Below are 72,089 nucleotides of genomic sequence, written 5' to 3'. Positions count from 1 at the left end.
GAGTCTTCAAATCACCTGCCATGTGCCATTCCACTTTATAGTCACTGAACCTGGACACATGAAGGGCCCTTCCATTTTTTTGCTCACTAATCAATGATGACATTGTAGTTTGATGAAACACCCAATGCAAAATTTCAATCTTCTTTATCCACCTGTGTCATTAGGAAGAAGCTCATGTTTAATACAGGTTTCGTGTTTAAATTATTTCAACATAATACACAGTCATATTCAATGATAAAGAAGATACCTCAAAGATCCAAGTGGCAATATGTTATTCTCTGGTTGAACACTGAAATATCTTGCATCATCTTTTGTAATTGATGTGTCTAAGGTCCTATTCATTAGAGTGATAGTAACCCTCTTCATTTTTCTGTTCTTTAAAATCTCACACTCATCTAGTTTCAAAACAAATTTTAGAACTCCTTCCCATTATTCTTGACTAATCGCAAAGAACTGAACTCTGTACCTTTGCAAAGCTTCAAGGATCAAAGAAAATATTGTTGTGCTAGTTAAAGAGCACCTCTGTCTTCAGCACGAATGTTGCTTTAATATGTACTCATGAACCAAGCTTTAATATGTACTCATGAACCAAGCTTCTCAAACAAACACCTCTGAGTTCACATGTTGGCATGCAGACTTTACTTGCATTGGTTTTGAAAGTAACAAACCTTTATGCTTCTTACTTCAACATTTCTCTGCTAGTGCCTTAAATAGTATACTATATGCTTTCTGAGAGATGTCAGTCTCCAGCATTGCTTGCACCTGAGTTGCATTGAGCTAGTTCTTGTTCATAAAAGAAGACACATGCTTCTCTTGATTTTTTGAAACTTCTTTTGATAAATACAGCATCTCTTCCATTATTCCTTTTGGTACCAACAAATGACTGTAATGCACTCCAGCTTTTGGAATGTACCTTGGACTTTGGATGAAGTAAAGATCTAAAAATAGAATAACATCAAATCTGATAACTTATGTCCAGTTTCAAACAAAAAACCTAATCTAAAAAGAGAAATATATATGAAACAAGAGTTAACATTACCTTACAGCCTGTACCAGCTTCTTCATCCCTCCACTTCTAACTTTCATTTTCTCTATGTTGCAAAGTTGCCTTCTTCTTTTACGTGGCCCTAGTGTTGTGTCCTTTCTCCTTAAAGCATCAATCTTTTTCTCCAAGTCTTGAATTGTTTCTTTGTTTGCCACCATAAGCTTCTCTGCATACAACCCATTTAGTTTTTTTATTTCAATGTTCTCTATCTGTAAAAAATCCATCTACTGTTCTGCAACCATCGCTTTTGTTTCCAAGTGTTGAGCATAACCCAGCAAACCTTGTCTACCATCACCCGTGAAATGTAGTAAGTTTGTAATGTTGTAAAATGGAGGTGGTGCATTTATAAATGGATTCTTGGGATACATTGACCCATCGGTCCACAAGTCCAAATGTCGCTCTCCATTATTCCTCCTTTGCTCTTTTTGCTCATAACATTAAAAAAATCTCTTATTTCATTTCTTCAAAAGCTGGTACTCAGATTGTATGTCCACATGAAGATGGTAAGTATCATATGTTCTTTTACATGCACCATTTCTACTACTCTTACTGAGAATTTGAGTGTCTCCATGTGTTGTTGAAGGTGGATTAATTGGAATCCCCAAATTTGGATTAATGTTCTCATTTACAAAGCTAGTATGTTCTATCATCATAAAAATATTAAAGAATTGAAACAAGAATTAACTCGATTAGTAAGGACGTTTTTTTTAGTTTTAGTAGGGAAACCCCCACGGTCGAGATGATTAAAGCTTTCCTCGAATCTATTAAATGCATAACTACCTCAAATCTGTAAAATCTTTGTTCTGACAAGTTTTACGTGCATCCAACAAAGAATGCCACCTCATGATGAAACCTCATTGAAAGAATATGTATATTTTAATATATTTAAACTAATTATTATAATAGTAAAAAAATAAATCGAATTACAAATTTGGATATGTTTTAAACCTTTTTTATTTTCTCTCTAAGCTAAGTTGGCACTTCTTACAGGGCCCAAAATTAAATCCACATTTCTCCTAATGTATAACAGATAAGTGCTTGTTTGCAGCACCACGTACGATGGCAAAATGCCTTATAATAGGTCAAGTGGGTGAAACCATGTTAACCAACAGAGTGGTTAACGTACCCTCCTTCCTAATGGTGACCACGTCCTCACATCACCCAAGTTAGTGGTGAAGCTAATGCCACAAGAAGTGGATGGTGTGGATGGTCTAGTGTTATATGTACATTATGTGTGCTATGTTATATACACATTATGTGTGCATATACTAGGAGGCTAACCCACATTAGTCTTGTGAGCATGGGAGCATGGGAACAAGGTCTAGTGGAGCATGGGTTAGGACTAACCTTAAGGGTTAAGGTTAGGGTCAGGCATCCAAGGGTCACACATAGGGAATGGAAAGTCAAGAGTCACTTGAGGGCCCTCCTATATAATAGGGGTATGGGGCACACTCAAGGGGGCTTGGAGGTTTGGGCTCCATGAGGCCAAGGCTATGTTATGCTCTCTTGTGTAGAGGTTCATATCTATTCTTCTACCATTTCACACATAGGGAATGGAAAGTCAAGAGTCACTTGAGGGCCCTTCTATATAATAGGGGTATGGGGCACACTCAAGGGGGCTTGGAGGTTTGGGCTCCATGAGGCCAAGGCTATGTTATGCTCTCTTGTGTAGAGGTTTATATCTATTCTTCTACCATTTCACACTTTAGCTACATGCTATTGGATTGGAGTTATACCTCTTGATGGTATGGGACATCAAGGTAGAGGTATGATGTATTTCATTTATTATTCATGTGTTCATCCCTTGGGCTCGGGGGTGGTTGGGTGGTTGAGTTTATGCCTGATTTATGCATGTTTATGCATAACAATTATCTAGAGAGATCTTAGGGTTTTAACAGTGGTATCAGAGCAATCTCTATTTAATTGATGTTGATTTTTTTAGTAAATTTTAATATTTACTAATAAAATGTTATTTTTATTGATTTGTGTTGATGAATTGCACGTGGATCATCCATATGGTGATTGGAACGTGTGTAACTACAATTCAATGGACGAATCGACGTTGTGGGAAAATTTCGTGAGTTAATGCTATTTTTTCCTATTTTTTATGGTTAAAATCGAGCATGAATGAAATTTTTTACAAAAATACCATAGAGTTTATGGTGGATATTTTTGTAGAATGGATTCCCTGAATTTCTAGAATTTTTTAGGAATTTTTTTCTAATTTTTTAGAGATTTTTTGAGCATTTTTTTGGTAAAAATGTATTTTTAAATGCATTTTGCGGGTTTTCCACGGGCATGTTTTCAATTTTCTACCAATTTTTCTTGCTAAAAAGAAATGTGGGGTAGTCAATTGATTCGTGAGTTCTCTACCGTGTGCGTAAAGATCTTCTCTTCCTCAAAATCTGAATTTTTTTACCTCCATTTCTCTCATATGTGGGAATTTATTTTAATAAGATAATTTATTTAAATATTAATCATAATTAAACACTAATTATGATTAATAAGTAATTAATCATCTCTCTAATCTCTAAACAGAGAAGAGTAGAGAAGAGATGGAGTGGGTATGAAAAGGATAGAGAGAAGAGAAGAGAGAGGAGAGGATTGCTCCCTCCTCTCTGGCATTTCCACACACAAGCGCAGGGCGGGGGACTGCGCAGCAGAGCCGGCGGGCAAAAATCGTCCCCCCCCTTTTAAAAATCAAATTTCCTATAGGCCAATAAACCTTATTTTTTTTCATTTTTTTCCATTTTTTTAAAAAATGAGTTTTTTATTTCAAAAAAAGCTTTTGAATTTATTTCAAAAAAAGCTTGGAAAAAGCCTAGAAATTTTTGAAAATTACGAGATTTGAGTAAAAAATTCTCTGAAAATTTTTGGCTTTTCATCTTCCGGAAAACCTTTGGCTTTCCGTTTTCCCGAAACCTTTTGGCTTTCCGAATTCCGAAAAACTTTTGACCTTCCGTATTCCCGAAACCTTTGACCTTTCACATTCCGATTTTTTTTGTCTTTTCATTTTCCCAAAACTTTTGGCTTTCCGTATTTCGGGAAAACTGTTGGAATTCCGAAATTTTTTGGCCGTTCGTATTCTAAATGCGTTCGGGGTAATTTAAAAATTTCAAAAAATTCCTGAAAATTAGTGAAAAATTAGACAAAGGTTATTTTAAATTTTGAGAAAATGTGGGGTTGGTGTTTGGCATGTGGTGTGTCCATTCGGGTGCCCGTGACCATTCAAATTCCTTTAAAATATATATTTTTTGACCCAAAAAATTAGAAAAATTCATTAAAATTATAAATTTTCATTGGGTTTGAGAATTGTCGGGCGGAATTGGAAATTTCGTGAACGATGGGATTCTCGAGAAAAATTAGGAATATTTTAGATATTATTTTTAGAAATCCTAAAAATTGGTATTTTTAAAATATCAATGGTATTTTGGTAAATTAAATTGCTAAAAAAATTTTGGAAAAAATATAGGTTTGGAATGCCATAAGATAGGTTTGGTGGAATTCAAAATTATTATATTTTGAGGCCCTATAAAATTAGGAAAAATTAGAAAAAAAATCATGATAATTCTTTTTCTCGAGAATTTAATATTTTCGAGGGTTATTTAATGTTGAAGTACGTTTTCTCGTGCTGACATTAGATAGATGCGGCTTGTTCGCATATTATTAATACGATTATACCTCATATTAATGGATATTTATGTTTGGATTAATTCTAAACGATGTATTCATGATTTTTTTACCATTGTTTAGCCATTCTTTTTGGACATGTTCCTTAATTTCTTTTGATGGCTATAATTTACGTTCAAAGTGTGTTTCACCTTTGACACTTTTTCGTGATAATTTATTTTGCACTTATTTAAGTGTGGATTGTGCTGAATTTCTTAAGCCTAAGACAAATTCTTTCATGGGTTAGTTGATCGGTTTATTTTGGTGGATTTTTATTGGATATTTTCCAAGTTTTATATGGACTCATCAGGTTCTGCCTAGATCACTTATGTCTAGGGTTTTCTTATTGAGTGCTACACACATGTGTTTCACTTTCTTACTTTGGAGTTTTATTTGAACAACACAATGTTCATATACTCTGGATTGATGAGTTGGCCCACAAATTTTAATGCTTCTTTTAGCATGATTACTATATGCATTGATTTTTATGATCAACTATGGTGTTTATGGATTCGAGGAGCTTCTATGCTTTTATCCATGGTTTTATAAGGATCTTTTGATCTTTTGAATAATTACATGTGCTTTGAAGGTAGCATTTGCCTTCATTTTTTACACATAATTTTGGAGTATATTTCTTATACTCTTGTATATATTCCAACTCAGATACCTAGTTGCTTATATATCTAGGTGAGTTATTTTTCTACCCTAACTTTATTGTGTTTTGGGTAGTTATTATTAGAAAGGCGCCAATAATACAATTTCTTTTCTAATGATGTACTCAGAAGGAGTTATTCCTTGACGTAGTCTCAAGTATATAGAGACAGGTTTAGTATGTGAAAGTCTGGATAAGGCCATCTTATTCCTTTTACACAGGATTTTATTCATATTTTCCTAGACGGCATACTAGGGAGTTACAAATTGTTAAGGTATGTATGGGTGGTATCATGGTGGTATGGGACGCTAGTGATCCCTCACATATATTATCTTATGGGATAATTTGGGCTCAAGATTGTTGCTTTGCTCATCACTTAGCATGTTGATCTCAACATTCAAAGACAATCTTATTTTCTAAATTCACTAGAAGTTATATTGTGGGCATTCTCTAGATAAATTTCTTTTATCTATAGCCTACATGTTTTGATGAGGGTAATCTCATCAGCATTTTCACTTGTTGAAATCTCTTTCTTTAGAGTTCAAACAAGTTTATCTTGTTGTGTTCGGATAAGGAAATTTGGATTCTTCCTTTGTTGGCATTTCTTTCTCTAGTTCCGTACTTTAGGTGATTTACACAATCAACCTGATAGGTTTACGGATGGACATATGTGACTCATCGAGACGTTGATGACTCTATGTTGATATGGGTAACTCGAGACGTCGATTATTCCATATGCAGATGTGGGTATGTCGGGGCGCCGAATCCCTGGTTTCTGCTGTTATAATGCCATGCTTTCCTACTTTATTCCAAAAGGTTTACAACGAAAAAGTTACTTTGAATGTGAATTGTTCTGATCATCCGCACTAGTCTAATGGGCAAACAGAGTGTATGAATCAGATTGTAGAGGATATGCTTCATGCATGTCTCTAGAAAATCATCATATTGGGAAATATCTTCCAATGATGGAATTTGCCTATAACAGTTCTAAATTTACGGCTATTATTTTAGTCCATGCATACTTATGTATGGGTATCAACTCAGGGGGCACCTATTGATGTCAGTCTTAAGGACATCGAGCTTGATGCATCAAGGGATTTCTTGCGAGATATGTAGGAAATTCTGACCGAAGCTCGAGATTCTATCAGGAGTGCTCATGATAGGGCATGGTTTTATGCTGATAGGGGACGCTCATCTCGGTCTTTTGAACCAGGAGCATTGGTTTATTTTAATGTTCCTAAAGATTTTCAGACTTTGTCAATGGGAAAATGCTCGAATTTATCTCCTAGATATTGTGGTCCATTTCGAGTTATATATCGGATTGGCACGGTTGTGTATGAACTAAAACTATCTCCAATTGTTAGAGTTCATCCAGTCTTTCATATCGATAGATTGAAAGGGAAACTGGGAGGTGAGGATGACACAGTCACTCCTCAAGAACTCATTGAGGTCGATGAATTATCCTATGTTCCACATGAACCTGATATGGTACATGAATTCAGGGAAAGGAAACTTTGTAGTTGACTTATCCTTGAGGTTAAAATTAGCTGGAAAGATAGGGAAATTGAGGATTCGACTTGGGAGTTGGTTGAGATTGTTCAGCGCAGTTCTCCTTCTTTTCATTGCAAGAGTGCAATGTTTTGAGAGAGGGGAAGTATGTTATATGTACATTATGTGTGCTATGTTATATACATATTATGTGTGCATATACTAGGAGGCTAACCCACATTAGACTTGTGAGCATGGGAGCATGGGAACAAGCTCTAGTGGAGCATGGGTTAGGACTAACCTTAAGGGTTAAGGTTAGGGTCAGGCATCCAAGGGTCACACATGGGAAATGGAGAGTCAAGAGTCACTTGAGGGCCCTCCTATATAATAGGGGTATGGGGCACACTCAAGGGGGCTTGGAGGTTTGGGCTCCATGAGGCCAAGGCCATGTTATGCTCTCTTGTGTAGAGGTTCATATCTACTCTTCTACCATTTCACACTTTAGCTACATGCTATTGGATTGGAGTTATACCTGTTGATGGTATGGGACATCAAGGTAGAGGTATGATGTATTTCATTTATTATTCATGTGTGTATCCCTTGGGCAACGGGGTGGTTGGGTGGTTGAGTTTATGCCTGATTTATGCATGTTTATGCATAACAATTATCTAGAGAGATCTTAGGGTTTTAACATCTAGGATACCCCATATGGAGTTGGCAACTGAGGAGTAGACCCCAAACAATGTATATGTAGGAGTCCACATGGAGCCTGTGTCAATAGCCCTTGTGAGGCCATTGAGACCTCCAAATCAGATTATCGCTACCATGCTTAAACTTCCTTTTGGACTCATGTAAGAAAAAGGGTCACAAAATATTTCTTTGCAATGATAAACTCTCATCATGATTCACACCTTAGATATCAAGAGGGTACTCTAACCTCAAACTCTAACTAGGTTCATGCGATCGATTGTATTGGCCAGACTTTGACAGGGCTTGTGTCCCCACTTCCCCATGGATGAGCTATAGAAAGCCAATCATGCTTTACCCCATAACAAGAAATGCATAAGCGAGGATGGACTTCCCATCTCTTTCTTCCTATATCATTCTTCAGACCTCTTGAAGACTGGCAACCTTCAACGAGGTCATGCAAAGAGGTTATCTTCTAAAGAGGCTCACCGAGAGTCTTGTCCATCTCATCCCCAAAGAGAGAAGGTACCAACTAAATATTTGATAATGGTGTCCCATCACCCTCCTTGGCACAGCCTACAAAATCCTTGCTAAGGTGATCAACCCCACTTCCCTGATCTTAATTATGTATCCTTACTTCATATCTTGAATGTATGACCCTTTGGTGTATTTATCGTGACTCCTTGATGTAAGATAATGGCAGTAGATCTTGTTAACCCTAGAAGTGGGTTAACAAAGTTCAAGAAGGCCTATGTGATAGGGTGGATCGGACTTTCCTAGAGAGTACTGTGCTACACATGGGTTTTTCGGCCCTGTAAATCCAAGGGGGTTTTCACTCTATACTCTTCAGTCCATAGCCAAGTTCTCATTCAAGGTGGGGGTGATGTGATTGCTTCCCAATCCCTCAATTTTGTGTGGCAAGGCTGTCCCCTTGGCTCCCTTCCTCTTCCTCTTTGTCTGCGAGGCAAGAAGCAGCTTCCTCTCGCATGTTAATAGCTTACGACGCATCAACCTCTCCATCCACACTTGAACATGGGTGCTTACTAAAGCGTATTTATGATCGATTAATTGTGACTAATGCCTAATTAGAGACTTAAACCCATGTAACAAATTGCTTCTTCTTCATGCTCAATGTATAGTAAAGAGAAAGGACCTAATCTACCATGTATTACTAACATAAAATATATACAATGGTGAATAGAGATACTCAATGTTAATATCACTAAGTCCTAGACTCCTATTTATAGCATCTAATGTTGGTTAGTTAGCTACCAACCCTACATTCCAAATAATAGTGGCCAACTAAGTGTGTTCACACAATAACCCAATAACCCTACCCACAATGGGCTGCTCATTAGATGCCTACACAATATTACAATAAGCTAACACAAAAGCCCCTACAAACATGAATCTAGCCACATATTCGACCTTTGAAATGGCCAATGGATAGAAGCATATCCATGCCACACTTGAGAGAGCTTACAAAGGACATCCCCTCTTGCTTAACTTGGAGCACGAGTGAAAATGATACTCCACTGCTCCAATCCGATATATGGCAAACTTTCTCTCTACCCCACACACTTGTCCGAACTCCAATAGCATGGCTATTGGACAAATTCTCTCCAACTATGTCTCTATCTACCTCCTTGCAAAACAAGAACTGGGAACACTAGAACTAGCCCCTCTACCTTTGGATGCTCAGCTAGCATGGTAGAAACCATTGCAGAATCGCTCATCTCATCCTCCTCCTCAATGAATTTGGAGAAAAGTCTGAAACACACTCAATGACTCCTCCCTGTCCCTTGGAAACTAGAATGGACTATAGGATGCGTTGTCCTTCCTCTATTTAGATCTCCTCCAAGCCTGCTAGCATCTGCTCCCTGGGCTCATCCTCTAGAATCTTCTCCTTACATGGGAACTCTGTCAGCTTTCTAGATCCTCTGACATTCCCTCATGTTGAGTCTTTCCGTAGGCTTACCTCCCAACTTCTTGGGTCCTTTGCCAACCACTGCTACCTCCATTGAAACCTCTGTTGGCACACATGAACCTAGTGTTAGGGTTTGTGGGCCAATGAAAGCTCACACACATGCAAGAAGCAAATCTAGAGAGAGAGAGAGAGAGAGAGAGAGAGAAGTACTTGCACGTATATTCACTCAATAATGAAAAGTGACAAGTATAAGTGATAATATAAAACCCTAACTGGGTGTCCTTTCACACCAAATGTCCAAGCAAAAAAACCCAGAGGATTTGAAAGTTCCCTTGGAGTTAGTGCCTATTCACATGTAGTACTATATAGAAGCATATGCCTTCAAATCCCCCTTGTAGTGGTAAAAATCCCCCCTATAGTGGTAATGTAAACCTGTATAAGGATACATATCAATCTCTATGGGAGAGTAAATCTTTGAGGAAAGCTTCAAACTTCACTTGATTCAATGCCTTTGTAAATTATTCTACATTGTTATCATGTGTAGAGTAGTAGGTTAAAGTTATCTCCCCTTCATGAAGCCTCTCCCTAACATAGAAAACCAGGTGTCATGCCACATCCATAGCACTCTAGCTGTATCTCTATGTGCTTTGTACGTGCATAGAAAACTAGGTTTCGTGCCACATCCATAATAGCACTCTAGCTGTCAGTTGAGTATGGTAGTGGGTTTCTACTGACACACAAAGATCTACAAGTAGCCTCCGTAGCCATACATAATCTACCGTAGCAATGAAGGATGCCCTATATACTCAGCCTTACAGGTAGATGTGGCAACAATGGGTTGTTTCTTACTCAACCAAGATATACATGAGGTGCCAAGAAAAAAACAATTCCCACTTATTGATTGTTGGGTGTCATAGTCTCAAGCTAAGTCTGAATCACTATAAGCATATAACTACAAGAGAATACAACTTGCGGTATATACAAAAGAACACTCACAAGAAGTAGGATCTTTCATAGCACAAAACTTTAAAACTCAAATTACACAATAACAAAGATAGAAAAGAATATTGTATTACTAAATTGATACAATAGATGGCAAATCCCCACACCATTGTGCTCCTATGAAGGTAGCTTCGATGGCTAATCTAGAACTGCCTAAGACGGAGGATGTATGCGAACAGAAGCTAGGGAGTAAACTCACTGTGATGAACCGATGAACTATGTGGTGTCAAAGAGTAAAGTCTACCTACTCCATGTATGAATCGTTATGAGACAACGGTCTAGTGTAGTATGTAACGTATTTGGCAGTGTAGTATGTAATCTATTTGGCAATGTGCCAAATCCAAGTCATCTCTAAACCATCTGGCCCCATAGGCCACCTTCCCATTCAAATTCGAGGATGTTGCCCAAGCTGCTTAACCATGGCTACTCCTCATAATGGGGGCCATACAAAGATGAGCTAGTCCGTGCCTAAACAATACAATATAAGGGTGGAGCATTGATATCCAACACCCCTCCCGAAGGTGAACTACCTCTATGGTCCAATGTCGAGTTGATGAAGATGCCGCTTCGTCTGATCCTTACTAAGAGCCTTTGTGAAGATGTCTGCACACTTCTCAGTTGTCGATAGTAGGCCATCTCAACCTGCCTCAAGATGATGAGCTCGCTCACAAAGGGATAATAAATGTGTTTTGTGCGAACATGGAACACAAGATTTCGAGAAATGGCCATGTACTATCTGATTGTCACATTGGAGCGTTGTATGTTGCTATTATACCACTCCCATATCGTGTAGAATTCTCCTCAACCACAATGTCTCACATGATGCGAAGCATGCGATAATAAATGTGTTTTGTGCGAGCATGATGAGCTCGCTCACAAAGGGATAATAAATGTGTTGTGCGAGCATGGAACACAAGATTCCGAGAAATGGCCATGTACTATCTGATTGTCACACATTGGAGCGTTGTATGTTGCTATCATACCACTCCCATATCATGTAGAATTCTCCTCGACCACAATGTCTCACATGATGCGAAGCATGCAATTTTGTACTCAGCCTCTGTCAACGAGAGTGCAATTGTGGGATGTTTCTGAAATTCATCCTAAACTAAGAGAAAAAAAAATTACCCAATTACTTAACACCTGGTACCGAAATCACCCACCCAATCTGAGTCACAAAAGCCATTGACTGTCTTGCCTATAACATAGACGATGTTGTATGCATAAGCACCTTGGATGTACTGCAACACCCATATACTTGCTTTCCAATGATTCTCCAAGGACTTGTTGGAGAACGTGCTCAAAACACCCACAGTAAACGTAATGTGTATTACACAAGAAGATAAGACTACCAACCACTTTCTTATATAAGGCCTCATCCACTAGGTCTAAGGTGTCTTTAGATAGATGGCTTTATATCAAATTCTATTGGGGTACCAACTGCCTTGGACTTAGTCATGCCAAATGCCTTGAGTATCTCACCTACCTATTTCTAATGAGAGATGAAAATGTTATCTTGCTTTTGCCAAACCTCAATCCCAAAAAAATAATGCATGAGCCCAAGATCTATCATCTCAAACTCTACACTAATCATCTGTTATATTTGTGGGATATTTTTTTGGTGATTCCTTGCTAAGATGAGATCATCTACATAGAAAAAAATGACCATATACTTCCCCTGCTCACAAAAGATGTAATTTTGCATCTGAAGGGCAACATAAAATACCAATACTCACAAAGTAAGCATAAATCCTCTACTTCCATAACTTACAAACTTTACTTTCAAAACAAGGAACTATGAACCCAAGTGATTGTCTCATGTATACATCCTCATCGACGTTCTCGTTGAGGAAAGAAAATATTTGGAGAATACAAGAATGGTGATCTGGCTGTAGAAGCAAAAGTTTTCTGATAGTCAAAACCTTCAACTTCTGCAAAACCTTTAGCGACTAACCCTGCCTTGTACGTTTCCAAAGTACCATCAGATCTCTATTTTATTTTATAAACCCACTTAGTGCCAATCACCTTACACACTGGAGGATGATCTATAAGGTTCCAAGTGTGACTTTCCATGATAGAAATTCTACTTGCATGGCTACCATCGACTTCAAATTCTCTTGTGCTTCAACAAACGTGGTAGGCTCCTAAATCTTAAGTACCTCATAAGAGAAAAATTTACAAGATTCTCTTGAACCTTGTTTTGCTCCTCTAATCTTCTGAATACGTCGAGGTGTGCTTCCTCGATTGCCAAAGGTTCTGATCCATCCAAAAGTTGCATGTACCACTAAGGGAATGGCTTACCTTTTTGTGGCACATCATGCTTTTGCCTTCATCTTCAAAATCCACATCCATAGGAAATGGGGTGGGCTGCCCTCCATCAGAATGTAAGTAAGCATCTGCTACATGTGGAGGTTCTGTTGCTTTGGTGATTTCCTTGTTACATGATGAAGAAGAAGGAAAATTCTCCTCCATCTGACATGATTGTTCTTGTAATACCACATTATGGCTCAATATGACCTTCTTTACCTGAGGGTCATACAGTCAATATCCCTTCGACTCCATGATGTAAACCAAGAAGATGCATTTCTAGCTTTCGGCATCCAGTTTGGTGCTCTGAGCATATGGAACATGTACATAACATTCACCACTAAAAACTTTTAAGTGTGCAACTAAAGGTTTCTTACCCGAGTAGGCATATAATGGAGTCATCCCTTTGACGGCCTTTGTTACACTCCTATTAAACACAGTCATGTTAGCTTCCTCAACCCAAAAGAACTTAGGTAGATAGAATACTCCTTACCTTCTCAACAATAGCACGGTTCTCTGTAATACCATTTAGCGGAGTGTGAGCAATAGTGAGCTGCCGCTTTATGCCTCTTTCTTTGCAAAAACCCAAGAATTCATCATATATGAATTACCATGCTGGGTTTGTTCTAGATTGCTTTAATTTTGTTCCTAACCAATGCAAGCCATTCCTTAAACTTTCCCAAATCTTGAGACTTTTCCTTTAAAAAATACACCCAAATCTTCCTATTGTAATCATGTATCAATGCGCAAAAATAGGAAGAACCTCCAAGTGTAATTATACTCGTCTTTCCACAAAGATCAACATGTATGAGCTAAAGAGGAGACTTGGTCCTAAAACTAGCCTCTTGTGGAAAGGCTTTTCGGTGTTGCTTACCCATCATGCAAGCTTCACATACATTCGAACTATCAAAAATCGGTAGTAAACGCTTAACTATAGCTTATCTATTTCTGCAATATGATTGGATTATTTCTTGGCCTTTAGAGTGCCATTCTTGACAACTGCTTAATTTTTCTTGAATTCTTTTGGTTGTGTGTCTTTTCTTATTATAGTAAAAGAAATTAACCTTTTTCTTTTAATTTTAATTGTTAAAATCCTTAACCTTTAGTGAAGAAAGCCTAGTCTCACTATTACAACTCTGCATCCTCATCTCCTCATCCCAAAACAATGAACTAAACTCCTTGAATTTGAGATGAAATACCTAAGCATTGGTTAATTGGCATTATAGTTAAAGTAAAAAGGGAAGTAGATGGTGCACAATGGAAGCCCAAGGGACACTGTCACATGCACTCTTCACTGTAGTTCATGGTGACAAGATGGCTCATCACATTAGTGCAACATTATACAGCAGTAGAACCCTTTAGGATTTGATATTTGTCATACACCATGACCCCATTGTAATCCTCAGTCCAGGATATGTCAGGCACGAGCTATGTAGGTCATTCCTTGTCATTCCTCAACCTTTGTGAGTCAATCAGTCGAAGTCCCTTAACCCACTTGGAGAGAATAATCATTCATGCATATAGATGTCATAGAAGCCTGAGAGTTTGCATCAGGACATGTGTGCATTTTTGCATAACATTCATCCCATATGCATTTAGGCCATCTAGACCATTGCAGAAGCATCAAAACTTTATCTACTAATTTTTTCATATTTTATAGTATTTATTTAATATTTACCAACATTTAATACCATCAATAATCCATTTTATACCTATTATTCAGTCATGTAGTATTAGGGAACCAGTCGGCCAACCCTACAACCAACCGACCAGCCCTTAGCATCCATATAAATAGCATCTTGCAGTCATACATCGTCTATCTCAACAATTAACGATAGGCACATCAACGTTCAATCTACAACCCATAGATATCTCTCATCAGCGTTTTGGAGCTAGGAGCATCATCGCTTGAGCATTCTTCCCTCCATTAGCAAAACGCAGCAGCATATAACATTCAGTCTTCAAAGAACCTTGTGTTTTCTACATACAAATAATTTTCAGCATTCATCTCTTCATCATTTTGCTACAGCCATCTGGTGAAGGTAAAATGCACACATTCATTCATTTATGTAGAATTCATACATAGCCTAGAAACAGTTCCAAATACCCATATCTTAGCCTCAGATTTGCAGCCTTCCTACATTCCATTGGGAAGAGTGCATAAGCTTGAGATCGGTCATCATTGGTGCTTCTATAGCCGTGTACATCCCAACCCGACTCTTGGTCATTCAGAGATCTTGCGTTTAGCTTATCTATAGTCTAAAGTCAGTCCAAAGTCATTCTCTTCAAAGTTAATAAAGCAAATACTCTTAGTAATAGGAGGGGACCCTTCAGAGGGTAATTTGGGACCCCATACAGTGTACAAACCTCTCTCTCTCTCTCTCTCTCTCTCTCTCTCTCTCTCTCTCTCTCTCTCTCTCTCTCTCTCTCTCTCTCTCTCTCTCTCTCTCTCTCTCTCTCTCTCGCTCTCTCTCGCTTGCCTGCGCCCCCCTCCTGCTACCTGCCCGTTGCTTGCCTGCGCCCCCTCCCGTTGCTACCCGCTGCCTGCCTGCGCCCCCCCTTCTCTCTCTCTCTCTCTCGCTGTGCCCCCCCTCACGCCTACCCCCGCTGCCTGCCTGCGCCCCCCTTTGCTCTCTCTCCCGTTGCCTGCCCTATGCCCCCCCTTCGCTGCCTGTCTACATGCGCCCCCCTTCGCTCTCTCTCCCGCTGCCTGCCCTTCGCCCCCCCTCCTGCTGCCTGCCTTCGCCCCCCCTCCTGCTGTCTGCCTACGCCCCCCCCCCTCACGTTGCCTGCCCTTCTCTCTCTCTCTGCCTTCCCCCGTCTCTCTCTCCTGCGCATCTCTCCCTCCCCACCTGTGCGCCCTGCCCGCTTGCACCCCACCCTTTGTCCCCCCCCTCTCTCTCTCTCTCTCTCTCTCTCTCTCTCTCTCTCTCTCTCTCTCTCTCTCTCTCTCTCTCTCTCTCTCTCCCCCTTCCTTCATCCTCATTTTTCTGTCTCCCCCCTCCCTGCCTCTGAACCCCGGTCACCATCCCTAGGGCCCTAATGGGGACTTGAACCCCCCACCCTATTTCATCTCACCATTTCTTCTCTTTCTCTCCCACATATTTACCTGCTCCTTTTAAACATTCCCTCCCTCTACAATGGGAGGGTCTGTAGATGACAAAATCAACTAGCTTAATCATATCCTTAGGGATCTTATCAAGGACCAGAAGAAGACATTGGACAGCACCATCATCGCCATCAAGAAGGACTTATTGACGCGCATGGGAAAGCTGGAGGCCGAAGCAGAAATATGGAAGACAGAGAAGCTTACCATGCAAGAGGAGTAAGAGAAGGAAAAGCTCGTCATGCAGGAGGAAATCAACCTTTTGAAGGGCGAAGTGGCATTCTCACGCGATCGTCCATGGGAGGAAGGAGAGACTCTTGAGGTGGACAAAGAGGCAATCAAAGAAGAGATCACCAAAACCCTCACCCACACAATCGAGGGAAAAATGGAGGCGGTCCGCGAAGGATGGGAAGAAGTGATGAAGAAGAACATCAAAAAGGAGGTGTAAGAAGATGTACAAGTGATGAAGAAGAACATCAAGAAGGAGGTACAAGAAGATGTACACATGATGCAGTCTACTCTTGATGAAGAGAAGATGCGACGGATCCGGCGCCTAAACATCTAAGTCACAGGGATACCAGAGAGCACTGCCTCCACGCTCGAGATTGACGGGCGGAACCTATGTACCAAGCTGGGACTAAAGGAGGATGAGCCGCTCCCATTCACTAGAGTATGGAGGACAACCCCAAAGGACTCCACCAAAGGCAAGGCCTTAGTGCTACAGTTCTCGGACGAGGAGAGTAAGATGAGCTTTATGAGAAGACGTGCTATCTTGAGGAGCTTGCCAAGGGACCCCATCTACTTCGATGATGACCTCACATGGATGCAGCTGAAGCACAGAAGATTATGCATGCCAAAGAAGGGAAGAAGGCACATTATAGGGATGGTCACATCTACATTGATGGGAAGAGGGTCAAATAGCGCCATCTGGCCTATGAGACATGGAGGAAACAACATGAAGACAAAGAGATACACATAGCAGTCTCTGGAACTGTAATGGAGCCCCATGGACACATCCAGGGAAACTTGAGGAGGTGATAGAGGGATGGGATATCATCTTGATGACAGAGACACATGAGAGCCCGGAGAGGGGCTTACCACCACGGGTTGAGGGTTATTAGTGGGAGTCAGCTCACCGACAGGGGATGAGACAAGCCACCTCTCCCGAGGTTTAGGAGGTATTGCAGTGCTTTTCAGACAGGGGTTACATGAGCATGTTCTAGTCGTAGCACGAGACTCGGAGGCGAGATACATGTGGATTAGCTTACGCCTCTTGGAGACCAGATGGATTTATATCACCCTTTGCTACTTTCCTCCGAAGGGGTCACGGTTTGCCACCACCGAGGAGCCGAGTGGAGGAGAGGCTAGTGAGTCTCCATACTCTGTCTTATCTGAGGAGATCTTACACTATTGGACACTGGGAGAAGTCTTCTTGATGGGGGACTTCAATGCACGGACTCAGAGCAGACAGTGCAAGATCTATGACTTTGAGGATCCCTTGAGGCTAGAGCCGCTAGCTACATAGGATACAGGGACCACTCGAATCTCCGCTGTGACGACGGAGGAGCTGACAGCACTAGATATGGGCAACATTTGCTGGAGCTTGGGGCCCGACACCATCTTGTTATTAACGGGATGACTCAGTGGCCAGATTTAGGTGGGTTGACTTGCTTTCCAGTGGGGGGTGGCAACAGTACAGTGGACTATGTGACTTTACTGTACCACCATGCCCCATTGGGGGTCATACATATCTATCCCTCACTTTTAGGAGCTTACTGGAGACCCACCCACCCAACATTCAAAGATAATCTCATTTTTTGAATTCACTTGAAGTTGTAGTGTAGGCATTCTTTAGATAAACTTCTTTTATCTATAGCCTACATGCTTTGATGGGTGTAATCTCGTCGGCATTTTCACTTGTTAAAATCTCTTTCTTTAGAGTTCAATGACTTTACCTTGTTGTGTTTAGATTAAAGAATTTTGGATTCTTCCGTTGTTGGTATTTCTTTCTCTAGTTCCGTCCTTTAGGTGATTTATACAATCCACTTGATGTGGTTTACGGATGTACATATGTGACTCATCGAGAGGTTGATGACTCCCTATGTTGATATGGATAACTCGGGACACCGATAATTCCCTATGCAAATGTGGGTACGTTGGGCCACCAATGTATCCCTGGTTACTGCCGTTAATAATGCCATGTCTTCCTACTTTATTCCGAATGGTTTACAACAAGTTTTCAAGAAACTAGAAACTACTTTGAGTATGAGTTCCTCTGATCACCCACAGTCTGATGGGAAAATAGAGCATGTGAATTAGATTGTAGAGGACATGCTTCGTGCATATGTCTCTGGAAAACCATCGAGTTGGAAAAAATATCTTCCAATGATAGAATTGGCCTATAATAGTTCTAAGCATTCGGCTACTGGTTATAGTCCATTCATGCTTATGTATGGGTATCAACCGAGGGAACCTATTGATGTCAGTCTCTTAAGGACATTGAACTTGATGTATCGAGGGATTTCTTGCGAGATATGCAGGAAATGCTAACCCAAGCTCAGGATTCTATTAAGAGTGCTCAGGATAGAGCATGATTTTATGCTGATAGGGGACGCTCACCTCGGTCTTTTGAGGTAGGGGCGTTGGTTTATAAAGATTCTCAGACTTTGTCAACAACAGGAAAGTGCTTAAAATTATCTTCTAGATATTTTGGTCCATTCTGAGTTATACGTCGGATTAGCACGGTTACGTATGAATTAAAACTACCTCCACATGTCAAAGTTCATCCAGTCTTTCATGTCAGTAGATTGAAAGAGAACCTGGGAGGTGAGGATAACACAGTTACTCCTCAAGAACTCGTTGAAGTCGAAGATTTGATTTATGTTCCACATGAATCTGAAAAGGTACTTGAATTCAAGGAAAGGAAACTTTGTAGTCAATCCCGGAGGTTAAAATTAAGTGGAAAGACATGAAAATTAAGGATTCGATTTGGGAGTAGTTGAGAACGTTCAACATAGTTTTCCTTCTTTTCATTGGTGCAAGAGTGCAATGTTCTGAGAGAGGGGAAGTATGTTATGTGAACATTATATGAGCATATACTAGGAGACTAACCCACCCTAAGCATATGAGCATGGGAGCATGCAAACATATGAGCATATACTAGGAGACTAACCCACCCTAAGCATATGAGCATGGGAGCATGCGAACATGCTCTAGTGGGGCAAAGGTTAGACCTAACCTTGGATTGAGGTTAGGGTCATGAAACCAAGGGTCACACATGGAAATGGAAGGCCAAGAGTCACTCTGGAAATGGAAGGCCAAGAGTCCCTTTAAAAATGGAAGGCCAAGAGTCACTCTGAAAATGGAAGGTCAAGAGTTACTTTGGAAATGGAGAGTCAAGAGTCACTTGAGAGCTCTCCTATATATAATAGGAGCATGGGGCACTCTCAAGGGAGGTACTCTTGTGTAGAGCATTGTGTCTACTCTCTTGCCATTTCATGCTAGAGCTATGTGCTACTAAAATGAAGTCATATCTCTTGGTGGTATGGGACACCAAGGTAAGGTATGTGGTACTTCATTGTATTTATATGTGCACCCTTAGGCTTGGCGGTGGTCGGGTGGATGAGTATATGCCTGGTTTATGCATGTTTATGCATAGAGATTAACTAGAGAGATTTTATGGGATTTTAACATCGACGGTGAGGACAGACTTTTGATTGGGGCTTGGGGAGCCACAGTGTGTTGCCCTCATGGAAGCCTTGAGCTTTGAGCACATTGGTAGGCACCCAGTGTTGTTGGATGCGCTGTGCTTGGGATTGCCTAACTTTCAACTTCTCAGGGAGTTGTGGTGCAGGATGAGCACAGGCGGCATTCTTGGGTAGCTAGAGGTGAGTATTGCCTCCGTAGTAGCCTTGTGCTCATAACATGAGGACTAGCCAATGTTGAAGCTTTGGCTTAGGGTTGGTTTTTGTTGGCTTTGTTGGCTTCTTGTGCATGGGTTTCATAGATGGCCATTTGGGGATCCATAGTTCTGTGCAGCCATCATAGAAACCTTTAGCTACAAGAAGATGCTTGGGCACCCACCATTGATTATCATGATAAAGGTAAGAGTTCGGGGTCTTACAATGTGGGTGGTCGAGGATGTGGAGTTGAGGGAGATTGTGGAAGACAAGGCTTGATTGTCATTGTTGGATGGTGTCGACATTGCCCTTTCGAGAGACTGGCTTTGGTGAGACATGGGGTGTGGGAACAGGAAGACTACCAGTGATGAGGAGGGGGCTTGAGGGGGAAAGGCAGTCAAGGGTGAGGGTGTGTGGATGATTTCCTCTTGGGACACAAGAGGGCGATGGCCTGTTTATCGTTAACTATCGTGGTGGCCGATTCTTTGCACCGTCGATTGATTTGGTAGGAGTGGCATCAATCCACTCTTTTCCAATGATTATCTGGCCTTGGAGTGCCCTACATCTATTACATGAAATCTACACTCCAACTGGTTATTTACTATAGAAATTTTAGGAATTAAATACCCAACACTCACTAAATGCATTTTTTGTGAAATTTGAATGTAAGTGTTTTCTTGTGTAAGTGTGGGTTTTCTGAGAGTTTTCCATGCCTCCAAGAATATGAGATTGGTGTGGACCATAGGGTAGATGTGGGCTTGCTACCATTGTTGTAGACTATTCTCAATCGGGAGTCCAATCCATATTCTTGGTGGGTTAATTCTGGTGGAAGTTCAAGGGTAGTGGAAGACTTACCAGTTATTGTGGGGGGTGTGAGAGTACCCTTTGTGGAAGCAGGTACGGGCAGAGGATCGGATTCGATGCATTCCCCATCCCAAAGGATCAACGTTACCTTTCCCTAGGGAAGCTTGAGCGTGTAGTTGTGTGGTCAACTGAGTTGATGGTACTTGTAGCATTCTAGACCTATCTTTCTTCAAGAATGGTTGTCTCTTTTGTCTCACCTGTGGGAACCACATAAAACTTACAAGCCAATGGGTTAGAGACAATATGTACAATTTGTGTAAAAGACCCAAAAGATTATGGCTCGTTGTTGCTCTGTGAGAGACAGCAAGGCACATTTTCTTTGAAAATTTCTACCAAAGGGAAAATCTAGCCATACCCGAAGGGTGGTCGTTTTGTATTGGTGGGGAGCTACGCTTACACTCAAGGTGTTAAGAGAGGCAAGGGCCTTGTAGGGTTCATGAAGGGGCTAGCCATTGGGGAGCATGAATTGTGTGTCAAGTTTGCAATCTGGGAGGGTATCGTGTAGCAAGGATTTCAGCCAGTCGTGATCAACTTCGTCACTATTGACGGAAGCGACAGTGTATGGCACAGTGTATGGCATATGTGCATCATCAAGGGCTTGATGAGAAGCATCGCAAACAAAGAGATCGTCGCTTCGAGCAATGGTCACAGAGTCTTCGACAAAGGGACCTCTAGCCATGGGATGTGAGTGCTAGGTATATAAATTGACTTTAAGCATTTGAGAACCTTTGCGGAGGTAGACATGATGTGTGTCCTAGTCATGGATCAATTGTGTTTGTCGCATGAAGGGTCTGCGCAGGATGGTGTCATAGGTGGCATTACAAATGTCCATGACCACAAATGTGAGGTTGAAGGTCATGCCACATACTTTTACCTTGAGAGGTCATGCGCTAGGCCCACGGGTAGTGCAGATTTCTAGGCCGCAAGCTTTATCACCAATGTGGTGGGATCAAGGTGTGGTTAGCCCCAATTTTCCCGACATGTTCTTGTGAGGATGCTTACACCAACACCTCCATCCCTTTGACCACATGCCCATTATAGGAAATGGAAAGAGCTGTGTTTGTGTCATCACCTTCAAAGTAGTGACCCAACGCTTTTACTCGAATTATCAGTGCACCTTTGGGTTATGGGTTGTGGTGATGAAGTAATTCAGGATGATGGGACTTAGATTCATCCGAGGAATTTGAGTTAGCTTCCTCCTCCACAGAAGCTTGGAGTTTTCGTTCCATCCAATTCCGAAGATCATTCCATAAATTTGGATTACCTTTTAACAAGGTTCTAATGGGAATTTGTATTTGGGAGGAAAGGAAGGCTAAGAGCCTGACCAAGTCGCATTGATGAGAGGAGCGTCCGTAAGTGCAGGGCCCTGATCATAAGGTGGACCAGCAATGGTATATGGAAGTTCAATTTGGTCCTTATTTGATGTGGGTGGAGGTCGGATTTGGTGGCCGTAGGAGGGGGTAAAAAACCTCAACAAATCTGGGGTGGGCACCTCGTGAGTCTCTGCCGGACTCTGTGTCACTAGTCACATTGAGTTGTTCGATGTGAATGTGGGATTTGGGCTTGGCCGCATATGGAATAGCACTGGAGGATTAGCAGGCACATGTGGGACAAGATCTTTGTTTGTCAATGTCATGTTGGCGAATGGATCTTCCTCGGCCTTGAGTGTAAGCGGGGACTCGTGCCTTCCTTGGCGAAAGTTCAGGTTCTATGGGGGACAGTGCGCACTCAAGGACCGGGTCAAAAGTCACAAAAATGGGTGGCGGTTTAAGTTGAGCTTGGTGATGCTCTACTAGTGCTTGGGCCTCCCGAAGATGTTACTTCTCGAGGATGGCATTGGGATATGCAACCAACCAATTTTTCCATTTGGTGAGTTTTTGGGGGCTGCATGGGGGAGTGGCAGTTCGACATGATCATTGCTCTCGGAGGAGGAGGATGTGGTCTTTATTGAGCCAATGCGGTTGCTAACCCGATCTTCTCCGTAGGGTTAATGTTCTTATAGCGTTGTTTCTTTTGGGATGTGGCCTTCTTTAGCTTGGCCTGCCAACCGTGTGACAACATTCAATGGGACAAATGATATTTTCCCATGTTGAACGCTTAACACGTTGAGGGATGGCATGCCTTCGACTGTGGAGTGAGAAACTGATTGCAAAGGGCAATCCTTGAAGTAATGGTTGATTCCACATTGCAGTTGCATTGGCAGCATTTCTTTTAAGGGCATTCAACCACTCTATGGGGTCCTTGGTAGAGGAAACACGGAAGAGGTTGTTTCCTTGCAGGTGCACCTATAGTGTGCACAATTGGGTCAGGGTCCATGGGAGGCACCGGAAAAGGGAGATGATGTGGTATGGGTGCCTCAGGGATGGCAAAGCGCAGGGGTTCCCGTGAGCAATAGGGTTTGCCTAGAGAGGCAACGGTTGGAGTGGAAAGATGGGCACCAAAGAAGGTCGCAGTGGCGCTATGGGTGAGTAGTTAGTTGGGGGTGGTGCCACTAGTAATGCATGGTGCCCAGGAGGAGAGGAGGGTAAATGAGCTTTGGGTTGTCATTAGCGCGGTGGCCAATTGCGTGGAATAGCTTTCTCGCTTGTTGTCATCGAGAAAGATTGCCCATTTGTAGGCCTGATCAAAGGTGGGATGGGTCCTTGACCAACATGTGGTCGTGTAGCCTTGGATTGTGCAAGCCCAAGAGAAAACGGTCCATTAAGTGCTTGTCTCTCAAATTTTCCCTCTCTTTGCAATGCGAATTGAGGTACTTGATGTGTGCGATGTAGTCACATAAGGTTTCCTCTAATTTTTGTTCCAATTAGAACAATTGGATGATGAGGCTCCATTTAGGCCCGTAGGGTGCAAAGCCAAGAATGACAGCCTCTCTCACTGCTTTAAAAGCGCCTTTGTGCCAAGGGTCCAAGGATTGAAACCAATGCATTGCCTTGTCGAGTCAAGGAGATGGACTTTTGCTGCATCGTCGAAAACTTCAAATGCCTGATAGATTTGGTTAAAGACCTCTATGTGGAATACGAGGTCTCCAACTCCGTGGAATTTTGGCAGAAGTATGAAAATTTTTGCCCACATGGGTTGTGTATGGGAGTCACCCTTGCACCACCTCCCCTTGGCGCCACAACTCGACATTCCAAGCTTAGCACAAGCTATAGGAAGGGGAGGGTCCCAACCAAGGCCCCAAATCTGGACTCCCCGCATACTCTGTTTTGTGCACACAAAATAGAGGATTATTTTGCTAATCAATGATTAATCAGCACTAATCACTATATTTTGGTGTAATTGAGGGTTCAAATTAACCATTGGGTATCTGATACAGATCCCTATAGCTTCGGATTGCAATTTGAAGATAGTTTGATACTCCAACCATTCATTACAAATTTGTTACCCTTGGTTTTATGTAATTTTTGGTGGTGAATTTATGCTGATAAATTTGTTACCCTTGGTTTTATGTAATTTCTGGTAGTGAATTTATGCTGATAAATATGTTGTAATCACATCACCTAAACACCAGATTGAGTTGTAAAAGGGTAGACACTCCCCTTGAATCTTGAAATTGGATCAAGAGGTAAGACCCCCTTCACATCATCATGAGCACGGCACAAGGATGGGGAGCAGTTTTATACATGGTAAATAAAAACCATGTATTTGCTTATGAGGAAAAATCTGTGGGGGCTAGTTGAAGGAAGAGATGAAGAGAGCAGGAATGAGAAAGCATTAGGACAATGGGCAAAAGATGCATGGGATGAACTCAATAAATTATTTGGCACTCAAGCAAAAAATTCAAAGATAAATCTGTTAATGCAATTCTACAAATTGGATATGAAGGAAAGGAAACCTTTAATCACACACTTAAACAAATATAAAAGCATTAAGCAATAACTGGCAGCTATTGGAAAGAAGGTAGAAGATGATGAGGCACTAGCAGTGCTTCTGAAGAGTGCGGACAAAAGTGAATATGAAAACATTGTAGCAACATTAAAGAATGTACCTGAATTGAAGCTACACGAGATAGAAGGAGCTCTACTAGAGCAAGAGACCAGAGTCAAAGAGAAGAAATGGCTGGACTCAACAGCTGGAGAAGAAAAAGCATTCTTCACCCGAGGAGGATTCTCTTGAGGACGAGGACGAGGACGAGGAAGAGGAAGAGGACGAGGAAGAGGCAGAGCAGGAGGAAGGACCTTCACTTGCCACAACTGTGGAAAGCCAGGACACATGGCAAGAGACTGCTACAACAAACCCAGTGGAGAAGGAACGACATCGGCAAACTTCATGGAGGCTCCTAAGGAAGTGGAGTCAGAACATCTTTTCTGAGAGAGAGAGAGAGAGAGAGAGAGAAACCCCACAACCCAATGGAGAAGGAACGACATCGGCAAACTTCAAGGAGGCTCCTAAGGAAGTGGAGTCAAATCATCTTTTCTGAGAGAGAGAGAGAGAGAGAGAGAGAGAGAGAGAGAGAGAGAGAGAGAGAGAGAGAGAGAAACCCCACAACCCAATGGAGAAGGAACGACATTGGCAAACTTCATGGAGGCTCCTAAGGAAGTGGAGTCAGATCATCTTTTATGAGAGAGAGAGAGAGAGAGAGAGAGAGAGAGAGAGAGAGAGAGAGAGAGAGAGAAACCCCACAACCCAATGGAGAAGCCACCGATGATGTAGGCCATGTGGTAGATGTATGTGTGAGCACTTTAGTCAAGGTCACGGGCACTTGTAGTAAGCCTTGGACACATAGAGAGAGAGAGTGTGTCAAGGACTATGAGTTTAGGGACTTGAGGCACTGGTCGCGGGCTACCAAGTAAGAGGGAAACTTGGTATAGGGTCCATGAGTGCTAGGATTATTCACTTGAGGGGAGGTGTTGAAATATACAAGTGAATAGGGTGTATGCGGGAACAAGCCCTTAGCAAGAGGCTGTAAAAGAGAATCTAGAAATGAGAGAGAAGCTATGAAAAGGTGAGAAGTATCTACTGGGAGAGAATAAAGGGTAGCATGAGAAGATCTAGGAGGTGTGGAGATATTCTGGGAAGAGGTGGAGTGAATCAAGGAGAGATGCTTGAATGTAAACTCTATAAATTGAGGCATTGGCCTAATGAGAATTTGTTGGTTTTTGATTATCCATGCCTACATTAAGCTATCAGTTAATTGCTCACTAATCACATCTTAATTATCATCTAATCTCTTTTCTAATGATGTTGATTCTAGCATTTGATCCACCATAGCTCATCACATTGCTGCAAATTTAACAACCCTAACGTGTTGTGGGAAGTTACCCCCGCCGAGCTCGAGCTAGGCTCAAGATCTCTACCATACCCGCTTGTCCGCCATCCTTCTGCACTCGTTATCACGCCGAGGTGGTTACTCTAATCCAATGGGTGGTGCAACCTGTCTCCGCGGAAGATGATCGCATTAGTAGCCTATTACTCAATTAAGAGGGAGAGAAGAAGCAAGAGGGAAGCATGAGAGAACAAGTGATTAGCACTAATCACTCAATCAAAAGGAAGAGAAGAAGCAAGAGGGAAGCATGAGAGAGAAAGTGACTAGTACTAATCACTCCCAAACCCTAACCCTAAACACACCACACCACACATGCTAGATTAGAGTTGCAAGAGAGAGAGAGAGAGAGAGAGAGAGAGAGAGAGAGAGAGAGAGAGAGAGAGAGAGAGAGAGAACACTCCACTTCTATTGCACAAATGGGAGAATGAGTTACCAAAAAAAGAAATTGGCTTTTATAGTTCCAAGCCTTTTCCCACTAGGCCACCCAGGAGTAAGTGACCCAAGGCACCCGAAACATAGTTATAAGGCTTTTCTGTATGGTTTGGCTAACTAACCAAGATCCTCTTGTCTGTCCTTCGAAGCTCAATACTTGGGAGCATCTTTAGAGCGTTTTCCTCATCAAATGACGGGATTTACAATATAGCGACGGTGCCCATTACATAAGTGTGTAGACATAGTTGTCGTAGAAATGTGTTAGCCAATATGTGGTTAACAGTGCCATCAGGATCAAAAGGAAATTCCCCCTCAAGAACATGATCATCATCACTTTCCAAGCATTCATTTACAATCATCAAAAGCCTCGTTATCATCTCCATGATCATCTTCGATAACCTTAGCCAAGACCATGTTGACACGGTGATATTTTTGGCTTTGCAAGTTTTGAAATGCTCCTTGTTCCACTTTTCACCACATTTGTAGCAAAGCCCTTTATTACTCAACTCATTAATATAGTCCTCCTTCATAAACTTGTTTTTGTTGACACCACCATTAGTGTATTTCCATCCCCATTTGAAGCTTTAGAAGGATTTGACCCAAATATGAAATTCGGCTTGGCACCACCACCATAAACAGTTGGATATCTAGGAATAGTGGGAGTTGAAGAAGCATCTCTTTGCAAACTTTCCAAAAGTTGGGGCATTCAAATTAGCCCTACCTTCACTTCTTACCGGCCCTCTATATGCATATTTGTCTTCATAGATCTCGGCATACATAATAGCTTCTTGGAGGTTATTAGGCCTTTGTGCTCTTACATCCACCCCAATAGTCGATTTGAGACCCTTGCTGTATTTAAGTATCTTGAACTTTTCACTAAAACCATCCACCTGAAGAATAAGCTTCAAGAACTTTTGTGTGTCGTCCTCAACTTTGCCAAACCCTTGCTCCAAGTTGTCCCATTCACCAATCAACTTGTTATTCCTCAACTTGGAAGTATAGGCATAGCATACTTAAAAGCACCTCATGTGGTAATCTCATAACCATTGTCATGCAAGTGTTACCACAAAGTGTGTGTATATCCTTCCATATGTAGTGAAGCAAACTACACCTTAGCGTGATCACTTCTTGGGTTCGGCTCATAATACATATCCAACTTATCAACCCATTCATCATATTCTTCATTGCTTGATCCTTCTCCTTTGAATTTTGCAAAGACAACCTTATCCTTGATGCCTTTGAACTCATCATCATCCTCGTGGTGGGCATTACGCACATGTGGCCTCATGGGTGGGTCATCATGATCCCAAGACTCATCCACATGTATAAAGTCGAAAGCCACACACTTCTCTTTTGTATCTCCGTGTGATGTAGATGGAATGCGTGAAGGAAAACTCCCAAAAGATAATGATTTTGGTGGCAAATTCTATTTATTTCCCAATTGCACATGCTCATTGCCACCCAAGTTCTTGTGTTGAGATTGAAGAAGTCTCCTAGTTGTTGTGAAGGATTCAAGCCTTTTTCCCGATCCATTACATTTGCATTGTCTTGTGTAAGTAACTCTTCCATTGAAGCTTTTTTGTGTGCATGGAATCCCCCTTGAAAGCTTCAAGCAACGACATGTGATTCCGGTTCATACTTTCAATTAAAGTGGCCTGGTTCTTGTTCATTTTCTCAACCAAGCTCCCATATGCATTGCCTTATTGGGCTTGATTTTAGTTGATTGATTGAAGCATCATACGTATCATTACAAGCATTGCTTGCCCCCGTGTCACTTTCACATTTGGGTTAGCAAGCCCACTTGCTGTTCCAAATGTAGCTCTTGGATAGTACTTTCAAGCTATATAAACCACTTCAAAACAAACCTAATGATTTCAGACTAAATTGGTGTTTTGTGCTACTGCAAAAATTACAAAAATTATCAAAATTTTGGCATAACCTCCTTTGTATTTGTTGCCAAATCTCAATGACTCAAAGCATCAAATCATATAGCCAAAAGCATAGCATCATAGAACATCCCATGCTCATGGTAAATGCATCTAGCCACTGTCACAAATTTCCCCAATCTTAGCAATTTCTCATTTTGCAAACCATGCATGTGCCTATTGCCAATCCTTGCATTTGCATTTGCCAATGAAAGTATTGCCAGTTTGTGATGATCGATTCGATGTAGCATGTTGATGCTTTCCAATCTCTTGGCCAAGCACTTCTTCTTACCCCCTTACCAAGTTTCAAGCTGAGGCAAGGGTTGAGGCCATGTCTTCACCACCTAGATGTACTGCTTTCCCATGGCACTCACGGCATGGAAAGTTCACGACACACTCCCCCTTGGCCTCTCCTCCAATGCCAAGGGTACTGTCACACACATCTAGATTCTACAAATGAATGTGTAGGAACAATGTGTGTGAGATGTGTAAGCTTCAATTGAAAGATTGTCAAGCTTGCTTACATGTGGCACTTATACGTGTATGCCCAATCGAGCAATCCAATACAAGAGTATCATGTTGTTGATGAGGTTCAATACCCTAGGCTAACCATCCTAGATCCTTTTAAACTTCCATCTAAAACCCTAGACCTTATTATCTTCCATGGCTCCAACTCCATCGCTTTGTTGATCTCTTCAATTGGCTTCTTCAAGAACACTTCATGCATATTTGAAATGAAATGCCCATGCGCTTATGCATAGAGATGCCTGAAATCAATAGAAATTGACCTCAATGATCATAACTTCATGCATGAGATTCCCAAGACATCAAGCAATATATGGAAAGATTAAGGAGATAAAGGGGAATGAGATTATGCACCCTAATCTTGCAGATCTTCCTCTTGTCAAGATAAAGGGGAATGAGATTATGCATTAGCTTCAATGAAGTCCCCAAAAGAAACCCTAATCTTGCAGATCTTCCTCTTGTCAAGAAATCCTAATTTCTTTCCCATTATTGTGCAATGAGGGTATGGATAAGTAGAGGAGAGCCATATGCACTAGTCTAATGCCCTAGATCCCCAAAAGTATGAGTACAAACCCTAATTTGCCAAGAAGAGGCCAAAATTCATGCAGTCTCATGCTTTTGCATCAACTAAGCACATGTATGAGTGTAGCAAAGCATTGAGAAGATGAATCTTTTCCCAAAATGTAAATTGAAACCCTAAATTTTTTATTATGAAAAACCCTAATGCTAAGAAAAATGAGAAACTGAAGCATTAAAGTGAAGTATGGCTTGCTTACACCTTGGAAAGTATTGGCAAGCACTTAAGTAGCCAACATTGTGAATCAAAGCCTCCAAAACGTCATGAAATCACATGCAACAGCCGGTGGCCTCACAGGAAAAATCATGCAAGAAACGGCCACCATATGAAGCTCTTTGTGAAGCTTATACTTCCCCACTCATAACCCTAAGCTATGGCAAGGCTTAAGATCAAGATTGAAGCTCCATGGCACTCACAAGACCAAGCAAGAAGAGGAGAAAGAGCAAAAACGTGAGCATGTGAAAATTTTCATAAATCTTCCCCCAATTTTGGTCCCCGGGTACCCCAAATTTGCTCAAATTTGATGTAGAGCCTGAATTTTGCCAAGATCTACCAAAAGTTCACCAAAATCTACCAAAATGGACTCAATCCAAGTCTACATCACTCTCCCATGCCAATAAAAAATTTCGAGCCATGAAATAGTGAGAAATTAATTTTTTTTTCAAGAAAATGCTCGAAATGGGTCAAAGACATGGGCTCTAATACCAATGAAAGAAGGGAGGAAGAGATGACTTGTCAGCACGGAGTCGGGAATATGGGACAACGTTTACATGGAGTCCAAAACATGGGTGAAGGTCACCATGAAAGCTTGCATGAGAAAGACTTGATTGATATTGAGTAAAAGTGATAAAATTGATTATTTACAACTTGGGCTTATAGTTGTCTTATATACCTTTGACCCCTTTTCACACTTATTAATACCTTGGCCTCCACATTCGCCAGGCCGCCCAAGGCCCATAGTCATTTAGCACTTTATTACACTAACTCCCCATCCACTTCTGATCCTCCTCGAAGCTCTTAGGTACGCAAGAGGAAGGAAAGGAAGTGTAGATGCCCTTCAAGGATACCACCCACATTTTCATCTCCATTTCTGAGCTGTTCAACTACCTCTTTTAATGGGGTCAATTTGAAATCAAATTGTTTTGCTGTGAGCACTTTTGTCCAAGGTATGGAAGAGGTTTTATGGCCGCTCTAAGTTACCGTGTGACACAAGCTCTTAGTCCCTCTCGTCTCGCATAGTTTCCAATTGCAAAACATAGAAGCTCGATTTATATGGCTCCAAAACGAAGGCGTGCTGCCTGGCAACGCCCCATTTCGAAGGAGTCCTCCTTTGCAGAGTGTCCAGCATGCCAGGTTTGCCTCCTTACTCGCAGAAATGCATCGCTGATTTGCCTCGTGGGTCTTGAACTGTTAAATGTGGGATTTAAATTAACTTGTTCAAGGGTTGCGCGTGCGTGTTCCTGTGTCTAGCAGATGAAAGTTATCAGCTATCTGATGAACAATCACCTTGACTGGGATTGCTCAGCGCTGAATAAGAACCTCATTGTTTTGGCAAGTGGACCAACATCAACGAGCTCCGAGAAACTAGAGAAACCCTTGTCCAACACAGAGCCAGAGCTTAATGGTCATCATCATCATCATGGGTTTGACATGAAAGCACATGATGGGTCACCCATAATCAATACAGAGCCAGAGCTTGATGACCATCATCATCATCATGTGTTTGACATGAAAGCACAGGATGGGTCACTACCCACAATCAATGCAGGGTCGGAGCTTAATGTCCGTTATCATAATGGGCTTGGCATGAAAGCACATGCTAGGTCACCCGTACTCAATACAGAGCCAGAGTGCAATGGTTGTCGTCATCATGATGGGTTGGGTGTGAAAGAATATGATGGGTCAGCCATAATCAACACAGAGTCAAAGCTTGATGGTCATCGTCATCGTGGGTCTGACATGAAAGAACTTAATGTGTTAGAGAAAGAGATTGCTGGTCATCAATATCATGAATTTGATATGAAATTACATGATAGGTCACAGCTTCATAATCACTGCTATGACATGAAAGCACATGATGGGTCACCCACAATCCACACAAAGCCAAAGCTTCATAATCACTGCTATGACATGAAAGCATGTGATGGGTCACCCATAATCAACACCAAGCTAGAGCTTAATGGTTATCATTATCATGGGTTTGATGTGAAAGAACATGATGTGTCACATTCCAATGAAGTAATCCTAGACAATCCCAACCTGGAACTTGATGGTGATAGAGGTGCTCTCATTCTAGTCCTACTTTTCTGCAAAGATTGTCTCATACAAATTTTAAAATCAGTCTCAATTTTCACAAGGAGCACAAAATTCAATTGTTAATGCTCAAACATGGAAGTATGGGTGCGTAGGTACTCCTCCATGCCGTTTCTATTTATTGAGTGAGTGTCTGTTGTAATTTAGGGAGAAGCAAATCAAGTGCTGAAGCAAGCACATCTAGCTTGAAAAAAAGCAGGAATTGCGAGTGGAGTTTCATCACAGCTTCTCCGTGGTTAAAAGCCCCAAAAGGGCATTCTGTTCTAGAGGATTTCATCTCAGAAGAGGTATGTTGCTCATATTTGACTTGAGCTGAGAAGCTTCTAACAGAGGAGTAGTAAAGCTTTTCATCAGCTAAACATTCACAATGGCTTTGGATACACAATAATTTGAGCAGGAAGAGAAAGGCCTGGTGTATTTTCTAGATATGCACTCAAAAAATCCATGGAAGCTTTGCACATTTAATGGTTTGCACATGAACAAAACTTATGGACTCGTAACTGATTTGAAGAGAAGGTAAGGTTGTTCTTTTTCACATTTTAGCGTTGGCAAATCAGATTGTTTCCAACCCAATAGCTGATGTATTTGTGGCTACTATGACAGATGTGTTCGGCCAGCAGTTTTTGAAATGCCCAAAATTTTGCTGCCTATACTTGGAAAAATGAGAGCGACTGTCCCTATATTGAAGAACTTTTGGCCGAATGAGACAAATGCGATTGACTACTGCAAGCACAAAGGGCACTGGCTTAAGCCGCATGTGGACGACCGTCAGGTAAGATGTCTGTCATATGGCCATGCAAGTTTTTTTTTTTTGAAGTAGAAGCCATGCCTGGGACTTCTCTCACTAGAACGTGTGTTATGGCATGCTAGCTGTCGGGAACTATACTTGTGAATATCAGCCTATGTGGAGATTGCAAAATGACATATGAGAGAGAAAAGGGGCCTCATGAATCCTACAAAGTTCTTCTCCGGCAGAGGTGCATTCAGGTTGGAGAAGTTCTTTATCTCTATGACACCTTTGGATGCTGTATTTCTTTAATCGGTTGGGTTAAGCTTTGGGTGGCAATTCTCCTCACGAGTTTAGAGTTTGCTTTTTTCTACTTGCAGATTCTGACTGGGGAATGTCGCTACAATTTCACTCACTGCATTTTAAACGAGGATCTTCTGGCTCCACGCCGAGTCAGCATGACATTCCGGCAGTCTTTATGTGCATAAAGTTTTAGGTCTGGGTGCATAGGTATGCTCCATATCTGGAAATGCACATCTGGTTTCTTGCTCTTAGTTAGGGTGTGACTTAGGTATCTAAGAGATGGTGAAAAAGAGTTCAGGAATTTGATCATGTATAAGATCTTAAGAATTCAAATTAAAATACAGGCCAGCTTCACTTGTACAGAGAGAAGATCATGAGCAAATACAGAAAACTGCAAGGGAAGTCATTAAACAATTTCTGGGGCAAGCAGTTAACAATAATTATGAGAAGTATACCTGCTTGGGAAGTTGAGCTCCTTTTCCCAATTCTGATCTGGAACACAGTCATGAAGGGTCATGTCAGACAATGTTGGGCGAGTGCTTATTATGATAAGAGGGAGTAGTGACAAGCTTTGGGGATTTATAATGCTACTTTTTCGAGTACCCTTTCCTCGTCAAGGCTGTTCTTGCGTCATCTCTGATTCTGTTATGGGGTGACACCAACAGTAGACAAGGTGGGTCTTGAAAGGTTGGGAGGTGGACAAGAAAGGAAAAAGTATTGGATTACAAGTATGGGTGACTCCGAGTGGGGTGGAAGGGCTTTCACAAAACACTTGACCAAGCTTCAAGTGCTAGATCTTTTGTATTGGATAATCCCCCATTCCCAAAGCTTGTACTTTCCAAATATTTAGACATCCGGGAGTCCACTAGACCCCTTTCATTTTGCAAAATGTTCGGGTTGGCCTCCCCAGCTTCTTAAAAGTTGTCCACAACTTTAAGCTTCAAGCCATACATCCAAGATATAATCATGTCCCATAAGTGGGTGAGACAAGACAATCTCATAAATCCAATGTAACTGAAAGAATGCATGTCCCAAATAAATGGGCGAGACTAAATAAGTCTCCATATCAATACCAAAATCATGTCCTAAATAAATGGGTGAGACAAATCAGTCCCATAAGTCCAGATACCATAACCATGTCCCAAATAAATGAGCGAGGAAAAATAGTCCCATAAGATAATCATGTCCCAAATAAATGGGCGAGACAAAATAGTCCCATAAGTCTAGATTGAGTCTATTGACACTTGGTGTAGAGGTCCCTTGCCAACTAGGCATTATGTCCACTCTACCACTTGCACTCCGTGTTGGTACTCTGACTACAAACCTTGGACAAGAGGTGGGCTCAAGTTCACTTTACCACTTACACTTTGTGTTGGTACTCTGACTACACATCTTGGAGGAGTGCTGGGCCGAGTCCACTCTACCACTGACACTCCGTGTTGGTGCTCTGACCACACACTTTGCAAGAGAGGTGGACTCAAGTGTGTAACATAAGATAAGAATCACTCATAGTCATAGCCAGCTCTGTAGCCAGTCGACCAACATCATCTGTCCATATAAATAGTTGAGCATATAATCCATTCATTCATTCATATCATATTCAGCATTGAAGAACTCAACGCTTAGAGCCTTCAGCACAAGGACCATAAGCGATTGCAAAATTCAGCACATCAGCCTTCATCATTTTCCTCATCAGCATCTAGGAGCATCAACTCTTGAGCAATTCAGCCTCCATCCAGTAAAACACAACATCTACAGCATTCAGCCTATAGTACCCCTTGCGTTTTCAGCATTCATACAGTTTTCAGCATCCTCATATGCATCGTTTTGCTATAGCCACTTCGTGAAGGTAAAACTCAGCATTTATACTCATTTTCAGCATTCATACATAGTCTAGAACAGTCCCAATCAGCCCCTTCTCTCAGCCTTAGATTTGCAGCCTTCCTACATTCATTGGGAAGAGTGCATAGGCTCGAGATTGGTCATCATTGGTGCTTCTATAGCCGTGTATAGTTCAGCTTGATCTTGCCTTTGGCTTATCGTTAGTCTCTTCAAAGAAATAAAGCAAATACTATTCCGGTAACGGGATAGGGGGCCCTTGAGTGGGTAATTCGGGACCCTATAGGGTGTATAGTCTCTCTCTCTCTCTCTCTCTCTCTCTCTCTCAAATCTCTTAAAGTTTGAAGTCTTAAAGTGGATTGCTAAACTCGCGAAATTCAGGATACAGAAGACGGTGTGAGTATTTATGTGATAGGATTCTCAAATTACGAATACTTTCGTTGCATGTTACATTGGTATCAGATTTAGCTTGTCCACACACATCGTATCCTAGTGTGAGGACATCCTTGGATGGTCAGATTGCGTTTCGGCACGACCACCGACTTCAACATCATGTCTACAAAGGAGAGTACCCATCAGTCGAAAGACGTTTCTCCCGAAGGAGACCTTGCTCTTTTGACTACAACAGACACCATAGTTGTACTCAGAGCTTAGAACCAGCTTCTCATGGAGCTTCTCCAACTCTTGGAGGCAACAACAACACGTCCTTCTCCGCCTCCAGCAACCCCCGACTACATCTCCCTCTTCTTTCAGATGGAACAACAAAGAAGAGAAGATGAGGCTAGACGGAGAGAAGAAAAAGTAGAAGCTGAAGCAAGAAAGCAGCAAGAAAAAGTAGATAAACGGGACTATGAGGAAGCCCAATGCAAGATCGAAGAAGACCGGTGTCAGGTTGAACTCGCCACTCGGGAGCACCAACGAGAGCCTGATCGAGAACGTATGTTACTCGAGCACCAAAGGGAAAAGGAGGCCATGCATCTTAGATACCAGCATCTCTCTTTAGTTTCCCTAGCCTCAGGTACCACCAGCCAGTAGCCCGCGACATCAACTACCATCTTTCGAAGTCAACCGAATTTTAGTAAGTATGATGGTAAGTGTGATCATTTAGGAGTTTATCAATTTATTTATTAATTTACTGCTTATTTTCCAGTAGCTAGGATCATAGATCCTCAGGATAGAGTCCATATAGTGGCTCCCCACCTTCCAGGTGAGGCAGTCACTTGGTGACAGTATTGGTCTAGTCTTCATACAAACCAGACCACAGGTGTCACAACTTTTAGTTGGGATACGTTTGTTCATGACCTAAAGTCCAGATTTCTCCTGCTCCAGTATATGACCGGCCTGGCAGATGAGTTCTATGGACTCAAATAGAACGGGTCAGCAGTGCTTCAGTTTTCCGGAAAGGTTATCACTTTAGCACAATAGTTAGGGCTATCTGAGCAGGCCAAGAAGGATCAATTCATTCGTGGATTAGATCCCAACATCCGGTTCACAGTTTGCAACTTTGAACCTAGTACACTTGCTCAAAATGATGAAATGAAGATGAACGGAGGCGAGCCCAAACAGTCATCACAGTCCAGTACCAAACCCCAACAGCAACAATCTATTGCGCAGCCAGGGAAAGGTAATGCATCTTCTAAAGATGCTAAGAAGGACTGTAGTAATAGCTCTAGTTCAGGGGGTAAGAAGGATAAAGAATCTAAGCCTAAGAAAACACCTGAGGAAAAGGCTAAAGCAGGCATCACTGGAGGTTATCTTCCTCTAGAGGAGCAAAGGAAATACCAGTCAGAAAACAGATGCTTTTTCTGTCATATCATAGGGCATGGTAAGAAGGATTGCCACAAATGGCAAGCGGAGCAAGCCTCCAAAGCACCTTCTGCCACATGTACCACAGCATCTCCAGCTCCTCCAGTCCCACCTACTATCACAAACGCAATTCAGCTTTTACCTTCTATGCATCCTATTGCATCCGTGGTATTTGATGCTAAGCAAGAGAGTGAGAGCGACGCTGCACAGAAAAGCCTCATCCGAGCTTTTACCTTCTATGCATCCTATGCATCCTATTGCATCCGTGGTATTTGATGCTAAGCAAGAGAGTGAGAGCGACGCTGCACAGAAAAGCCTCATCCGAGCTTATGGCTCTGTCAAGGGTTGGCAGTTTATAGTCCTGTTTGACACGGGTAGTTCTGAGGATGCCATCTCTCCCCAGTTGGCTAACAAGATGAGCTGCACATTAGTACCATATCATTTGGATGTGGACAGGTTCACACCTGGTCTCCGCACCCACATATCTCAGAAGGCACAACAATTTGCCTTTGAAGTCCAAAAGGCCTCATTCCAATGAAATTTCATTGTCTCACCTCTTTTGGGGTGTGACATGATCTTAGGAATTCAGTGGTTTTGTCAATATGAGCCTATTCCCGATTGGGGACATGATACTTTTACTATCTGTAAAGGTTTTCCTGAGCCCATCATGATTAGTGGGGATAGAAGCATTCTTGGCATTCCATTGATTTCACATCTCCAGGCCCGACGAGCTATCCGCAAGGGAGCGGAAGGAGCACTACTTTATGCTCGTGCTCAGACAGCCTCTACCTCATCGGTAGCACCTATCTCATCTTTAGTCCCACAGTCAGCAGACCTCCTGTCTAGACATCAGGACATTATGCTTAGGGACGATCTTCCGCCCAGTCTCCCTCCATCACATCTTAAGGACCATATCAATTTGATCCTTGGATCAGAATCTCCTAGCAGGTTCCTCTATCGTCTTTCCAAGACTTTAGAGGGCGAGCTAGAAAGATAGTTATCTGAGCTCCTCCAAGCCGGATTTGTTCGGCCTTCTTCCTCACCATTTGTTGCACCCATCTTATTTGTCCAAAAGAAGGACAAGTCTGCATGCCTTTGTGTAGACTACAGGGCATTGAATAAACTCACCATTAAGAATAAGTTTCCTATGCTCAAGGATTGAGTACATTTTGGAGCGTTTAGACGGTGCAAAATTTTTCACTAAGATTGACCTCAAGAGTGGTTACCATCAAGTCCGCATATTGGAAGCTGACATTCCCAAAACAGCTTTCCGGATAGAGCGTGGTCACTATGAGTTCGTAGTCATGCCTTTTGGGCTTACAAATGCACCCGCAACCTTCAATAAAATGATGTCCAGGATTTTCGCAGTCCTCATTGGTAAGTGTGTCTTCATCTTTCTTGATGACGTATTTGTATTCTCAGCCACTGCGGAGCAGCATGAGAAAGATGTGGAGAAAGTCTTGCAACTTTTGCGAGATAATGGGCTCTACATAAACGCCAAAAAGTCTATCTTTGGTGTTAAAGAGGTTCAATACTTGGGCTATATCATCGGTTCCGATGGGATTTGATTGGACCCCTCAAAGGTTCAAGAGATTTTGGATTGGGACATCCCTCAAACCGCCCAAGCGATCCGTTCTTTCGTAGGTCTTTGTCAAGCCTACAGTACCCATGTTCACCAGTTTTCTAACCTGGCAGCACCTCTCACTGACTTGCTCAAGGGGCTGAAGACTCGTAAACAAAAAGTCTCAGTCACAGGCAAGGCGCTTGATGCATTCCGTGCACTCCAGAAAGTTGCCTTAGAAGCGCTTGTTTTGAAGTTAGCATCTTGGGATGAACCTTTTGAGGTCATTACCGATGCAAGCAATGTAGCCATAGGTGAAGTTCTCCAGCAGGACAATAAACCTGTGGCCTACTACAGTAGAAAATTGGATGTCGCTGAAAAGAATTATTCGGTTTATGACAAAGAGCTTTTGGGTGTGATCATAGCGCTTAAACATTGGGTAGGTTTTCGCAATCAAAACAGACCACCAAGCACTTAAGTGGCTTCAAACCATGCCAAGTGCCCAGTGGAGTGATCAACAAGCCAGATGGAGTCAACTCTTCCAACAATTTGGAAGAATGATCGAGTTCATCCCTGGTAAGCATAACCCAGTTGCAAATGCTCTTAGTCGAAAGGCCAACATCCAGGCAGTGCATGAGTCTACCATTCTCAAAATCACGGGGAAGGACTTAGATAGCATGAAGGACCAGTATGTCGACTCCTCTGAGTTTGGTACTCGGTACAATTTGGCTCTCACGTCTGAGCCTGGCCATTATTTAGTGCAGAACGGCTGGTTGTTCTTCAAGAATTGCCTCTGTGTCATTCGGGAAAAGCGATCAACTCTTCTTCATGATGCCTATGACTCCTTAGTTGGAGGACATAGAGGTATCAACAGTACCCTGGAGAAATTAGAATGGTCCTTTTATTGGCCAAAAATGAGGCGTGATGTATACACATGTTCAAGCCTGTAAGATTTGTCAAAAGGTTAAGGTTCCATATACAAAGAAGGCTGGGTTACTGCAACCTTTGCCTATCCCCGACGGACCTTTCATCGACATATCTATGGACTTTGTAGGGCCTCTACCAGCATCCACCGGATCCTGTAACACTCAGTGTTTTACTATCGGTCGCTTCAGTAAATTCTGCATGCTCATCCCATGCAAGCATATGGCCACAGCTGAGGGCGTAGCCTGCAAACATTGGTATCCTATTTGTGGTTTGCCTACCCAGTTGTTGGCGGACTACTTGGAAGCCATGAACCTGCCGCCAAGCTAAGCAGGAGTGTCGCATGCACTTTGCACTGTAGTGCATGGTGACAAGCTGGCTCATCATCATCAGTGCAACATTGTACAGTATTAGTTCCATTTAGGATGATATTTGTCGTACGTCGTGACCCCATTGTATATCCTCAGTCCAGAATAAGTCAGGCATGAGCTACGTAGGTCATTCTCAGCCATAGTCAGTCAGTCAGTCAGTCAGTTAGTTTAAGTCCCTTAACCCACTTAAAGAGACACATTCATGCATATACAATCGGTAGAAACCTTAGGGTTTGCATCAGAAAGCATCTTGCACATTGCTCATCATTCATGCATAGCATCTAGACCATTGTAGGAACCCCAGATAGCATCCAATATTTATCTAGGATTTTTCTGGTATTTTTTCCATTATTTTCAGCATTTTTTCACAGCATTTATACATTATTTATGGACATGAGTAGTCGGCCAGCTCTGTAGCCAACTGACTGGCTCATTTAGCCCACATAAATACAGCCCTTGCATAATCATCCCATCATTCATCATATTCAGCAAGAGAGCAATCAAGCGCTTGTCATCCTCAGCCTCAGGAGAATAAGCGATCGCAGTTTCAGCCACCTCTCTTCAGCGTTTGTCTCCTGCAGCCCTAGGTGCCTCAAATGCATGAGCATTCAACCATCTACATCAGTAAAACGCATCAGTTCAGCATTCAGCTAGCATTCAGCCTTGCGTTTTCTGCATCCATACAGTTTTCAGCATTCATCCATTCATTGTTTTGCTCCAGCCACTTGGTGAAGGTAAAACGCAGCATTCATACTCATTTACATCAGTCATATACAGTCTAGAACAGTCCCAAACAGCCCTAGCTTTGCATCCCTCCCTCATACCATTGGGAAGAGTGCGTAGGCTCGAGATTGGACATCTTTGGTGCTTCTACAGCAGTGCACAGTTCAGCCCAACACTTGGTCTTCAGAGGTCTTGCGTTTGGCTTATCGTCAGTCACACCGTCAGTCTCTTTAAAGATAATAAAGCAAATACTATCTCGGTAACGGGATAGGGGGCCCTTCAATGGGTAATTCAGGACCCCATACGGTGTACATGTCTCATCTCTCTCTAAAGTTTGAAGTATTAAAGTGGATTGCTAAACCTCCGAAACTCTGGATACAGAAGACGGTGTGAGCATTTGTGCGACAGGATCCTCCAATACGAAGACTTCCTCTGCATGTTACAAGGAGGGAATGTCACATGCACTCTGCACTGTAGTGCATGGTGACCAGATGGCTCATCATCAGCAGTGCAACAATGTACATTATTAGTACCCTTTAGGATGATAATTGTCGTATGCCGTGACCCCATGGTAATCCTCAGTCCAGGATAAGTCAGGCACGAGCTACGTAGGTCATTCCTCAGCCTTAGACAGTCAATCAATCAGTCCAAGTCTTTTAACCCACTTGAAGAGATGCATTCATGCACGTAGAGTCAGTAGAAACCCGAGGGTTTGCATTAGAAAGCACTTTGCATATTGCATTTCATTCATCCATTGCATCTAGACCATTGCGGAAGCCTTCAGATACCAACTAGCATTCATTAGAATTCATCCAATATTATTCCCATAATTTACAGCATTTTTTGTGCATTTTTACATCATTTATTTATTTTATCCAAGACAGATGTAGCCGGACAGCTCTGTAGCCAGCCGACCAACATCATCTGTCCATATAAATAGCTGAGCATATAACCCATTCATTCATTCATATCATATTCAGCATTGAAGAACTCAACGCTTGGAGCATTCAGCACAAGGGGCATGAGCGATTGCAGAATTCAGCACATCAGCCTTCAGCGTTTTCCTCATCAGCATCTAGGAGCATCAATGCTTGAGCAATTTAGCCTCCGTCCAGTAAAACGCACCATCTACAGCATTCAGCCTAGAGTACCTTTTGCGTTTTCAACATTCATACAATTTTCAGCATCCTCATATGCATCGTTTTGCTACAGCCACTTCGTGAAGGTAAAACTCAACATTCATGCTCATTTTCAGCATTCATACATAGTCTAGAACAGTCCCAATCAGCCCCTTCGCTCAGCCTCAGATTTGCAGCCTTCCTACATCCATTGGGAAGAGTGCATAGGCTCGAGATTGATCATCATTGGTGCTTCTATAGCCGTGTATAGTTCAGCCCGACTCTTGGTCTTCTGAGATCTTGCGTTTGGCTTATCGTCAGTCTCTTCAAAGAAATAAAGCAAATACTATTGTGGTAACGGGATAAGGGGCCCTTGAGTGGGTAATTCGGGACCCCATAGGGTGTATAGTTTCTATCTCTGTTTCTCTCTCTCTCTCTCTCTCTCTCTCTCTCTCTCTCAAATCTCTTAAAGTTTGAAGTCTTAAAGTGGATTGCTAAACTCGCGAAACTCGGGATACAAAAGACGGTGTGAGCATTTGTGTGACAGGATCCTCAAATTACAAATACTTTTGCTGCATGTTACATGTGAAGCCCAACGTGGGACATCAAGACAGTACCAATAGCAATATTGCTACCATCAATCACCACCTCAAATGGCTCGTTGAAGTTTGGAAGCTTTAGTACAAGTTGACAAGCAATGAGAGGTTGTACTTGCTTGTCAACTTGTGTTCATGTTGACATTTGGTCCCTTCATCATTCTTGACCAGTGTTTCACACACTGAGCGAAACCAAGGTGTGAATGGGGATTTTCCACAAAAGAAAGCTAGAGCATTTTACTAGCATGGTTTAGCTTGAAAGATGGCCATACAGCATGAGCAGCATGGGATTTTATTCATCAAAGTGACTTATAATATTTTAAAGCCTGTGTGTTCAAATATCATTAAAGACGGGCTGGACATATTATTATTTTGGGCATGGACAGGTGGACAAAAGGAGGCGCCTAGATGAAACTTGGGCATCAAACCAGGAAAAGCATAAAACTTGATATTTTTGGGCTAAAACTTGGAGTACAAGACAAGGAAAGCATAAAGTTGTTATTTTGGGCCAACCTGGTTATTTTTGGCAAAAGGGGAAAAGCACTTCAAATTTAGCTAGTCGACTTCATTAAAAGGAGCTGGGGGCTTCTCTTTTTGCCATGCGCATGCTCTCTCTTTCTCTCCTCTGCTGGTCGACTGCAGATTTTCTCTCTTTTCTCTTGCGCTGGCCGTACAACAGCTCCTAGTAATGATCTCTTGCATTGGCCGTATAGTAGGCAATTCTCTCTCTCTTTTGGCCTTTTTATGGGCAGATTTGGGCTTGTTTATGGAGCAGATTTTGGGGTTGATTTATGGCTCAGTTTTGGGGCTGATTTGGCACATAATTCGGGGATGTTTTGGGCTCCGTACCAGACTGTTTTATGGACAGTTTATGGGTTGTTTTATGGATAGTCCATGGGCTGATTATGGGACTGTTTTGAAAGAGTTTATCGGATGGCTTTTGGAGGTATGTTTGTATCTGGCTGTAGACTGAGATATGGACAAGAGATGTGTTGATGCTTTCTGGTGCTGTATGCACCCGCACCTTGGTATCTTGTAAAAGCTTCTGTGCACCTCTCCTCTAAGGTGTGTGGTCGGAGTACCAACACAGAGTGCATGTGGTAGAGTGAACTTGAGCCTATCTCTCCTCCAAAGTGTATGTTATGAGTACCAATATGGAGTGCATGTGGTAGAGTGGACATGACGCCTTGTTGGCTGGGGACTTATGTCTACACCAAGGTCATGTGATTTGGATTCACTCATGAAAGGGTGGTAGCCTTGGTGAGTGATGACGTGAACTCATGGAAGGGCAGTTGCACTTGTGAGTGAAGCCTCGTGCAAGGGGAAACCCTGGCGAGCATGTTCATTCATGGAAGGGTAGTAACCCTGGTGAGTGAACTCTTTCTGTGAACTCATGAAAGGGTCGAAACCCTAGTGAGTGTCGCATGAACTCGAGGGGATGCTGCCATTTGGTCCTTTCACCAGTCTTGACGAGTGTTTCACACACTGAGCGGAACCAAAGTGTGAACAAGGATTTTCCACAGAAAAAAACTAGAGCATTTTACTAACATGGTTTGGCCTGAAAGATGGCCATACACCATGAGCAACATGGGATTTTATTCATCAAAGTGACTTATAATATTTATAAGTCAGTGTGTTCACATATCATTAAAGACGGGCTGGACATGTTATTATTTTGGGCATGGACAGGTGGACAAAAGGAGGTGCCTAGATGAAACTTGGGCATCAAGCCAGGAAAAGCATAAAACTTGATATTTTTGGGCTAAAACTTGGAGTACAAGCCAAGGAAAGCATAAAGTAGTTATTTTGGGCCAACCCAGTTATTTTTGGCAAAAAGGGGAAAAGCACTTCAAATTTAGCTAGTCGACTTCATTAAAAGGAGCTTGGGGCATCTCACTATGGCAGATATCCAGACCATCCGACAGAGACCCATGCTAGAGCTCCTAGGATGATTACGACGCCAGCCATATACTGTTGTACTCATTGTCACTTTTGTACTCCCCCATATTCATGTATTCAGGTATCCATGTACTCATGTACCCCATTTTGACTAGTAGCATTAGCTTCCCCCCTACTGATATATTGTGGGGCTATCTCCTTTCTTTTCCAGACAGTGTATCAGATGTCACATGGTTGTAACTTTGGTCTCATAGGTCACTTTGGCCTTTTGAAGACGTTAATATAACATTTCATTTCATTTCTCTCTCCTCTGCTCGCCGACTGAAGATTTTCTCTCCTCTCTCGCTCTGGCCGTACAGCAACTCTTGGTAATGATCTCTTGCGCTGGTCGTACAACAGGCAATTCTCTCTCTCTCTCTCTCTCTTCTGGCCTTGTCATGGGCAGATTTGGGCTTGTTTACGGAGCAGATTTTGGGGCTGATTTATGGCTCAGTTTTGGGGCTGATTTGGTGCAAAATTCAGGGCTGTTTTGGGCTCCGTATCGGATTGTTTTATGGACAATTTATGGGCTGTTTTATGGAAAGTTTATGGGCTGTTTCATGGATAGTCTGTGGGCTGATTACGAGCTGATTATGGGGCTGTTTTGAGACAGTTTATTGGACTGTTTTGTGACAGTTTATCGGATGGCTTTGGGAGCTGTGTTTGTATTTTGGCTCTAGACTGAGATCTGGGCAAGAGAGGTGCTGATGCTTTGTGGAAAATCCAGTGATGTATGCACCCACACCTTGGTATCTTGTAAAAGCTTTTATGTGAATAAAGAAGTTCCTATGGGGGGCTGGCCGTTCTGGCTCAGTACTGTGTTATTGTATTATCTAAGGTTCTTCTGCTATGTTGTGATGCTGTGTCTGGTACTTGAAGTGTTGGTTTGGTGTATTATTGTCATTTCAGGAGTCCCTCTATTTGTGATAGTTGAAGCGTCCAAACTTCAACGAGCCATTTGAGGTGGTGATTCATGGTAGCGATATTGCTATTGGTCTTGTCTTGATGTAGGAGGGCCACCTTGTCACTTATGAGTCCGGAAGCTACGACCGCATAAGAAGACCTATCCTACCCATAATTTGGAGCTCTTGGCTATGGTTCATGTACTTAAGCTCTTGAGGCATTACTTGCTAGGATGTAGATTTCAATTAATCACTGATACATAAAAGCTTGAAGTGGATTTTCTCTCAACCTGTTCTCAATATGAGGTAGAGGAGATGGACTGAACTACTTTAAGAGATTGGTTTTGAGATTAAATTCCGTCGTGGTAAGGAAAATGTATTAGCTGATGTTCTCAGTCATCAAAGTTATAATATGGCCATCTCCATAGTAAGTTAATGGTCTTCTTAATCAAGATCTTTATTTTCAGCCAATTGTGGAAACTCTCAATTCAAATCGTAGGGATCCAAAGTTTGAAGGTTTTACCTTGAAGAATGAATGTCTATTTTATCATAAAAGGTTGTGTTTTTCCCTGAGTGAGGAGATTAGAAACAAGATCCTCTTTGAAGCGCATAATATTTCTTTAGTAGGTCACCTAGGTTATGCTTAAGACCTATTGTTGCGCCTAGCAGCTCAGTGGTGACAGAAGGCGCAGGCAACCCACTCCACACTTCGTGAGCACCACCTCGGTATCGCATGTGTGGAGGTGGCGAACTGTAACCACCCGAGAGCTTTTGCAAGAACAAGAAGTCTCAGCGTAAAAGGGCGACTGATCACTACAGATAGACACAAGGGAGATTCGGTGATAGACAAAAAGAGTGACAGACACTCAGATAGAATGAATGTATGATGGGTACAATCATTGTATGATGTCAACTGTTAGTTGACAGTCTGTGTTATGAAGCTTGTTATAGAGTTAGTACTGAGGAAATGGTAGTGTGTGTTGGGCAATTGCTTTGTATTAGTCTACAATGCTTCTAGAATGTAACAAAGAGCAATCTTTCTATTTCATCATGTTTCTATGTTACTCTCTGTACTATGTGGATTAAGCCTATAGTGCCTTTGTTTTAATGAATATGTTGTGTATGTGTGGGAGAGTGAGAGAGATATTAGTGGAGAGATGCGGAGTGAGAACTGAGAGAGTGACAGTGAAGGTTTGCTCAGTAGAGTGGCGATCTGTGTGTCCCCGTGACCATTTGAGACTTTGTGTTCGTACCCGAAAACTCTGGTGGGTGACTGCACATCTCCCATGACATTGCCTGACTGGTTTGTCACCCCAGACTGCTGTCTTGCCTCTCTACTGAGAGGGAAAATCAGCTAGAAACTCCTGGCGATCCTGCGAACTTTTCGGAAAAGTCAATGCAGAGAGCCTTTCACCACACAACCCAACCAGATTTAGGCATGCTTTCCGCATGTTCATGAATCTAAGGATGGTGAAAAGTAATGCCTAAATCAGTGAGAAACACCTGGCGATCTTGCTGGGGAACAAACATTCTGCTAGGGAAAACCTCCACCGAGTAGCATTCTGCACCTTTAGGCAAAGGAAAGTATGGATCTACTTAAAACAAGTCTGCGGAGAAACCATAACATGGAAGGAACTTTTCGGAAAAGTCAATGTAGAGAGCCTTTCAGCACACAACCCAACTAGATTTAGGCATGCTTTCCGCATGTTCATGAATATAAGGATGGTGAAAAGTAATGCCTTCCAAGAGACCCTCTAGGAACCTTACAGCTAGGAGTGCCTTGCACCGTTATAATCAAGAAGTCAGTGCGGAAACTTCTGCAATCTTGCACGAACAAGAGGAAGTGTCAGAATTCAAGCACAATTTGGACCAAGAAAAGGAGTGCCAAGAGCGAGAAGCTGGGCACAGTCCAGGTCTGAAAGGCCCAAAAAGGGCGGAGTAACAAAACTAGGAAGAACAACCATAAAAAACCCTCGGAAAAGGTTCAAGGAGCCATGGTGTCATTAGCTAAAAATTTTCTAGTGCTCTCAAGAGAGAAAGGGGAAGATGCAGATATGCATGTGAGGAGGTTTGAGCAATATTGGAAAGTGGCCAGACCTTAGGATGTGGAAGAGCTAGAGCTGAGTGAAATCTGCAGAGATGCTTTCATGAATACCTTCAAAGACAAAGCCACGGAGTGGGTGTCAAGATATCAAGACAATCATTTCCAGACCTATGAAGAGGTCATGATTGCTTTTTTGGGAAGATTCCGTAAGATAAAGTCAGCAACTCAACTCTGTGATCAAATGAGAGAGCTTCGACAAGAGGATATGGATGTGGAAGCTTATGCAACAAAGATCCTAAGCTTGAGGCAAATTGTGGCGGAACAAATTCGACTCTCAATGTAAAATGTTGTTGATTGGTTTGTCCAAGGGCTTAAGTCGGATATCTACGCAGCAGTCAGCACAAAGTAAGCAGAAACTGAAGAGGAGTTCAAGGAACTGGATGATTCAAGCGACTCTTCGCAGGACACTCCAATAAAGAAAAAGAAAGACAAAAATAAGAAAACTGGGAAAGCACAAGCAAGCCTCGGAGAATTGATGTTGCAGGTAAAGCGGCTCATGCAAGAAATGAAAAAGTGCAAAGGCTTAGATTTTCGTAAAAATGTGTTCCGTTTCTAATGCAAACAAGGTCACCTCAAGGAGGAATGCACTGTGCCACCAACTTGTACCATTTGTAATATGTACAATCATAGTACATGGAACTGCAGGTACAACATGAAAAATAGAGCTCACATGGTGAACAGCATGGAACGGGTAGAAAGAAGACTCCTGAGAATGTGATGGTATGGAAATAGAGGTCGCAGAAATTATTCAGGAAGGAGAGGCCAAGGATGAGCCGCTGGTTCTACAACCTTCACATGCTACTATTGTCAACTGTCTGGACACACCAAAGCGAAATGTGCCATGAAGAAAAAGCATGGTGAAGAAAGTCAAGCAGAATTGATGCACCCCAAAGAAAATCTGCCAAGCGCCAACATGATGTAGGCATGTGACATACAGAGGGAGGTGCATGACATCTTGGTAGTCACAAGGGCTAGCCTGGCTGTCCAAATGAGTGAAAATCAGACTTTTACAGTCCCGAACACTGCATACAACAGTCCCAAACAGAAATTGGGCAAAAGCCCCTTGACTGCAAGCTGATTTCTGAGGATTCAAGGCATAAAAGTCTTGCTTGCTGCTTTGCCAAGCTCAACAAGCATAAAATCTTGAAAAGCCCCTTGATTTAAGATCAATTTCTGATCATACATGGTACATTAGCGCACATGAAGGCATCCAGAGTCTTCACGACGCTTCCCCCTGACCACATATACATCCAATACATGAAAGCCCCTTGATTTACAGGCACATTGAGTGCTTAACAGGCATCAACACATTGCCCAAAGCATCAAATGCGATTGCCTGCATGCAAATCAATCCAATCGGCACAAAAGCTCCTTGATTTGCACTGCAATTTGCTGCAATTTTGCCCGAATGTGCGATTTCTCACATCATACAGCATGTATGAATGCTTAATTGCACAATTACATCAAAAGCCCCAAATTTCGACATCCAATTTCCTGCAAATTGATCCTGATTGTGACCAATGTCACCCAATTTTGCCAATTTTGCTCAAAATTGAGCAATTCGGCACCTGTACCTGCTCAATTGATGATTGTACCTGCTCAATTGCAAATTGGACATGCAAATTCCAAAAATTGAAGCAAATACCTCAGGTAATTTTTTGATTTTTTCTCTGATTTGCAGGCTGAATTTTAGTTGTGTTGATGCTGTTGCAGAAAGGGGGGGGCTTCTTGCTGATGTTGCTGAATCGGGAGTTGCTTGTGTTGATGCTTATGCGACTGCAGCTGTATGGATGGCTGGGTTGCGTAGCTCTCCTCAGCAGGCAGCATGTGGGCTGCGTAGCTCTCCTCGTGGGCAACAACGGGGACGCGAGTAAAAATTTCAGGAGATATATACACGTAAGCGTTGTTACGCTTTGGAGAAGGTGACGAGGAGCGAAGCGAAATTGCCCACAGGCGATGAGGTGCGCCCGCCAGCCTGTCCGCCCAACGCGAGCGCACGAGTTGCCGCTAAAATCCTGCCCGACTCCTCCAGCTACGCTCGAAAGGCTTCACGCTCGCCTGCCCCCCCTTCGCACTAAGCGTGTAGACGCATGGCTGTGCGCTTGTTGTTGCTTCTGCTGTTGCGGGCGCTGCTGCTACAGGTCGGGTGTCCTTCTACATGCAGAGCATGCTGGGATATCGTCTACAGAGATGGAAGCATGCTGTTCTTCACCGGTGCAATACTTCATAGGGCGGCGATGGCAGCAATCGGCAGAGAAAAAGAGGAGAGGCGGGGGGAATGACCATTGCTCTGATACCAGTTGAATGGGAGAGATAATTAGGGTTAGAGTTCATGTGTGGGAGACATACACAGAGAAGCAAGGGAGAGAGAGTGAGAGTTGTGGGGATAAGTCAACTCAATAGCATTGAGTGTGTGACTCCCCTATCACACATGTATATTGCACTAGTACACATAGTGCACTTAGTACATTAAAAGTACTAAGTGTACTATGTACTATAACTTATGGGCTTGTACACACTATAAGGGTGGGCATAATGCCTTTACCCCAACAATGGAGGAGGTTGGCATAGGAGGAGGGAGTAGAGGACTCTCCCCTATCGAAAGAGTATCCATTAGCAAAGGAGCCAGAAGAAGAGCCAACAATTCTAGTGGAGGTAGTAGTGCTAAGGATAAAGTGTTGGGAGATGAGCCTTCAGAAAGAGTAGGCTAGAAAAGGAGCAAAGGTGCATTGTTTGCCTTAGTGTTGCAAGTATAGCAAGAGGGGACATCACAAGCGCACCTGAATCTGGTGCCATGTAGACATAATTATTCCTTGATGCCACCTTAGACTCAAAGTTAGAGGGCATATTCAGGCAAATTATAGTGGTTTTCATAGCCCAATAGATAGAGTTGCTACCCAGAACTGCCACCAATGGCTGGGACATATTTTGGGCAGCACAATAATATGAACATGTTTGACACTATTGATGACTGTTTGGGATCTAAACTAAGTTGTCATATTTGACTTGAATAATTGTTTTATGCGTATTTTTTGTTGTTATTTATGTATTTTTTAAATATAGGTTCGAATTATGAATGATATTTGCTTATTTTGTACGAAAGCCTTTTTCATGAAAAGAAGAAGAAGAAGAAGAAAAATAAAATTCTTTCCTTTTTTTTTTTGTACAAAAGGCTTTTGTACAAAAATGTGAAAGCCTTTCGTATGAAAAAAAGTCTTTTGTATGAAAACTTTTTCTATACAAACAATAGTTGTGAGCTATTCCTCATAGTGTTCATGAGCCTTGACTTTGAGGAGCCATATTATTCTTTGATCCTCAACTTTAAGGAGTGCAAAAATTTTAAAAATGAAAGCTTTTAGCTTCTTTGTCCTTTGGCATTTGTTTAGACTTTGGAAAGAAGGATTAAGTGGTCCTTAGTAAACTTTGCTCAGGAGTTAGCTTGTGTTTGAAGCCTTATAGTTTTGTGGTGATGAGCTTTGCACTTGTTAATTTCTTTAAATGAAGCTATTTTGTGTTGTTGTTTAACTTTAATTTACATTGGCTTGTGCTTGAATCTTTCCTTGCACTTGTCAATTTCTTTAATTTACATTGGCTTGTGCTTGAATCTTGCTTTGCACTTGTCAATTTCTTTAATGAACCTATTTTATGGTGTTGTTTAGCTTTAATTTACATTGGCTTGTGCTTGAATCTTGCTTTGCACTTGCCAATTTCTTTAATGAACCTATTTTATGGTGTTGTTTAACTTTAATTTATTTTTGTTAATGTTTAGTATAATTAAACAAATAAAGGATACACGCATAGATATTATGTTTATTTTAAGTATTTCATTATTTTCTTAGTTTGAGTGTTTCTCCTTTTGGAATTGAATATATTTGTTAATTTATAGCACTTAAAAGTATGTCACTGAGAGTTGAATATCTTTGGTTGAAAAATATTAATGGAGATTAGGGTTAGGCACATACATGCTATGGGGGATCATATAGTAGAAGCTTAATGAGGGTGGAATCAATATGCATAGTTTTTCCATTGACAAGTCTCTTCAAATAGGATGGAAGTACAAACTCAAATACATCATTCATCCATCCTCAATCTCCTCCATAAATATAGGAGCCATCATCTCTTCTTATGTCCACTTGTGTTAATCGTATATGCTAGATTCTTTACATTTTACTCTTCAAATAGGATGGAAGTACAAACTCAAATACATCATCCATCCTCAATCTCCTCCATAAATATAGGAGCCATCATCTCTTCTTGTGTTAATCGTATATGCTAGATTCTTTACATTTTACTCTTCATAATGACCTTACAAACTTGATCTTTACTAATCTTTATGGTTATGAAATTGCCATTCTAACACTCCTCAATTTTATGACCTTCCCTAGCAAGATAGCACTGGCATGGCTTGACTCCAAGAGTCTCAATCCTATGCTGTCACATGAGCTACATGGCTTGACTCCTCCTAGGCCTCTACCTATGCCCCAACATGACCACTTATGGAGATGGTCCTATTACATAAAAATAATTAAAATAATCCCCATCTCTCTCTCTCTCTCTCTCTCTCTCTCTCTCTCTCTCTCTCTCTCATTTCTTGTTCAAAATCATAGCATAAAAATATATCCAGCTTACTACAATATACAAAGAAAAAGAAAACATGCACAACACCAAAATGGGTTAAATTTCCCCCACTTGCTTCATGGCTCACACTTTCAAGAAAGTGTATTTAAATAAATTTTTGCATTACTTGTGAGACAAAAATAGTTTTTACACTCCTCTTTGGGCCTTGCTCTTAAAAATAGAAAAGTCTAAGCTTTTATGTATGAACCTTGTTATAACTTTAAATAAATTGGTCCATGAACCTACTAAGGGTAAATAAACCATATGAGCAAATGTAATTAGTTCCCATTTAGCCACAAAATAATGATAGCTAGAAATCTAGAATGATAACAGCCACAAATCTGTAAGAAAAATATAATGTCACCAAAAATGTACACACATGTGCAACCCTCATCAAGTTGCGTGCACTAGCCCTACCATCATTGATTTACTATACAAAACACATGCTAGATATTATATCCACTAATTATCTACCCAACACAATGCACTCAGTATCTTATCAGTATAAGTCACTAACTATGTGGCAAATAATCAAAAATAAATATCCATGATAAATGAAACACATCACAAAAATACCATTTCAATAATTTTTATTTTTATAACATAATCGGGGTTAAAATGCACTTGTCTTAGTGGATCATAAAGCTCAGGAAGATGCCTCAATTAGTGAGTCTTCTTCCCACATCACATGTTGCTTCAATTGGCGAGTCTACACACAACGGACTTGATAGTGTGATGCTAAACAATCGGTGAGTTTGCACAGGAGTGGATATATGTACACTGTCTCAATATAGGCGAGTATGTGTACACAGTGTATTGGAATAATCAATGAGTATGTATACTTGAAACTGGAATCAAGGTAACTATAAATAATAAGTAGTAATAATCAGGGCATGATAGGCAAACAATGATGGTTTTGGGAGCCACTATGCTTCCTCAATAGAGTGATTTTTATACTTAGTCAAGTAGCGATGATAAATAGTACCAATACGGGTTGTGGTGTGGCCATGGTTAATGACTAATATGGGGACAGAGATTTCGGAGCTTCTTGTAAAAGGGACAAGTCATCTAGAACGCAATAAACTCGAAGAGTTCCCTTAAATGGGCATAGTAAAACGATATAAAAAGAGTAGTGTGTACGCCAATGAGAGGGAATTTCTATTCGAAAGGAATTGCCATTAATTTTCTCAAGAATGTTATTTATGGCCCTTAAAGTCATGGAGCGAGTTTAAGTTTGGGGTGCTTTTCAATGCTCTTAAGTCTGCGTTTCTCAATTCATAACTAGATATAATCAAAATTTTCTTGAAATTTCATAGGTGTTTGCTTCTTATTAACTGCTTTGTTGGCATATCTTTCTTTAGATTTTTGAATAGACTAAGTGACTTGGACCAAGTTATGGGTATGGCACAAGCAAGATTATTAGTAACTAGAACCTATGTTCCAATCATAGAGGGGATATATAACTTTTTACCATAGATGATTTCAAAGGGGGCTTTGCTCATCCCAATTAGAGGCAGAAGTTATAGTATAAGATTATAAGAAGATCCATGATATTGCTATTAGTGGTCTCAGTTTGGCCATTGCTCTCAAGATGAAAATAAAAATTGAAGTCCATTTAGTACCTAAATTAGAGAATAAAGCTATCCAAAAATGATTGCAAAAGTAGGAGTCTCTGTCAGAAATAATGAGTCTAGGAAAACCATGATGAGTGAAAACAATTTTAATAAACAACTTAGCAGCAGCAAGCAATGTTTTCTTACATGGAACAAAATATGTTTGTTTGCTAAATCTATCTACTATGGTCCACATCATATCATTATGGAACAAAATATGCTTGTTTGTTAAATCTATCTACTATGGTCCAGATCATATCATTATGTGACGAAGTAGTAGGAAATTCCATAATGAAATCCAAATTTCTTCCCATGGACCATTTGGAATTAGCAAGGACATTAAAAGACTATATGGTTTTCCGTGTGATAATGCTTAACACATTGAACAATGCAAGCGGAAACAAAATTTGCTATATCCTTTTTCATGTTAGGCCAATAGAAGTTTCCTTTACAAGTAATTAAAGTAGAGAGCATGTCATGATGTCCTATATACGGTGTGCATGCATTTCTTGTAAAAAAACTCTCTATAGGTTGTAGTAATGCATAACCTTTTTTCACAGAATAAAAAACCATCAGCACAAGAGTAACTATTGAAAGGCAAGTAGTTGTTATGCATAAGTGCATTCCATACATTTGACAAACCAAGGTCATATGCATGTGTCACGCATAGCATCAAAAGATTGAATGTGAACAATAGAAATGTTATTTATTGATGGTTTATGACTCAAAGCATCAGCGAGAATGTGACTAAGAAGGTGTCTAATGCTCTGTTAGTTGGTCTTTATCAAGAATTTTGAATCCATAAGTTAGTGTTTCCACATGTGCGAAGAGCATGTACTACAGTCAAAAGTTTCTTATTGTAGGTACTATAATTAACCTTAGAGGGCTTTAACTTTCTACTCTCAAATGATGGTCATCTTACATTAAAGTAGCTCCTATACCAGATCCACTAGCATGAGAGTGACAACTATGAAAAAGGGTCAAGCGAAATTAGGTGGCTGTAAGATTGGGGCATGAGTCAAAAGATGTTTGAGATGATCAAAAGACTTTTGTTAGTTGTCTCCCCAACATAAAATATTTTACTTTTTTTAGTACTAAAGTCAAAGGTAAGGTAATGAGAGAAAAAATTTGCACAAATTTTCTATAGAAGCCAGAGAGTCCTAGAAAAGATCTCACATCATTGACATTTCTAGGAATGGGCTAGTCTCTAGTAGTTGCTATCTTCTTAGGGTCAACATGGCCATCAGTAGAAACAATGTGTCCAAGATATTCAATTTCAATTTGAAAGAAATAACTTTTGTCAAGGTTTGCATATGGTTGGTTCTCTTTTAGAAGTCTAAAAAGAGTTCTTAAATTATCCTCATGTTATTTTTCAAAGCGATTGAAAACAAGAATGTCATAAAAAAAGATAATTACAAAATCTTGGTGATTTAAGAAGATTCTATTCATTATGCGAACAAATGTAGATGGTGCATTTGTAAGGCTAAAGGACATTACTAGAATTTTATAATCACTAAATTGAGTGCAAAAAATAGTTGTTTTAAATGTCAAGAATCCATATGCACTTGATAATATCCTGATTTTAAATCTATTTTACTAAAAACACTGGCACCTTTTAACTTGTCAAGCAAATCATTAACTCTAGGGATAAGATAAGAAATTTTTATGATCACTTTATTTAATGCATAGTACTCTACACACATTCGACAGGTCTTGTTTTTCTTTTGGACGAGCAAGATATGGGCTCTAAATGGTGAACTACTAGGTCAAATTAAACCTTTATCTAGCAATTTCTTAATTTGACAACAATGAATTTCTCATTGTTGTAAAGTCTATAAGGTGCATGATGTGGTGGTTGAATACTAATATGAGTTCTATTTTGTGATCCTTAAGGCAAGATGGAGGTAAGCCAGGTGGATACTAATTAGCAAAACAATCAAGAAAGCATTGCTGGCATTTGATTGACTTTATCTACCTTTGTCACATAAATCATGTATGTATTGTTTTCCTTCCAAAGTGCTATTTTACCTTGTGTATGTGTAATCAATGGAAAAGGTTCAAGTGAAGAATCACTAGAAAGAGAAATCAATACACCATTATGTGTGAATTGCATAGTGTGAGTGTGGTAGTCAATGTTAGGATTGTGTTGGTTATAGAATGGCATACCCAGAATAATATCCATGGAATAATGCAATGGTGCAATCAAGAAATTACGATGCTTTTTGTATGGCCCTATCATGTATGCATTGTTTTCCTTCCAAAGTGCTATTTTACCTTGTGTATGTGTAATCAATGGAAAAGGTTCATCAAGTGAAGAATCACTAGAAAGAGAAATCAATACACCATTATGTATGGATTGCATAGTGTGAGTGTGGTAGTCAATGTTAGGATTGTGTTGGTGATAGAATGGCATACCAAGAATAATATCCATGGAATAATGCAATGGTGCAATCAAGAAATTACGATGCTCTTTGTATGGCCCTATCTTCGATAATTCCCTACAAGATTAAAACAATCTCTCAAAACCTCATACGGAGGAATGCTCTTCTCTCATGATAAAGCCAGAATCATATCAACACTTTAACGGCTCAACTTGAGTTACACAAGGACATAACAAACTACATAAAACAGGATAGTCAAGATTCGCAAGTTTCCAAATAGCCCTCATTAAGAATTGTCAGAGGGCCAAGTGTGCCATTGTACGCATTGGGTACTCTTGAAAAAGTTGAGATCCAAATAGAGGATGAAAGAGAATGGGAATATGAAACAGACTTTTTGACAAAAACAATGTCACGTGGTGCATCTAGCTCCAATGCTCAGTCAACGAAAGTAGGCCCTGACATAAACATGACTTTTTGGCTAATAAAGCCCGACGATGTAGACAAGTCAAAAGCATGGGGACGTGAGACTGTTCAGGTCTTCTCGATCCTTGCATAGCATTTGCGGGTTTTTGCGTCATGATGTTACTCAATTGAAGACCAGGTGGCTGTCATGTTTTTGCAATGCTTGCATAAAAAGGTAGTGGAGGTCTTGCTACAACAAGGCATATGTTAAAAAATGGGAACACATTACACTTAAACCATAGTTGGGAAATGAGATACCACAGCAGATTAAGCTTTGGCTGATTATGCTATGTTCGAAGGAGGACATGATATGCTTAGTCAGCTCATTAGGACCTCAATGGAAGGCTCCTTGGGCCCTTTTATTTGGCAGTTTAAGGGAGTCAAACCTTTTCTCTTAAGAAGAAATGTTTTCTAATTAGAAGCTTCAAAACGGCTACTTTATTCGAATTTGAATTTTGGGGGGAAAATAGAATTTAAAATCTAGTTGATAAAACCATATCATGTAACATATCTATGGAAAGCTCTTGTTGCGTAGATCACAGATCTATAATCTCCGCTCAAATCGGAGCTTGTATGTAGAAGTTATGGAGGTCCGAAAATTGGAAAATTGCCCCTCCCCCCTTTTTGGGGGAAAAAGTGCACCCTTTGACCACTCTTACACTTCTCTTAAAAACCCAACATTTCAGTCCACATGGCAACCCCCCATTTGGCTATTCCTTAATCACCTTGATTAGGCTTGGGCAAATTAAAGGGCCCAAGAAGACCCCATTCACTTCCTAATGCATTTTTGAGGGAGACAATTATGCTGTGAATATAGAGGAGTAGAATGATGGTGTGGACTTCTGTATTCTTAAATGTGTTAAGACAAGGTATTTGACTGAGAAATCTCTCAGAGATTCATGGGGAAACAGATTTGCGAGAGGCACTTATGTGATTATAGGGTACTATTCGAACAAAACAAAGACAATCCCCAACACTATACCTTGCTTGACAACATGGGTGTGTCAACCTTGTTAGAGAGATCAAGTTTGACATGCCTTTGGTGGATGCTATCTCTAAGACTTACTACTTGTCCCCCCGTCGATCCATGAGTCTAGGAAGCCATGCCTTATGAGGTATAGGCCAAATGTTGTATGCAGGCTTGGTATCTTTGAAAATACTAATCTTGACACCTTACTTGTTTTGTTTTTGTAAAGTATTCATTATAAAGTTGAGTTGGTCATCATTGTGTATTGGCTAACTTTTCATTATCCATGTTATACTTGGATTAGTATAGTGGTGGTGGTGTGCAAATTTTGGCTTAGTCTTATAGAACCCCTGTTGTCTATTTGGATTTGCTCCCTGATGTGGAGCATGTTGTTGGATGTTGTGCAAATTTAATTCCATGTCCTTTCTACCCTGTACTGACTTGATCCTGCAGGTTTTTATGGTATTGCTACTCCTTGTGACGGTACTCCTCCCCTAGCAACAGTGATATGTGACCCTATATCTTTTCAAGAAAAGGCATTCAGATCCAGCACTAACAAGCGGGTCTTTGTATGCAGAGAGGAGGCACTATAATAGATATCACAGTAGCCTCTACATGCTCTTGCTCATCCACCTGGTCACTAACATGCTCTTGCTCATCCACCTGGTCACTAACATGCTCTTGCTCATCGAGCTGGTCACTAACATGCTCTTGCTCATCGAGCTGGCCACTAACCTTTGAGATATCATCCTGCACAGTAGCCTCTCCAATGACATGGGCCCAAGCGGGGAAGTCGTAGCATGTGCTAGCATCTGAACATTAGAGTCAGCAGGCTCTATATGGCAATCCCCATTCAAGTCAGGGGTGTCCTTCATAGTAGCCTCTACATGCTCTTGCTCATCCACCTGGTCACTAACATGTGACATATCATCTTGCACAGTAGCCTCGACATGCTCTTGCTCATCGAACTAGTCACTGTTCTTTGAGATATCATCATGCACAGTAGCCTCTCCAATGACGTGGGCCCTGCGGGGAAGTGGTAGAATGTGCTAGCGTCTGAACATTAGAGTCAGCAGGCTCCATATGGCATTTGCAGGGGCTCTCTAAGGCCATAACACATTGAAAATTGGTCCTTTGACATGCACATTGTAACCAAAATAAAAGAGATAAATCATTAAGGGTGTGTGTGTGTGTGTGAGAGAGAGAGAGAGAGAGAGAGAGAGAGAGAGAGAGAGAGAGAGAGAGAGAGAGAGAGAGAGCCTTGGAGAGACAAGGAGAGAGAGAAATGATATCCTTCTATGTAACTAAAATGGGATGATGTATTTAAATATAAGCGAATAATATATGGGACAAATCATGAAACTACAAAATAAGAGTGCTAGTCTAGCTATTCTAGTCTTAGCCACCAGACAACATTAAAATAACATCATATAATGACTACAAAAGTAAGTGCTAACCTAACTACTACATTAGGGAAAAACGAAGCTCATTTTGGGACCTTTGTCCAAAATGAAAAATCCCTCTCCACCAATCAGAGAAAGGCCAACGTAATGTTGGGGAAATTGAAAAAACAAAGTAAAATTCACAAAAAGAAGAAATAAAAATCATATTTTATTGAATATACAACGGTTCGCATTCAATGAAGAGTTCCTTTTCGATTTTGGCAAGATTATTCTATTGTAAGTGCAGTTATATCATCAAAGACACAAAAAAAGTTTCCTCCTAAACTGGTTTTCTTGCTTGAACAACATTGTCCTCTAGCTTCTTCAATTTTCTACACTCTACCATCTCTTATTGTCTCATGCTCTTAAGAATGGCAACAAAAACCATCACTGAGCTTGTGCAAAATACTACATAGAGCCAAATGCAGAGGATCAAAGAAGGGAGGTGAGTTCTTTGCCCCATCAACCTGATTCTTATATTAACTCTATTGAGAATGCCAACATAATTTTTGCAACAACTGGGTATTGGCAAAAGCGTATTGTATCAAAAGGGAGGTGGGTTTTGATGCAATCAACTAGGGCAAAGAAGCAAAGATCAAAGACTCAATTTTCTGCAGAGCATGGAAAGGTAGAGTGAAGGATTTTAGAACTGTAGAAGGGAAGAAAAATATCAGGTAGATTTTAATCCAGTATGTGTACATGCACAAAGAACTTGTGTTGTATGATTACCTCGACTATCTTCAACAACATAGACTAAAGTATAACTATTTTTTGTAAACCTTTGTAAGATTCCTCCCTCCAGCTTTTGAGGTGTAAAGGAGTAAGAACCTCCCCTTCTGATCTTGTAATTATTCCCCTATGTGAAATAGAAGAAAGATCCTATTTTATCCTGTTTTGGCCTCGAGAGAGAAAATGTCTAGAGGAAGGTAGTCTAGAATTGAGATATTTTTGGATATAAAAATCCTCCTAGTATCTAAAATGGTTTCTCGTGAAACAGAAATTCAAAAAGAACTTTCCAATGTGCAATTGGAATTAATTGAAAATGTGTATAAAGGACCTTAGCCTAAGGGTTCTTAATTGGATTATGGTCCAATTAAGGTTCTTATGGGCCAATAGGATCAATCCAAGTGGATTATGGTCCAATTAAGGTTCCTATGGACCAATAGAATCAATCCAAGTGTGGGGAGGAGATAAATCCAATGAATAAAAGAAGATACCCAAAAATGAGTAAATGCCCACAGAAGATGAAGAGTTGACTCAGTACAAGGTTTATTAGTAAAAAACTATGAGATATTACTAAAAAAATGAGATATTTTGGTATAATGATACATTTTTTTGACACCTTGGTAAGGAGAAGGGGGGACTTCAAGGAGGCGCCTATTTCACACATGTAGTGGAGTTTTTAACTCAAAAAAATTGTGATATTTTTATCTCTCCTCTCTCCTGGATCAAACCAAATCAAAAGGGAGCCAAACTAGGTCCAAATCTTGTCCAAATTCAGTCAAATTAAACCTAGAAAATTCTAAAACCTAGTTGAACTTGGTTAGAGGCCTCCCTTACCTATAAATAGATCCTTAGTCTTTTGTAAAAAAATGTGTGAACTATACCATGTCAGCATTATACTAAAATAATGATATTTTTTATTATCCCTTAAAAATCCTCTACTTTTGGAGAGAGTGGAGCCTCTCTCTCTCTCTCTCTCTCTCTCTCTCTCTTCAACCATCCTTGGAGCTTTCCTTTCAACACATAAACCAATTGATTGGTTGGGGGCTTCTTCTATGATAGAGAAGCAAGCAAAAACAAGAGGTAAAGTGTAATTTTATGGTTTTTCTCTACTATTCTTAATGTTTTCACTTCTCAACTCCTCTCAAGCTTGAGAAGTTTCTTAATTAAGTGTTTATAATGCAAATCAAGCTTTTCTTAAGTGTTGTAATGAATAATTAAGAAAAGTTTACATTTATGCTTAAATTAGAATGCTTTTATGTTTATGTCTCTCTCCCTCAAAGAATGATCATTCCTATGACCGATTCTCTATTCAATTGATGCTTCTCATGCAGAAATCCTTAATTCACAAATCAAACTCTAGGCTTGTGAAGCTAGAGGTTAAGAAGATAGTTTTTTTATACTTATATACTTGTAAATTATGGTAATATTATGAGATAAATTCATAAATTGGATTTAAGGTTAAAAGATAGTTATGCTATCATAATTACATTACTATGTCTTATTCTTTTCAAAAATATTAAAATTTATCAGTAATAGCAGCGGAGCTATGGTAAAATTTTTAAGAAATTAATACATAATTTATTCTTATGCATAACGTGAAAAGAGGACTTCTTACCATATTCTAGGATTGAATATCCTAGGTTGAAAGAATGATTTTCATCTAAATGTGATGTGGATGTGGATGAGATGTGATATGAATATATGTGGATGTGAAGTGATAGATGTGAATGTATGGATAGATGTGGATAGTCGTGCATGTGAATGATTGGATGGATGTGGATAAATGTGATGGGATGTGTCTGAATGAGATATGATGTGGATGTGATGTAATGTGGATAGAATGTATGTGATGGAATGGGGATACAATGAATGTGATGAATGTGATGTGATGTGAGTCAGATAAGTATGAATGGGTGAGATGTGATGTGAAATGGATGTGATGTGATATGATGTAAATTATGATAGATGTGAATGGATGATATGTGATGTGATATGATGTAAATTGGGATAGATGTGATGTGATGTGAATCCAGATAGATGTGAATGAATGATATGGGATGTGAATCGGGATAGATGTGAATGAGTGATATGAGATGTGAATGGATGAGATGTGATGTGATGTGAATCGGGATGTGGATGAATGAGATGTGATGTGAAATAGACGTGATAAAATGTGATGTAAATGGGAGGATAGATGTGAATAAAGATAGATGTGAATGCATAAGATGTGAGGTGAAATGGATGTGATGTGATGTGGATCAGGGTAGATATGAATGGATATGTGAATGAATGTGATGTTATGAGATGTGGATATGGGTAGATGCGAGTGGATGAGATATGATGAGTATAAATGTGAAAATATGTGATGAGATGTGGATATGGGTAGATGCGAGTGGATGAGATATGATGAGTATAAATGTGAAAATATGTGATGAGATGGAAAATGATGTGATTGGATGAAGGACAATAAAAATATATATGATTGGACTTGGATTAAGTAATGTGGATTAATGTGGAACAATGTAGAAAGACGAGAGTTCATTATAGAAACTGTATTTATGATCTATTTTTAAATGATTGTTTTATGTTAAGAATGCTGGGGAAGCATTTTGACCGTCTTGTGAATGAGGTCATGGAGACCTAACTGATAAAGTTGTAACAGCTGACTGAGAGTCAACGGAGGATGTCTCGCATAGCAAGGTCTTGATCAGTCTCGATTCAATTTAAATGGTGAGCTTCTGGTACAGTGGATGAGGGACCAAGGAAGCGGCCTATGAGTGAAGCGCTAGGTGACCTACGAAGGATCCTAAAGGGTGCTGACCATACGGTGCTCGGGCTCTGGGAGGTCGCTGAAGATACCCACGTGTGCATCGAGGAAGATATTGGAACAAGGATTAAGAGTTATTTTCTGAATTTGGGCATGGATCTGGTTGATTGACCTTGCTGGTCCTTAACGGATGAGTCCATGGCTTTTTTATATGGATTTGTTGGTTGATCTTGCTGATCTTCAACGGAGAGTCTTTTTATATTTTTATAAGTGAATATATTTTCGGGTACTATGAGCTAGGAACTATTGAAAAGGCCTATGAGTGGACAGGTGGTAAGCGTTCTAGTTGCCAATGATGCCATAGATACACCGATGATGAAAAAATGATTGAAAATTAGAATTGAACTAGATGTTTTCAAGGATTATGATCAGTGATACTATGGTTTCATTAAAAGATTGTTTTTAAAGACAATTGAATCTGTGAAAAAAAAGACAGCTGAATCTGTGGAAAAAAGCAGTTTCGTATTGGGTGTGTAAGTGGTGTGACTAGCTTGAAGTTTGCATGAAGATCCGGCTAGGGGGCCTGGGAACTCTTTTCTCTAGTACCCAGGACAAAACCTAACCAAATTCTAAAATGGATCCCATCACTATAGTGGTTGGGCAGTTGGTTAACCCATGGGACTGGATGGGGTTAGGCTAGACTAATGGATCCCAAAGATGAGACTCAATTTTGTTATGGTACGATAGATGAAGTAAATCCCGGATAGTCTTGTTCTATGGAAAAGAATCAACGGCTATGCCTCTCGATGAGGAAAAAAGCGTTGGTCTCTATGATCCAAGTGCAAGTTTCTTCCTTGATCTGACCAAGTGACTTACAGGTTTGGTCGGATCAGTTTGGTTAGTAAAATGACCTTGACTACGTGGAGGAATCGCTTGTGCTTTCTGGGCGAGGGAGGTTTTTCCGAGTTCAGTTTTGGAAGAACCGAGGGATAAGTCTCTTGTCCGGATATCCGTGGTGGTGGGCGAGGCCCCGAGTGAGAGGCTCTGCCCTGCGCAAGAAGTGCTACTTCCGCTCTGCTAGCACCCCGAATTTCTTGCACGGAGGGGGCAGGGATCTTTCAGCTGTTATCAGAGAAAATTGGCTAAAGTGGATCAACCGAGAAGCCAGAAATGTCAAAAATTTATGAAGTAGCAATAAAAGTTGGAATTGTGTGATGAAATTCATACAAATTGATATTCAGAATGAAGATTCATAAATATGTAATTGGGTCTTCAGATGGAAGTACCGCAATTGTATGGAAGCCCTGACCTGCTTGAGGCCTAGACATGATGGTATTTACCTTATAATTCCAAGGACCGTGACTACCCGTATATACCGAGGGTATAACTGCAACTCTTTACTGACAGTATACACGAGTAAATCTAAGACCTTGAAATTATAAGCAAAAATGCTATCTAAATGATGAATTCGAATGCTGGTTGATATGATTTTAGAATTCTGGTTGAGAATTAATAACTGGAATGGTGATAATGTCTTCAGTAAATCACTACAAAATTAGTGGATTGTGCTGTGAACAGATTACTACTGTTAACACTTAACCCAGTGGATCAAGTTAAGGGATGACAAATTAAAAACCTACATAACTGAAATTCCCATGGAGGAATGTTCAGATGGAATTTTTGGTCTAATGGACCATTGTTGTGTTAAGGATATGAATGATATGTTCTGAATGGATTGTTATCTGATAATGAGTTCTATGTATATGAAGGGATCTTTATCATAGGATTCTGTTGGGTTGACCAGACTATAAAGAATCCCAGAATTAGTTGGATCTTAAGGGAAAGAGTTTGTTCTCGAGCTGCGAGATGAGGACATCTCGCGTTTTTTAAGTGGGGTAGGATGTAAGATTTCTCCCTCTAGCTTTTGAGGTGTAAAGGAGTAAGAACCTCCCCTTCTGATCTTGTAATTATTTCCCTCTCTGAAATAGAAGAAAGATCCTGTTTTGGCCTGGAGAGAGAAAATGTCTAGAGGGAGGTAGTCCAGAATTGAGATATTTTTGGATATAGAAATCCTCCTAGTATCTAAAATGGTTTTTCGTGAAACAGAAATTCAAAAAGAACTTTCCAATGTGCAATTGGAATTGATTGAAAATGTGTATAAAGGACCTTAGCCTAAGGGTCTAGATTTTTAGAAATTTTTGGATTATGGTCCAATTAAGGTTCCTATGGGCCAATAGGATTATGGTCCAATTAAGGTTCCTATGGGCCAATTAAGGTTCCTATGGGTCAATAGGATCAATCCAAGTGTGGGGAGGAGATAAATCCAATGAATAAGAGAAAATACCCAAAAATGAGTAAATGCCCACATAAGATGAAGAGTTGGCTCAGTACAAGGTTTATTAGTAAGAAACTATGAGATATTACTAAAAAAATGAGATATTTTGGTATAATGATACATTTTTGACACCTTGGTAAGGAGAAGGGGGGACTTCAAGGAGGCGCATATTTCACACATGCGGTGGAGTTTTTAACTCAAAAAAATTGTGATATTTTTCACTCTCCTATCTCTCCTAGATCAAACCAAATCAAAAGGAAGCCAAACTAAGTCCAAATTCAGCCAAATTGAACCTGGAAATTTCAAGAAGCTAGTTGGACCTGGTTAGAGGTCTTCCTCACCTATAAATAGATCCTTAGTGTTTTGTAAAAAAATGTGTAAACTATACCATGCCAGTATTATACTAAAATACTGATATTTTTTATTATCCCTTAAAAATCCTCTACTTTTGGAGAGAGTGGAGCCTCTCTCTCTCTCTCTCTCTCTCTCTCTCTCTCTCTCTCTCTCTCTCTCTTCAACCATCCTTGGAGCTTTCCTTTCAACACACAAACCAATTAATTGGGTGGGGACTTCTTCTATGATAGAGAAGCAAGCAAAAACAAGAGGTAAAGTGTAATTTTATGGTTTTTCTCTACTATTTTTAATGTTTTCACTTCTCAACCTCTCTTAAGCTTGAGAATTTTCTTAATTAAGTGTTTATAATGCAAATCAAGCTTTTCTTAAGTGTTGTAATGATGAATAATTAAGAAAAGCTTACATTTATGCTTAAATTAGAATGCTTTTATGTTTATCTCTCTCTCCCCTAAGGAATGGTCATTCCTATGACCAATTCTCTATTTAATTGATGCTTCTTATGGAGAAATTCTTAATTCACAAATCAAACTCTAGGCTTGTGAAGTTAGAGGTTAAGAGAATGGTTTTTAATACTTATATGCTTGTAAATTATGGTAATATTATGAGATAAATCCATAAATTAGATTTAAAGTTAAAAGATAGTTATGCTATCATAATTACATTACTATGTCTTATTATTTTTAAAAATAATAATTAATTTTATCAATAATAGCAGCGGAGCTATGGTAAAATTTTTAAGAAATTAATACATAATTTATTCTTATGCATAACGTGAAAAGAGGACTTCCTATCATATTCTAGGATTGAATATCCTAGGCTAAAAGAATGATTTTCATCACATTCAATGGAAAACTAATTTTTAAGGTTTATGTATAATTAAATAATTAAGAAAAGATAAAATTATGATAATTTTATTTAAATAATAAAAGAGAAGTTCCTATGACATTTGGAATTCAATCATTTAAATAAGAAAAGTGGAATTCTTAGCATATTAAAATTAATAGATATTTTATTTAAATTTAAAGATAAATTTTAGATAAATTTATTTCATGCATGAGAAATATTTGAATGATAAATGAGAAATTCCTATGACATTTGAAATTCAATCATTTAAATGAAAAAAGTGAAATTCCTAGCATATTGAAATTAATGGATATTTTATTTAAATTCAAAGATAAATTTTAGATACATTTATTTCATGCATGAGAAATATTTGAATGATAAAAGAGGAATTCCTATGACATTTGGAATTTAATCATTTAAATGAAAAAAGTAAAATTCTTAGCATATTGAAATTAATGGATATTTTATTTAAATTTAAAGATAAATTTTAGATAAATATTTTTTATGTATGAGAAATATTTAAATGTTAAAAGAGGAATTTCCATGACATTTGGAATTCAATCATTTAAATAGTAAAAGTGAAGTTCTTGGCATATTGAATTAATGGATATTTTATTTAAGAAACGAGAAATTTGAGATAGATTTATTTTATGATAAAAGAGGAATTCCCATGACATTGGATTGCAAATAATTAAATGCAAAAAGAGGAATTCCCATGATATTTGAGGTCCAAGAAATTAAATGGGAAAAAGAGAAATTTTTAGTATAGTTCAATTTATGATTATTTATTCAAAGTGGAATATGGGTAGAATTGATTTTTGTAAATCTCATAAATTCTTTTATTCAAAAGAGGAATATTGAAAATAATTCAATTGAGAAATTGAGAAAGAACATGAAAATAGTCGTTGAGAAAAAGAACCTTTATCTAGGCCAAGCAATTGGTAGAGATTTAGAAAAAGTCCCATTATCCGTATCGAAATAAAAAAAGCTACTAAATGGGATGTGATAAGATGAGAATGGATGTGATAAGATGTAAATAAGATGCGATAGGATGTGAATGGATGTGATAAGATGTAAATGGGATGCGATAGGATGTGAATGGATGTGATAAGATATAAATGGGATGCGATAGGATGTGAATGGATGTGATAAGATGTAAATGGGATGTGATAAGAAGTGAATGGGATGTGATAGGATGTGGTGTGATGAAAATGAATGAGGATGAGATGTGAAGTAAATGGATGTAGATGTGAATGATGAGATAAGAATGAGATGAGAGGATATGTGAAAGAATGAGATGGGAAGTAATTGGATGTGGAGGTGTATGTAAAAGAATATGATGTAAATGGATGTGGATGCGTATGTGAAAGAATGTGATGTGAATGGATGTGTACGTGTATGTGAAAGAATGTAATGTAAAGGGATGTGGACGTGAAAGTAATGTGGGTGTGAATGACATGCGATGTGATGTAAGGGAATGTGGATGTGGATGTGATATAGATGTGGATGAGATGTGGTGTGATGTAAAGAGATGTGGATCTGAATGTTATGTGGATGTGGATGAGATGTGATGTGATGTAAAGAGATGTGATGTGTTGTGAATATATGTGGATGTGACGTGATAGATGTGAATGTATGGATAGATGTGGATAGTCGTGCATGTGAATGATTGGATGGATGTGGGTAAATGCATGTGAATGATTGGATGGATGTGGGTAAATGAGATGGGATGTGTGAATGAGATATGATGTGGATGTGATGTAATGTGGATAGAATGTATGTGATGGAATGAGGATACAATGAATGTGAATGGATGTGATGTGATGTGAGTCGGATAAGTATGAATGGGTGAGATGTGATGTGAAATGGATGTGATGTGATATGATGTAAATTGGGATAGATGTGAATGGATGATATGTGATGTGAATGAATGTGATGTGTTATGATGTAAATTGAGATAGATGTGAATGGATGAGATGTGATGTGATGTGAATCAGGATAGATGTGAATGAATGATATGGGATGTGAATGGATGAGATGTGAATCGGGATAGATGTGAATGAATGATATGGGATGTGAATGGATGAGATGTGAATGGATGAATGATATGGGATGTGAATGGATGAGATGTGATGTGATGTGAATCGGGATGTGAATGAATGAGATGTGATGTGAAATGGATGTGATGTAAATTGGGAGGATAGATGTTAATGGATGAGATGTGATGTGAGGTGAAATGGATGAGATGTGATGGGATGTGAATCGGGATAAATGTGAATGAATGAGATGTGAGGTGAAATGGATGTGATGTGATGTGAATCGGGGTAGATATGAATTAATGAGATGTGAATGAATGTGATGTGATGAGACGTGGATATGGGTAGATACGAGTGGATGAGACGTGGATATGGGCAGATATGAGTGGATGAGATGTGATGAGTATAAATGTGGAAAGATGTGATGAGATGAAAAATGATGTGATTGGATGAGAATGGATGAAGGACGATGGGAATACATATGATTGGACTTGGATTAAGTAATGTGGATTAATGTGGAACAATGTGGAAAGATGAGAGTTTGTTATAGAAACTGCATTTATGACCTGTTTTCAAATGATTGTTTTATGTCAAGAATGCTGGGGAAGCATTTTGATCGTCTTGTGAATGAGGTCGTGGGATGGAGACCTAACTGATAAAGTTGCAACAGCTGACTGAGAGTCAACGGAGGACATCTCGCATATAGCAAGGTCGGCCGAGGTTTTGACGAGCCTCGGTTCGATTTAAATGGTGAGCTTTCGGTACGGTGGATGAGGGACCACGGAAGCAGCCTATGAGTGAAGCGCTAGGTGACGTGCGAAGGATCCTAGAGGGTGCTGACTATACGTTGCTTGGGCTCTAGGTCACCGAAGATACCCAGGTGTACGTCAAGGAAGATATTGGAACAAGAAGTAAGAGTTGTTTTCTGAATTCAGGCATGGATCTGGTTGATTGACCTTGCTGGTCCTCAAAACGGATGAGTCCATGGCTTTTTTATATGGATCTGTTGGTTGATCTTGCTGATCTTTAACGGAGAGTCCATCTAGATTTTTATAAGTGAATATATTTCCGGGTACTATGAGCTTTCTAGGAACTATTGAAAAGGCCCATGAGTGGACATGTGGTGAGTGTTTTGGTTGCTAACGATGCCATAGGTACATCGATGAAGGAATGATTGGAAATTAGAATTCAACCGGATATTTTAGAGGATTATGATAAGTGATACTATGGTTTCATTAAAAGATTGTTTTTAAAGACAACTGAATCTGTGGAAAAAAAGCAGTTTCGTATTGGGTGTGTAAGTGGTGTGACTAGCTTGAAGTTTGCATGAAGATCCGGCTAGGGGGCCTGGGAACTCTTTTCCCTGGTACCCATGACAAAACCTAACCAAATTCTAAAATGGATCCCATCACTATAGTGGTTGCAGTTGGTTAACCCATGGGACTGGATGGGGTTAGGCTAGACTGATGGATCCCAAAGATGAGACTCAATTCTGTTATGGTACGATAGATGAAGTAAATCCCGGATAGTCTTGTTCTATGGAAAAGAATCAACGGCTGTGCCTCTCGATGAGGGAAAAAGCGTTGGTCTCTATGATCCAAGTGCAAGTTTCTTCCTTGATCTGATCAAGTGACTTACAGGTTTGGTCGGATCAGTTTGGTTAGTAATGACCTTGACTACGTTAGAGCAAAAATATCCTGGAGGAATCGCCTGTGCTTTTTGGTTGAGGAAAGTTATTCCGGGTTCAGTTTTGGAAGAACCGAGGGATTAGTCTCTTGTCCGGAAAGTTATTCCGGGTTCAGTTTTGGAAGAACCGAGGGATTAGTCTCTTGTCCGGATATCCGTGGGCAAGGCCCCAAGTGAGAGGCTTTGCCCTTTGCTAGCACCCCCGAATTCGTTGCGCGGAGGGGACAGGGATCTTTCAGCTGGCTGGTATCAGAGCAAATTGGCTAAAGTGGATCTCCCAAGAAGCTAGAAATGTCAAAAATTTATGAAGTAGCAATAAAAGGTTGGAATGTGATGAAATTCATACAAAATGATATTCAGAATGAAGATTCATAAATACGTAATTAGGTCTTCAGATGGAAGTACCACAATTATATGGAAGCCCTGACCTGCTTGAGGCCTAGATATGATGGCATTTACCTTATAATTCCAAGGACCATGACTACCTGTATATACCGAGGGTATAACTGCAACTCTTTACTCGCAGTATACACGTAAATCTAAGACCTTGAAATTATAAGCAAAAATGCTATCCAAATGATGAATTCGAATGCTGGTTGATATGATTTTAGAATTCTGGTTGAGAATTGATGAGTTGATTTGGATTCTGATTGAAAGATAATGATTCTTGAATTCTGGTTGAAAGAAGATAAGTTGAATAAAGCCACAACAATGAGGATGAATGGGACGAATCCCAGTAATGATGTTAATAACTGGAATGGTGATAATGACTTCAGTAAATCACCACAAGATTAGTGGATTGTGCTGACAGATTACTACTGTTAACACTTGACCCAGTGGATCAAGTTAAGGGATGACAAATTAAAAACCTGCATAACTGAAATTCCCATGGAGGAATGCTCAGATGGAATTTTCGGTCTAATGGACCATTGTTGTGTTAAGGATATAAATGATATGTTCCAAATGGATTGTTATTTGATAATGAGTTCTATATGAAGGGATCTTTACCCTAGGATTCTGTTGGGTTGACTAGACTATAAGGATGCCTAGAATCAGTTGGATCTTAAGGGAAAGAGTTTGTCCTCCAGCTATGAGATGAGGACATCTCGCGTTTTTTAAGTGGAGGACAAACTAAGCTTTTCTTAAGTGTTGTAATGAATAATTAAGAAAACTTTACATTTATGCTTAAAATAGAATGCTTTTATGTTTATCTCTCTCTCTCCCAAAGAATGGTCATTCCTATGACCAATTCTCTATTCAATTGATGCTTCTCATGGAGAAATTCTTAATTCACAAATAAAACTCTAGGCTTGTGAAGCTAGAGGTTAAGAAAATGGTTTTTTATACTTATATGCTTGTAAATTATGGTAATATTATGAGATAAATCCATAAATTGAATTTAAGGTTAAAAGATAGTTATGCTACCATAATTACTATTTCATGCATGATAATTATTTGAATGATAAAAGAGGAATTCCTATGACATTTAGAATTGAATCATTTAAATGAAAAAAGTGAAATTCCTAGCATATTGAAATTAATGGATATTTTATTTAAATTCAAAGATGAATTTTAGATAAATATTTTTTATGTATGAGAAACTTTAAATGATAAAAGAGGAATTCCCATGACATTTGGAATTTAATCATTTAAATAGTAAAAGTGAGATTCTTGGCATATTGAATTAATGGATACTTTATTAAAGAAAAGAGAAATTTTAGATAGATTTATTTTATGATAAAAGAGGAATTCCCATGACATTGGAATGCAAATAATTAAATGCAAAAAGAGGACTTTCCATGATATTTAAGGTCCAAGAAATTAAATGGGAAAAGAGGAATTTTTAATATAATTCAATTTATGAATATTTATCAAAAGTGGAAATATGGGTAGAATTGATTTTTGTAAATCCCATGAATTCTTTTATTCAAAAGAGGAATATTAAATATAGTTCAATTGAGAAATTGAGAAAGAATATGAAAGTAGTCGTTGAGAAAAAGAACCTTTATCTAGGCCAAGCAATTGGCAATAGAGATTTAGAAAAAGTCCCATTATCGGTATCGAAGTAGAAAAAGCTACTAAATAAAATATGATGGGATGAGAATGGATGTGATAAGATGTAAATACGATGCGATAGGATGTGAGATGTAAATGGGATGCGATAGGATGTGAATGGATGTGATAGGATGTAAATGGGATGCGATAGGATGTGAATGGATATGATAAGATGTAAATGGGATGCGATAAGATGTAAATGGGATGCGATAGGATATGAATGGATGTGATAAGATGTAAATGGGATGTGATAAGAAGTGAAAGGGATGTGATAAGAAGTGAATGAGATGTGATAGGATGTGGTGTGATGAAAATGAATGAGGATGCGATGAAAAGTAAATGGATGTGGATGTGAATGATGAGATGAGGATGAGATGTGAAGTAAATGGATGTGGATGTGAATGATGAGATGCGAATGAGATGAGAGGATATATGAAAGGATAAGATGGGAAGTAAATGGATGTGGATGTGAAAGAATATGATGTAAGTGGATGTGGATGTGTATGTGAAAGAATATGATGTGAATGGATGTGGATGCGTATGTGAAAGAATGTGATGTAAATGGATGTGTATGTGTATGTGAAAGAATGTAATGTAAAGGGACGTGGGATGTGAAAGTAATGTGGATGTGGATGAGATGTGATGTTATGTAAGGAGATGTGCATGTGAATGTGATATAGATGTGGATGAGATGTGGTGTAATGTAAAGAGATGTGGATCTGAATGTGATATGGATGTGGATGAGATGTGATGTAATATATGTGGATGTGAAGTGATAGATGTGAAGTATGAATAGATGTGGATAGTCGTGCATGTGAATGATTGGATGGATGTGGATAAATGAGATGGGATGTGTAGGGATCTTTCAGCTGCGGTATCAGAGCGAATTGGCTAAAGTGGATCAACCGAGAAGCCATAAATGTCAAAAATTTATGAAGTAGCAATAAAAGGTTGGAATTGTGTGATGAAATTCATACAAAATGATATTCAGAATGAAGATTCATAAATACGTAATTGGGTCTTCAGATGGAAGTACCGCAATTGTATGGAAGCCCTGACCTGCTTGAGGCCTAGACATGATGGCATTTACCTTATAATTCCAAGGACCATGACTACCCGTATATATCGAGGGTATAACTGCAACTCTTTACTGGCAGTATACACGAGTAAATCTAAGACTTTGAAATTATAAGCAAAAATGCTATCCAA

At 40.2% G+C, this 72,089-nt stretch overlaps 1 protein-coding gene across 8 annotated transcripts; it reads left to right on the top strand.

Moving 5' to 3' along the window:
• Nucleotides 1-30,379: 30,379 nt before the first annotated feature.
• LOC147623560 (uncharacterized) lies at nucleotides 30,380-54,732 on the top strand. 8 transcript variants are annotated; one of them, XR_015269173.1, is made up of 9 exons: nucleotides 30,380-30,724; nucleotides 30,845-31,652; nucleotides 31,832-31,971; nucleotides 32,082-32,200; nucleotides 32,288-32,456; nucleotides 32,555-32,671; nucleotides 32,792-32,921; nucleotides 44,227-44,321; nucleotides 44,500-44,936. XR_015269173.1 is itself a non-coding variant. In XM_086820115.1 (8 exons), the coding sequence occupies exons 1-7, from the start codon at nucleotides 30,644-30,646 to the stop codon at nucleotides 32,897-32,899; spliced, it is 1,542 nt and encodes a 513-aa protein (XP_086676241.1). In that variant the 5' UTR covers nucleotides 30,380-30,643; the 3' UTR covers nucleotides 32,900-32,921; nucleotides 54,537-54,732. The 8 variants fall into 8 exon arrangements, 7 of the variants coding, with proteins under 7 accessions (XP_086676241.1, XP_086676245.1, XP_086676243.1 ...); XM_086820115.1 differs by lacking the exons at nucleotides 44,227-44,321; nucleotides 44,500-44,936 and adding an exon at nucleotides 54,537-54,732; XM_086820119.1 differs by lacking the exon at nucleotides 44,227-44,321 and having other exon boundaries at nucleotides 44,602-44,936.
• The last annotated feature ends 17,357 nt before the right edge of the window (nucleotides 54,733-72,089 follow it).

Source organism: Cibotium barometz, chromosome 26, assembly GCF_041138505.1.
Source record: "Cibotium barometz isolate CiBa-2024 chromosome 26, ASM4113850v1, whole genome shotgun sequence".
In the NCBI taxonomy this organism is placed as follows: Eukaryota; Viridiplantae; Streptophyta; class Polypodiopsida; order Cyatheales; family Cibotiaceae; genus Cibotium; species Cibotium barometz.
Note: the sequence above shows the minus strand (reverse complement) of the source record. Positions and strands in the feature narration are given on the sequence as shown.

Coding starts and splice junctions, on each gene's coding strand:
- LOC147623560 (XM_086820115.1), top strand. CDS start 30,644: ATGGCTCCAAAACGAAGGCGTGCTGCCTGGCAACGCCCCATTTCGAAG. Junction 31,972..32,081: donor AGGATTTCATCTCAGAAGAG/GTATGTTGCTCA, acceptor TAATTTGAGCAG/GAAGAGAAAGGCCTGGTGTA. Junction 32,672..32,791: donor TCCGGCAGAGGTGCATTCAG/GTTGGAGAAGTT, acceptor TTCTACTTGCAG/ATTCTGACTGGGGAATGTCG.